Source organism: Gorilla gorilla, chromosome 4, assembly GCF_029281585.2.
Source record: "Gorilla gorilla gorilla isolate KB3781 chromosome 4, NHGRI_mGorGor1-v2.1_pri, whole genome shotgun sequence".
In the NCBI taxonomy this organism is placed as follows: Eukaryota; Metazoa; Chordata; class Mammalia; order Primates; family Hominidae; genus Gorilla; species Gorilla gorilla.
Window position 1 is genome coordinate 120,644,008 of NC_073228.2, and position 72,089 is coordinate 120,716,096.

At 39.5% G+C, this 72,089-nt stretch overlaps 1 long non-coding RNA gene across 1 annotated transcript; it reads left to right on the forward strand.

The window, feature by feature from the left end:
- Positions 1-21,110: 21,110 nt before the first annotated feature.
- Positions 21,111-46,083, forward strand: LOC129533678 (uncharacterized). The gene is made up of 4 exons (XR_008679990.2): positions 21,111-21,271; positions 22,210-22,317; positions 23,500-23,780; positions 45,721-46,083. It is a non-coding gene; the product is annotated as an uncharacterized lncRNA (long non-coding RNA).
- Positions 46,084-72,089: the final 26,006 nt, after the last annotated feature.

Consider the following 72,089-nt stretch of genomic DNA (forward strand, 5'->3'; position numbering starts at 1 on the left):
CTCTTCACCCCAACATCCCTGACATGCTTAGTTTATTTAACTAAACTGCAATAAAATTTTGCACTTGCTGTTCCTTCTGACTGGAACGCCCTTCCTGCCACCGTGTTTATTCTTTGCCTGGATGACTCCTACTTTCTTTTCAGATGTCAGTTCAGCCACCACATCTGTAGATAAGGTTTCCCTGTGCCTCTTGACCAGGGCAGTTCCCCTGTATTAGTCACTGTTTTAGCACTGTGGGGGCCAAGGCCCATGGACACCTAAAGTTTTGCTAAAAAAATCACTTACATCAGGCAGATCGATTAATGATTCTGTTACATGGAATACATTTTAGATTTCTGGCTGGCTTTGGGAAAGGATGTTCTGGTTTGCATGACCCACCTTGGGGAAGAGGGATTCTAGTTTCTGTGGCCAGTCTTGGGGGAGAATGGGACTGAGAGACAGGAGAACAGGGGAAGGTAAGATGAAAACTTTTGCTTCTGAGGCTGCTGCCGAGGCCTTCATTTGGTGGTATTGTTTTCTGAGCCCCGACAGCACCCTGCTATTCTTTTTTGTAGCACTTATCACAGATGTAAACTTATACCTATTTGTGTGATTCTTTAATTGAAGACTATAATTTCATTTAGACTGCAAGCTCCACAAGGGCACGAACCACAACTGTTTGTATCTACCATTATATCTTTACTGACTAGAGCATTGGTCAGCACATATTTTTTAATAAATAATATATGTTAGATGAACTAGTTGAATGACTTTCCCCAGATAAAATGGCTGAGCCAAAATGGAAGCTAATGTTCTTTCTATTATATATGATAAAATCAGGAAGGTGTAAAGCAATAAATACATGTATATGAGGTATTTACCTAAGAGTTGACCAAGCGCAGTGGCTCAAGCCTGTAATCACAGCACTTTGAAAGCCTGAGATAGAGCTCAGGAGTTTGAGACCAGACCTTGTCTCTAAAATAATAATAATAATAAAAAAATTAAGAATATACTTTAGCATTCCTGTTTCCCAGATTTTCCCAGATTTCTGTCTGAACCCACCTCTGTGAACTCCAACCCTTTCTACACACATAAAAGCAAGGATTTTCATTGCCTGCTGGGGAGAATTTGCTAATGTATCATGGTTTTGATTCATACTTCTTGCAGTAAATATATCCTTTGACTAACACCTAAGCCTTGGGTCAGACACAAGAGAAAAAATGAAAAAGAAAGCATGGTTCTAGACCGCAACGTGGAGAGGTATGAGATCAGAAGCAAAGTGACAGTGAGAGCAAGGGCAAGTTTCACAGGGATGGAGGTGGTGTGGACAAACAGTGGATAGAAACCAGAGAATGTTTAAACTGTAAGGGACTCTAGAAATTATCTAATTTAAAATTCTCATTTTACAGAGAAATAAAATTCTCATTTTACAAAATTCTCATTTATATCACAGCCAAAGTCACACATTTAGTTATTGAAAGCTCCAGGACTAAACCTTATACACCTCCCTTGCAGAGGGTGAAATTCCCAAATACTTATGTTAGCCCATTGAGAAGTTCTAATTGAAATGTGTACTATATAGTCCACAAATATTTAGTATGGAAAGTGTAGGAAAAGTAATTTGAAAGCTAGTAAATTCGTAACAACAACAATAATAACAGCAGCAGTAGTAGCAGCAGCATTTTGTGTTTATACAAAGTTTTCTTGTTCGAAAAATATTTTTCGGTACTTCCTGTCATGCAATCCTTACAAAACCATTGAGGTAGACAGGGCAGGATTCTTCCTCATATGCTACTTATATAGGAGGAAATATACACCCAAGAAGATAACTTGTTCAAAGCCAGCGGCTACTAAATGGTAGATCTCAGCCTCAGATCAGATTCCTGGACTCCAAGTTTATTGCTGTCATCATTGCCTCTTGCTGCCTGAAGAGGCTTTGTTAAATGTAAAACCTTACACAGCAATTCTCCAAAATCTCCGTGAACTTTCCCACATAGGTGGAGGCTCACCTTCCAAGTTTAAGAGTATATTATGTGGAACCCATATGTAGTGACCCTGACCTTTCCTAGGCTCAGCCCGTCCCTTTCTCAGTATCAGGCAGGAAGCCAAGTCTCATGGAGCTGTGATTTTGTGCCAAGTTCATCAGGGAGCACTGGATTAAGATTCTCATGTTGACAGCAACTTTGTCTTGTGAAGATGCACAAAGCCTGCCTTATGCATTCCCTTCACACCTGGGAAGACTGGAGTATATTTCTATTTGTAAACATATATGCCTCAATACATGTAACAAACAAACAGAAATGTAGTTTCTTTGAAAATAATCTACTGTTACCCTTCCATTTCAATCATATCGTGAGTTTTGAATATATTTTTCTTTCCAGAGCCCATGAAAAGGTGTTTATTCTCCCCTTCTCTTTTAACCAGCTGGGTGCCAACATATTCTTTCCTTCTCTTGATCTGAAGTAAGTTCAGTTTTGGCTTCTGTCTGCTATTCCAGCTGGTAACCTGCAGGTAGTTGGATGAAAAGCTTTTTCTCAACTCAGGCAATGCACCAAGTCCCAGACACATACACACATATATAGACACACACACACAAACACTGTGGAGTACAATAGTTTGACGTACAGGATGCTCTGCAGAAAGAGGTCAGTTCGCTTCTACCCACAGTCCTCTGTTGGCCGGCTCAAAGCATTAAAACTGGCTGCTATCAGTGCAAATCAGCATCCTGGAAAAGGAAGGTCTAGGTCAAGAGGAAGGAATATTCCATCCTGAGGAAGATAGATTAGATTTGTTTGGTATGATTGCTTGGGGACAGCTTCAAAATTTACAATGCTCTGCAACTCTTAATTTAGCCTGCTATCAGTTTTAAGATTACTAACCTGTATTTAGAAGAAAGACACATTCATTATTGTTATTAAGCAATCTAATTTTAGAATTATTACTAGACTAAAACTCAGGAATATAATAATTTTGAGCTAGAAATGTGACTAATAAAGGTGCCCATGTTTCTACATTTGCATATTAAAGTCTGTAATTAAAAGTAAATAGTGAAACAGGAAAACTTATTTTGGGTAATATGGTAAAGGATGAATTGCTTTTAGCAAATATTGTTTTGATGAATGAGCTACTCAAATGGCAGATTGCCTTTTCAGATGTAATTATATTTCATTTAGATTAGAGACTGACTGTACAGCATGTTCTTTTTATTTAGGCTGGCTAGAGACCAGGGATCACCCCTAGTTATCACAAAGCATGTGCATGGCTGCTTTGGTGCAGGTCAACTAGGGATCACCTCAGACTCTGCAAATGTAGAGTCAGAGACAAATGAGATGTTGAAATTAGGTAGCCTCAGGTGACTTCAGTCTACTCAAATCTGGTATATAATCATACAGTTTCTTAACATGACAAATTCTATATCTCCCTGCTTCTTATATGCATACCTCTTTTTTTTTTTTTTTTTTTTTTTAATTCACTGTTGTTTTGTTTTCTTGCCTACTTGCTTTGGCTAATACTTCCAAAACAGTGTTAATTAAGGATCATGATTGTAGTAATTTGTGTCTTATTCTTGACTTTGATGAGGAAACTCCTGATTTGCTTTTACTCATTCGGCTGGCTGAATGTTTTAAGTTTGTATACACTATTTCTGAAAGTTGCAGCACTTATTGGTAGTCCCTGAAGTGACTTTTTCAGCATTTTATGCCCTACATGGCTTAAGACCTCTGTGGTTCTCAGTCATTGTGGTCTTACCTTCACCAATGCCTAATTAGCTTCATCTAAGACTCTAGGGCTAGTTTCTAACTTATGTCTGGAGGAACATTTGGGAGTCCGATGTGTAGATTTCTGCCTTATTTCCAAGCCTTACGTTGTACCAAGTTCTGGTAAGTTAATCTCTGTGCTATGGTGACTGTGAACAAGAGGAATTAGGTTCAAATCCTGTTTATTCTACTCACCAGCTATTTGACCTTGGCAAGTTATTTAATTTCTATGTGCTTCCACAAATTAGGATCATAGCAGTACTTGTCTCATAAGGTTTTTATGAGTTTTAAATTAAATTATGCATGTAAAAACCTTAGAAGAAAGCTTACCTGCTCTCAGTTTAAGATTAGTAAGATACTTGCTAAAGGTTTGTGGTTATTATTACTATTGGAAAATATAGTAGTAATATTTTTATCATCGTCACTAGGGATCTGCCACCAGTTGTTGGGCTCATTTTAGTGGGACATGCCATTACAACATATTGACCTTTGGAATGAAGAATGTTCTTTTTTTTTTTTTTTTTTTTTTTGAGATGGAGTCTCGCTCTGTTGCCCAGGCTGGAGTGCAGTGGCGCAATCTCAGCTCACTGCAAGCTCCACCTCCTGGGTTCATGCCTTTCTCCCACCTCAGCCTCCTGAGTAGCTGGGATTACAGGCACCCGCCACCACACCTGGCTAATTTTTTTTGTATTTTTAGTAGAGTCGGGGTTTCACCGTGTTAGCCAAGATGGTCTCGATCTCCTGACCTTGTGATCCACCTGCCTTGGCCTCCCAAAGTGCTGGGATTACAGGCGTGAGTGCCTGGCGAAGAGTGTTCTTAAATTATCTATTGCCTGACCTCAGGTATCAGTATTCTATCTGCTGGCTGAAACTTTCTTTAAAGACTCAGTTCAGGGTTCAATTCTACTGACCAACTTCTACTTCACTTCTTGTGAGCCTATTCCCATCTAAAACATTTAACTAGAATATTCATAGCTTTTTTTTTGTACTTCTTTTTTTCTTTTACAGCACTGATGCACTTATATATTAGTGCTTTTCCAAAAGTGACACTGATTAGTGATAAGGGATATTGTCCCAGCTCTGCAAAATCACTGAAACAGAGTTCAAAAACATAAAATTATGTTAATCAATTTGTTCACTTAGCAAATATTCATTTAACTTAGATTCTAGGATTAACACTGTGCCAAGGCATAAAATAAATATATAATAATGTAAGATTTGGTCACTACCCTTGAAGAACTTATAGTTTAGTTGAATAAGACAATGACCATGGTTGTCCAAGGCAAAGCTGTTGAAGTGAAGGTGTGGATGAACAGCTTAGTAGGGAAGTGAGATTTGAGTTGAATCATGCAACTTTTAAAGAGAGTACGATGAGTTTTGAATGAATATTTCGAGTCGGTGAAAAAGCATTAGCTCCTTTCAATTAATGAATGTGAACATTTTCTTCATCTTTCTCTTGAACTGAAGAAACAGAAGGGCATTCCTGTTGGGGTACCAAGACTGGCAGTAGATTCCAGTTTGGTGATATTAATTATAATTAATGCAATTAACTCAATTGATTTATTCAGCTACCCTTGCACTACTTTCATGATTTTCCCATTTCTGCATATTACCTGCATTATTACTTACTTAATAATTTTCTTTAAATCGCTGTTTTGTGTTTAAGTAAACTTATTAATATTTTGTTATTATTATCTTAAGTAGAAACATAGTATATCTTGCTAGTAAAAAGAGATAACAACAAAGTATATACATGACTATTTAATTTAAATTCTAAAACGTTTATCTATAAACCGTTTAGAATTGTCTCACATACGACTGCTGGGGAACCCTGACCTAGCCATTCGACTGTCCCTATGGGAAGGAGCACTGAATGGTTGATGGAAGTTTATTTTTTACTTTTTATTTTTATTTTTTTGAGACGGAGTCTCACTCTGTCACCCAGGCTGGAGTGCAGTGGCGCGATCTCGGCTCACTGCAAGCTCCACCTCCCGGGTTCATGCCATTCTCCTGCCTCAGCCTCCCCAGCAGCTGGGACTAGGTGCCCACCACCACGCCCGGCTAATTTTTTTTTTGTATTTTTAGTAGAGACGGGTGTTAGCCAGGATGATCTCGATCTGCTGACCTCATGATCTGCCTGCCTCAGCCTCCCAAAGTGCTGGGATTACAGGCATGAGCCACCGCACCTGGCCAGAAGTTTATTTTTCAATACTGCTTGACATTTCCACACTCCTCTAATTCTACTTACCTACCACCACTCTATCTTTTACTTTGTCTTCTTTTCTTCATAGCATGTTTCATTTCCTAAAATCATATTACTTATTTATTTCCTTTGCTTATCTGTTTTTTATGACTAGAATATAGATTCCATGTGGGCAAGGACTTTGTCTTGATTACCTCCTTTCCCCAGGGCCTGACATATATTAGGCACTCAATTTCAGGAGTTCCATGGCAATATGGTGAGAAACTGCTGTGATGCAAAAATCTGGGTTGGACCAAATAACTCTTTTTGCTAGCTTAATACTTTATTACCGGATTTTTTTTTCTTTCCTGTCTTTTATTGTTTACTATGACTTTGGGCTTTGTTTATCCAACTGGGTTCATGGACCTTTTTACTTCTCTGAGTCTATCGATTTTCAGAACTTTGGGCTCTACTTTCTTGCATTCATTTACTTCTCTATTTATTTATTTATTTTTTGAGATGGAGTCTCGCTCTGCTGCCAGGCTGGAATGCAGTAGCGCAATCTCGGCTCACTGCAACCCCCGCCTCCCAGGTTCAAGCGGTTCTCCTGCCTCAGCCTCCCAAGAAGCTGGGACTACAGGTGTGCACCACCATGCCCAGCTAATTTTTGTATTTTTAGTAGAGAGGGGGTTTCACCATGTTGGCCAGGATGGTCTTAATCTCTTGACCTCATGATCCACCCACCTCGGCCTCACAAAGTGCTGGGATTACAGGCATGAGCCACTGCCCATGGCCTACTTCTCCTTTTAGAAGCCAACTACTCTCCCCCATTTTTTTCTATTTAGACTTACTTCATAAGGTACTCACTGGATTCTTCTGTTCAGTAGCCATAGCATTTGTCCAAGAAGGGTGGCTATAACAATTAAATCATCCTGGATGGTGTGCTCTAATATTTAAAAGATAGACAATGGGACAATGGCACATACATTTGTCAGTCTGTACCAAGAGTAGCCTGAGGTAAAAGCTAAGATATAACTCTCAATATTAGTTCTTAAATACTGTTTGTAGTTTTCATTCTTAAGGCAATGGATGTATAATCATTAGGAATGTCCTCTCAATTTTTGCACTTTCCTTAGGCAAATAGGTTAAGAATTTGAATAAATTTATTTTTATCATTGGTTTTCAAATGTTTTATATGATACTCATATATTATAGAATATATCAGTCTGAATCTTTTCTTTTTCTTTTTTTTGAGACAGAATCTCACTCTGTCACCCAGGCTAGAGTGCAGTGGCATGATCTTGGCTCACTGTCACCTCTGCCTCCCAGGTTCAAGTGATTCTCCTGCCTCGGCCTTCTGAGTAGCTGGGATTACAGGTGCCCACCACCACGTCCAGCTAATTTTTGTATTTTTAGTAGAGATGGGGTTTCTCCGTGTTGGCCAGGCTGGTCTCCAACTCCTGATCTCAGGCAGTCTGCCCACCTTAGCCTCCAAAAGTGCTGGGATTACTAGTGTGAGCCACTGCATCCATCCTCAATCAGAATCATTTAAAGAGACAATATGATCTAAATCTTATATAAAGAAATGTTGCCTGGGCGCGGTGGCTCACACCTGTAATCCCAGCACTTTGGGAGGCCGAGGCAGGTGGATCACAAGGTCAGGAGATCGAGAACATCCTGGCTAATGCAGTGAAACCCCGTCTCTACTAAAAATACAAAAAATTAGCCGGGTGTGGTGGCAGGCACCTATAGTCTCAGCTACTTGGGAGGCTGAGGCAGGAGAATGGCGTGAACCCGGGAGGCGGAGCTTGCAGTGAGCCGAAATTGCACTACTGCACTCCAGCCTGGGCGACAGAGTGAGACTGTCTCAAAAAAAAAAAAAAAAAAAAGTTATTTGGAATATTTCTATCTAGCTTTTTACTTTTTGAAGAATTTGTCTTTTTCCTACCTCATTAGATAATGGTAAGTCAAAGGGAAGAAAGTCCGTACCTACTTCCTGTGATGAATCCAATGCTTATTCAGGCTGGTTGATCACATAAGCCATACTTCTTGGTGATAAATGACTCAGAGTCCACGATAAGGCTTACACATTTCCAATGAAATCTTTCATGTCATGGAAGAGGAAATAAGATTGCAAGTTTGAAAGTAGATGATAATGATTAGTTTGGGATGCTATTTATAATCAGTGACATAGGAAGTTAATTAGTTGTTTTCGATGGAGTGACTAAGCTGATCCCAATAGAAAACTACTGCATGCGATTTTCTAAATAAAAAATATTTTTTAAAGGGCTGAGAATTTTCATGATTATGGTAAGGTTGGGAGAAAGGATGCTTAGTGTTTAAAAATGGCACAGATGTAATTACAGACCAGTCAGTCCTCTGATTTTTGTTTAGAGCAAACTTTGTATTTATCAGAATGTTTTAATTAATTTGATTTGTGTTGCTTAGTTATCGGTCTCAAAAGATTCAGCCACATTAATACAAAAAATCTTTTCCGTAAAGTTTGTTTGGCTCAGAAGTTCTCTCTAAACCACCATTATAAATATGTAGTTCCAAGGCGATAGGACATGGTCATTAAACCTACATATTATGGTCTATTGCTAGATTTAAAACTGTTTTTTATTAGCCAGGCATTATGGTGCCTGTAATCTCAGCTATTTATGAGGCTGAGGCAGGAGGATCCCTTGAGCCAGGAGTTGGAGGCTGGAGTGAGCTATGATTGCACCACTGCGCTCCACCCTACCCAGGGAGACCCTGTCTCAAACAAAACAAAACAAAACCAAAAAAACCTAAAAACCTAAACAAATCCTGTTTTATAGATTTCTTGTTTCTATCTTCCTTAAAGTGTCCTACTTTCTGAACCTTATGGGCCTTCCTGCCCTTTGTTCCCCTTCTACTTCAATGAATGTATTCTTCCTATTTCACTAGAGGCAGGAAATCAGTCACATGGATTGTGCAATTAATGGCAATTGTGTGCTTAAGGCTAGGTGTTTCTGAAATCAGGTTTTATTTTTTATTTGAATTTTTCTTTCAGAAATAACAAGTTGTTGATAACTGACAAATTTGATCCCAGACAAGGATGATTATTCTGAATTTAATTTATTTTTTATTTTTATTTATTTATTTTTTTGAGACGGAGTCTTGCTCTGTCACCCAGGCTGGAGTGCAGTGGTGCGATCTCAGCTCACTGCAACCTCTGCCTCCTGGGTTCAAGTGATTCCCCTGCCTCAGCCTCCCAAGCAGCTGGGGTTACAGGCACGTGCCACCATGCCTGGCTAATTTTTGTATTTTAGTAGAGATGGGGTTTCACGATGTTGGCCAAGATGGTCTCAATCTTCTGAACTTGTGATCCACCCGCCTCGGCTTCCCAAAGTGCTGGGATTACAGGCATGAACCACTGCGCCTGGCCCTGAATTTAAGTTATTTTAATAAAATAAGTAACATACTGTAATGGAAGAAAGCTGGGCATGCATTTGTAGAAAAGGGAACTTTTCTAACTCAGTACTGATTATCAATGGTATAAAATAATGCTGTATTTTCCAAATATACAAATTATTTACTCTGTAGGAATAAGTATGAAATGTGATGGTGACTGACCCAAGCTACAAAGACACTCTTTAGTGCACTGTGGAAATATTTTATTAGTGAATACCAGTGTGGTCTGGAAGAGTTGATGTAGTTTGCAAAAGGACCTAACTTGTCCCCAGCAAGTCATTTACAAACTGGCAGGACTTGGCTGATTATGGAAAGGAATAGTCCTCTTGACAAAAGTGCAAATTGTAAGTGCTGCTGATAAAGAGGCCCAAGGTCAAGAGAATCATCTGATTCTAACAGACAAACTGTCAGGGCAGTAATCAGAAGCATCACCTAGACAGTGCCCTGGAGTCAAGATAAAGCAATTTACATAGTACTTTGTGTACTTATTTTCTTTTATTCTTACCTATTAACAGGTTTAAAATGTTTAAGTGATTTGACCAGATAACTAATATAGGATTTAAATATCGACATCCTATAATGTGCCAGACACTATGCTGCCTGCTTTACATGCATTATCTGACTTGCTTCTTACAGAAGCCCTTGAAAAGTGCTTTTATTATCGCCATTTTTAAAAGGAGGAAACTAAATCTGGGAGAGAGGTTCCAAAACATGTCCATGGTAGCACAGCAGGGATGTGATAGAGTCAAGACTAAAGCTTGGGTGTGCCCGCTTCAGAGGCTAAGATATTGGTCCCCCAATACTGCTAAGGCACGTCTTCAAGATTAGTTCAAGTCCACAGTTCTTTCTCTCCACTTGCCCTCCGCTCCTACATTTCCTCCAATAGACAAGTAGGTCTTCAGCATTTTGGGGTTCTGCCTTTTTTTTGAGACCGAGTCTCGCTCTGTCGCCCAGGCTGGAGTGCTGTGGCGCGATCTCAGCTCAAGGCAACCTCCGCCTCCTGGGTTCAAGCAATTCTCCTGCCTCAGCCTCCCAAGTATTACAGGTGTGTGCCATTATGCCCGGTTAATTTTTGTATTTTTAATAGAGATGGGGTTTCCCCACGTTGGCCAGGCTGGTCTCGAACTCCTGACCTCAAGTGATCCACCCACCTCGCCCTCCCAAAATGCAGGGATTACAGGCGTGAGCCACTGCACCCGGCCTGGGGTTCTGCCATTTTTAAAAATTGTGTGTTTGTGTGTGTTCTGTAATAGACTTCATTATTTAGCACCATTTTATTTGTACAGAAAATTGAGCAGAAGGTACAATTTTCATGTACATTTCCCCCTTCTCCCCACCCTCAGTTTCCCCTATTATTAACATCTTGCATTAGTGTGGTACACCTGTTACAATGGATGAGCAAATACTATACATTATTATTAGCTGAAGTCCATAGTTTACATTAGGGCTCACTAATGTTCTAAACACACAGGAGTTTTGTCAAGTATTTAATGTCGCAGATCCACTATTACAAAATTATACAAAACAGTTTTACTGTCCTAAAAATCCCTTTTACTCCACCTATTATCTCTCCCTCTCTCCTCCCAAGGCCCTGGCAACCACTGATCTTTTTACCATCTCTATAGTTTTGCCTTCTCCAGAATGTTATATTATTAGAATCATACAGGATGTAGCCTTTTCAGACTGGCTTCTTTCACTTAGCAACATGCATCACTTCATGTCTTTTTTGGCTTGCTAGCTCATTAAAAAAAAATAGATGAATGATACTCCTTTGTATGGATGTACTACAGCTTTTTTAAAAAGTCTCTTCATCTACTGAAGGACGCTTTGGTTGCCTTAAAAACTGGCAATTATGAATAAAACTAGTATAAACCTTTGTATGTGGGTTTTTGTATGGACATAAGTTTTCAACTACTTTGATTAAATACCCAGGAGCATAATATCTGTATCGTATAGTAAGAATATGTTTAGGTTTGTGAGAAATTGTACCATTTGCATTCCCACCAGCAATGAATGAGAATTCATGTTACTCCACATCCTCACCAGATCTTGGTGTTGGTGTATAGTGGTATCTCATTGTTGTTTTAATTTGCAGTTTCTTAATGATACATGAAGTTGAGCATCTTTTCATATGTGTGTCATTTGTATATCACCATTGGTGAGGTGTCTATTTAGATCTTTTGCCCATTTGTGTTGTTCATTTTCTTATTGTTTAGGTTTTTTTTGTTTTTTTTTTTTTTTTTGAGACGGAGTCTTGCTCTTGTCGCCCAGGCTGGAGTGCAATGGCACAATCTTGGTTCACTGCAACCTTTGCCTCCCGGGTTCAAGTGATTCTCCTGCCTCAGCCTCCCGAGTAGCTGGGATTACAGGCACCCGCCACCACACTCAGCAAATTTTTGTATTTTTAGTAGAGACGAGGTTTCACCATGTTGGTCAGGTTGGTCTCGAACTCCTGACCTCGTGATCCACACCCCTTGGCCTCCCAAAGTGCTGGGATTACAGGCGTGAGCCACCACAACTGGCCTCCTATTGTATAGTTTTAAGGGTTTTTTGCATATTTTGAGTAACAGTGCTTATATGTCTTTTGCAAATATTTTCTCCTAGATTTCTGTTTTTTTTAATAGTCAGTGATTCAACTTACCTGTGTTCTAAATTCTGAGAAAGTAAAAGGACTAATTCAGGAGGTCATAACAAATGGAAGCATCGGTTATTAATTCATCATTTTAAGAGAAAGGAACAGCCAATATAGATAGCAAAATAATGTTATTTCTAGCACGATGTTTTTCAAAGTAAATTTCACAAAACATTAGTTCTGTGAAGATTTGAAAGATACCTGCTGTAAAATAAGTTTGTGAAGAGTCAGATTAAAAATAACTGAACCGGCTTCTTTGCTGTGGGTCTTCTCAGAGCCTTCATGCTGGTGTTCATTGTGATGGGGGAGGGTGAGAGTACACCTCTTTTTCCAAAGTCGTTTAACTACAGAACTCTTATTTAAGGTGTGTCAAAGAGCAATGAACATCTGTTTGGACAAGGCACCTTGAATCTTGTGAGTCCTATCAATAGGCTCCTGAAAAGTAAGATGGCAAAAGTAAAGTGAGTTTATAGGGTCTTGCTCTGAGCCCCTCTTTTCCTCCACCCTTCTTGCCCCATACTATTTTTATTCAGCAACTTTTTTTTGAAAGTTTATTATGCAGAAGGCTTGGCATTAAGTCCTTTAAGTGATATAATAATGAAAAATGCTCAGTTTTGCTGTTTCTAGAGATAACCAGATCCAAACTTTTCTTATACTAGGATTATACCAATTACAATAACATATAAGCAGGATTTGACCAATAAGATTAATCATTCATTTAGTCACCAGTTATTTATTGATTAGCTCCCACATGCCAGGCTCTGTATGGGCACTGGAGATAGAACGGTGACCAAGAGCATCTTTTCATATGTGTGTCATTTGTATATCACCATTGGTGAGGTGTCTATTTAGATCTTTTGCCCATTTGTGTTGTTCATTTTCTTATTGTTTAGGTTTTTTTTGTTTTTTTTTTTTTTTGAGACGGAGTCTTGCTCTTGTCGCCCAGGCTGGAGTGCAATGGCACAATCTTGGTTCACTGCAACCTTTGCCTCCCGGGTTCTGTTTTTTTTTTTTTTGAGACGGAGTCTTGCTCTTGTCGCCCAGGCTGGAGTGCAATGGCACAATCTTGGTTCACTGCAACCCTTTGCCTCATAGAGTTTACAGTCTAGGGAAGGCTAAGAGACAATAAACAAGAAAACAAATAAATAAGCAAGATAATCTCATACAGTGTTAGCAGTGAAGAAGGAGGAAGAGGAGGAGACAGACAAAGAGGGTGACAGAGATGGCAGTGCTTGGCAATGTTTTTCTATTAAAGCCAAATAGTAAATATTTTAGGTTTTACAAGCCATAGAGTCTCTGTCACAACTATTCAACCTATAGTTGCAACATGAATGCAGCCACAGACAGTGTGTAAACAAAAGGGTATGGCTGTGCTCCAATAAAACTTTATTTACACAAAGAGTCCAGGGACAGATTTCACTTGCTGGCTCTAGTTTGCTGACTATGGGGATAGATAATGATTTGATGGGAGTTGGGATTACTTTAGATTGAGTTTCAAGAAAAACTCTTTAAGAGCAGGTACAGGCCGGGTGCGGTGGCTCATGCCTGAATCCCAGCACTTTGGGAGGCCGAGGCGGGCAGATCACCTGAGATCGGGAGTTCGAGACCAGCCTGACCAACATGGAGAAACCCCGTCTCTACTAAAAATACAAAATTAGCTGGGTATGGTGGCACATGCTTGTAATCCCAGCTACTAGGGAGGCTGAGGCAGGAGAATCGCTTGAATCTGGGAGGCGGAGGTTGCGGTGAGCGGAGATCACGCCATTGCACTCTAGCCTGGGCAACAAAAGTGAAGCTCCGTCTCAAAAAAATAAATAAATAAATAAAAGCAGGTACCATTTGAGCTGAGATCATAATTATAAGAAGGAAGCAGCCATAGAAATGTTCTGGAGGATGAATTCTATTAGAGAAACTATTAGGTGGGTGCAAACATAATTGTAGTTTTTGAGCGTCTTTTCACATGCTTGTCATTTTGTATATCACCTTTGGTGAGGTGTCTGTTCAGATCTTTTGCCCATTTATGTTGTTCATTTTCTTATTGTTAATTTTAAGGTTTTTTTTTTTTGCATATTTTGAGAAACTTTACAGTGCTTTACAGATACGTCTTTTGCAAATATCTTCTCCTAGAGTTCTGTGTTTTTTAATGGTCAGTGATTCAACTTATCTGTGTTCTAAATTCTGTGAAAATAAAAGGACTAATTCAGGAGGTCATAACAAATGGAAGCACCAGTTACTGAGTCATCATTTCGAGAGTAATGAACGCCAATATAGATAGCAAAATGTTATTTCTTTTTTTTTTTGTTGTTGAGACGGAGTCTTGCTCTGTTGCCCAGGCTGGAGTGCAGTGGCACGATCTTGACTCACTGCAAGCTCCGCCTCCCAGGTTCACGTCATTTTCCTTCCTCAGCCTCCCAAGCAGCTGGGACTACAGGCGCCTGCCACCATGCCTGACTAATTTTTTGTATTTTTAGTGGAGATGGGGTTTCACCGTGTTAGCCAGAATGGTCTCGATCTCCTGACCTCGTGATCCACCTACCTCGCTCTCCCAAAGTGCTGGGATTACAGGCGTGAGCCACTGCGCCCGGCCCCAGTAATGTTATTTCTACATTACTTTTAAAACCAATGGCATTACTTTTAAATGGCAAACAGCCCAATTACGTTTGCCCCAACCTGATAGCAACTGCAAAAATCTTGTGAGAAGAACAAGCTTGACCTGGTCAAATATCAGCAAGAAAGCCTTGAACCTAGATCACAGTGAGCAAGGTGGCATCTGCAAAATGAGAATGTGGAGAAATAGGCAGGGCCCAACACATGCTAATTTGGATTTTAGTCTAACTTCAATATGAAGCCGTTGCAGGTTTTTATGAAAGGGGCTAAGAAACCTGAATGCCATTTTAAAAAGATGACTCTGCCTGTTAGGTAAAGAAGGGAAGGAAGAATGGAAGCAGTCAGGATACTGTCGTAATGAACCAGAATAGAGGAACTATGAGCACGGGCTAGGGTTGTTGTTGTGAACATGGAAAGTTGTGAATAGATTCGGAATAGGAAGTGGAAGCAAAACCAGTGGGAGAATGAAAATTAGATGTGAAGAGTGAAGGAAACGTTGAATCAAAGATGACTCTGAGGGACTTGAACAACTGGGTATATGGAGATGTTATTTAGAGAGATGGCAAATATTAGGGTGGAGCTTATCTTGGGAGTGAAAAATCAAGAGCTCTGTTTTGGAGGGATGTTGAGTTTGAGAGATCTTTTAGACATCTGAGTGGAGATTCCATGCAATCAGTCATTTGGTTATATAAGTGTGGAGTTCATTAGAAGGTAAAGTTCAAGAGTCAGCTGTAAGGGCCAGGCGCCGTGGCTCACATCTGTAATCCTAGCACTTTGGGAGGCCGAGGTGGGCAGATCACCTGAGGCCAGGAGTTCAAGACCAGCCTGGTCAACATGGTGAAAACCGTCTCTATTAAAAATACAAAAATTAGCCAGGCATGGTGATGCATGCCTCTAATCCCAGCTACTCGGAAGGCTGAGGCAGGAGAATCTCTTGAGCCCGGGAGGCGGATGTTGCAGTGAGCCGAAATCGTGCCATTGCACTCCAGCCTGGGTAATAAGAGCGAAACTGCTTCTCAAAAAAAAAAAAAGAAAAAGAAAAAAGAAAAAGAAAAAGAAAGAAAGAAACGAAAGAAAGGAAAAGAATCATCTGTTAGGAAAGACACAAGACTGAAATAGACCAGTTGAGGAGGGAATTTCTTTATTATAACACCTATCATATTCTGGTATAGTTATCTCTTTCTTTACTGATTTACGTTGTAGCTTGTGAGTACCTGAGGGGCAGAATAAGGATCTTACTCAGTTTGTTCTTCCTGTACCTAGTACAGTGTCTACCAGTCAGGAAGTTTTAAATAAATATCTGTTGAATTTTTTAAGACTATTGACTCCATATTCTTAGCTCTCTTTTTCTCCTGTGGCCTCATTATTTATTTCCATTTGGCAAATAAAATGGATAAAAACTACAACATGAGAAAAAAGACCCCTAGTTAAAGGCACTTGAACATTTTACCTTTTAGCCTTGGCTGAACACAGAGGCTGGAATGGAACATGCACAGTTAGCCAGAGTGTCATAGTCACCTTAATGATCCACACAGCTAGTGGTATAATTTATTAGCCTGCTGGGAACATTATTGATCATGGAGATGACTAAAATAATTGGAGCAGCCAAATTGTGGTTCTGTGCCCATTTGAAAAGTGATCTTGTAATTTGGTGATTTTTCTTCATTTGTTTCCAAATTGCAGTGTTGGAAAAGGTCTTAGAGATTATCTGGCACAATATTATTATTTTATAGTTCAGAGAAGTTAAGTGCCTTGATCCAGGACACATGGCTAGTGGTGGAAACACTGGTCCCAAGGCTCCTAATCCCTTATCCTTTCAACAACACTCTAGTGTGGGAGAGTAATGTGAGCAGGAAATAGCTTCTGTTTTTATATATCATTATATGTCACTGAATTTTTTTTTCTGTAGCCGCAAAGTAACCTAGCTCAGGCTGCTTGATCCTGTGTATGAATAGCTTTATAAATAAAGTTCTGTACACATGTGGATCCCTTTGTAGGAAAGAGGTGAGAGTAGCACTCAAACTTCTTTCCATATTATCAGTTGTTGGCTGTCCACTGTTTCAGAGATTCCTAGGGTAAGAGTGTGAGTGTGTGAGTGTGTGTGTGTGTATGTATGTATTATTGTTGTCATTGTGTTTTATATATATATATATATATATATTTTTTTTTTTTTTTTTTTTGAGATGGAGTCTCGCTCTGTTGCCCAGGGTGGAGTGCAGTGGTGTGATCTCGGCTCACTGCAAGCTCCGCCTCCCGGGTTCACACCATTCTCCTGCCTCAGCCTCCCGAGTAGCTGGGACTACAGGCGTGTGCCACCATGCCCGGCTAATTTTTTGTATTTTTTAGTAGAGACGGGGTTTCACCATGTTAGCCAGGATGGTCTCGATCTCCTGACCTCGTGATCCACCCGCCTCGGCCTCCCAAAGTGCTGGGATTACAGGCGTCAGCCACCCCGCCCGGCCGTCATTGTGTTATATTTATTTATTTATTTATTTTGAGATGGAGTTTTGCTCTTCTTGCCCAGGCTGGAGTGCAATGGCACAATCTCGGCTCACCACAAACTCCGCCTCCCAGGTCCAAGAGATTCCCCTGCCTCAGCCTCCCGAGTAGCTGGGATTACAGGCATGAGCCACCATGCCTGGCTAATTTTGTATTTTAGTAGAGACAGGGTTTCTCTATGTTGGTCAGGCTGGTCTCGAACTCCTGACCTCAGGTGATCTGCCCGCCTTGACCTCCCAAAGTGCTGGGATTACAGGCGTGAGCCACCGTGCCTGGCCATTGTGTTATATTTAAATTTTATGAATATTATATATCTTTCCTGAGAGTTAGGGCTCTTGTCTGGGGAATTTGTGGTCTGAAAATCTATTTTCTTGGAGAGTAGTTGATATAATCAAGGAAAATAGAGCTAGAAATCTCAATTATGAATTTTTTGTGTGTGTGACAGGGTTTTACCCAGGCTGGAGTGCAATGGCATGATCTCTGCTCACCTCTGCCTCCCGGGTTCAAGCGATTCTCGTGCTTCATTCTCCTAGTAGCTGGGACTACAGGTGTGCGCCACCACACCCAGGTAATTTTTGTATTTCCAGTAGAGATAGGGTTTTACCATGTTGGCCAGGCTAGTTTCGAACTCCTGGCCTCAAGTGATCCACCCACCTCGGCCTCCCAAAATGCTGGGATTACAGGCATGAGCCACCATGCCCGGCTTCAGCTACCAATTCTAAATTATGAACCATATGTTGGGTTAGCAAAAACAGAGTAGATGGAATTATTCAACAACCTTTTATTTCTTCACCTTTTTTTTTTTTTAAGAGTTGGGGTCTTGCTGTATTGGGCAGGCTGGAGTGCAGTGGCTATTCACCAATGTGATTATATGCACAGCCTTAAAATTCTGGGATCAAGGGATCTTTTTGTTTCAGCCTTTCCAGTAACTGGGACTACTGGTGTGCCCACTGTACTCAGATCTCATTTTCCTTTTTGATGATCAAAGGTAATATATATGACTCTTAACCCACTGAAAAAATTTAATTTAAAAACTTAAAGGTGGCTTTGGCAAAATAGAAGGAAAACTGACAGTATTTGAATGGTATGAACTTTCAGCTAGTAAGCTGATCCATCTTACCTACATCCCTTACCTCAAAGCTCTTAGGTATAGACCTAAGTGTGCAAAGGGTGGCCAGAGAGCTGGCTTATACCATCAAAGTGGTTGAACCTGGATCCAACCAGGGAAAGACCTGTTCTAATTCAGATCCTGTTCTCAAGATGCAGTAGAAATGGTGTCTGATGACAGTGGTTGGACCAACATCCAGTGTCCAGCTGGACACCTTTTCTACCAAATCAGGTCTGCAGGAAACAGACACTTGGACAAGAGGTAGGATTTTATTCTTGTATGTTCTTAGGCTTCCCAGAAACAATGGCATTTTCTGAAAAGCTTAGTAAAACTTTCGGAAGTTCCAGTAATTATTTCATACTCTGTGGACTCTGCTAACAATATTGCAGACTTTGGAAATGTTCCAGAAGCTATATGCTAAACAGAAACCCTCTTTGCACCTTATGATTCATATTAACTATTCCCCTTTCCAAATTCCACAGGCACTTCTCTATCCGCTTCTTCTACTCATCCTCCTCCCATGGGCTGCGTGTCCATTATTTTCTTCTCTGTTTCACCCTGCAAATTTGAATTTCAAAATTCTCCTACTTTCATGATTAATTCCCCCTAAAAAAGTTAAATCCATATTTACCTTATAACACAGCAATTCCACTTTTCGGTATTTACTCAATGGAAATGAACACATATATCTACAAAAAGACTTGTACAAGAATGTTCACAGTAGCTTTGCTCATAATAGCAAGTTTGAAAACTGCAAATAACCGAGATGTCCATCAACATAATCTGGATAAACAGGCTATGGTATATTCATACAATGGAATACTACTCAACAATAAAAGGGAACCAACAACTGGTCTTCAGAAGACATGGATATATTGTGCTGCATGAAAGATGTCAGAAGCAAGATGCCTATAGAATATATGTATTTATATAAAATTGAAGGACATAGGCAATGCTAATCTGTGGTGACAAATATCAGTAGTACAGTGATGGCCTTTGGCCAGGAGGGGCCATGGAGATTGACTGGAAAGGGCTGGAGGAAGCTCTATGGGATGATGGAAATGTTTTGTGACTTGACAGCAGTGTGTGCTATATGAGTGTTTGCATTCGGAAAAACATCAAACTGTAACATTTAAGATCTGTGCATTTCACTGCATGTAAATTAAAACTCAATTTAAAATAAAAACATGAAAGGAAGCACATTCTTTTTCTAGCCCTCAGTTTTGCTTTTTTCCTATCACTTAGGCATTATGCTTTTATAATACAATCACCTCCCTTCACACTTCCTGTCAGAAAGACAATGTAGAATCTGTCCATTACACATCTTTGTGTTTATTTAGATCAATGGTTTACATCTCCCAGTTTTCAAGTCTAGCAGTAGGCTTAAAGTACTGTGTTTGTTTTCAGTTTAAAGTATTCTAGACATTAGACAGCAGACAAGAAGTCTATTTCAAGGGATTGCCGAGCTCCTTCTAGTGCTTCTAGTATCACGGCCACTGCTTTAGTCACCTATGAAAGTTATTCGTGATACGTATGTATTTACTTACTTATTTATTTGAGAGAGTGTCTTGCTCTGTTGCCCAGGCTGGAGTGCAATGGCATGATCATAGCTCACTACAGCCTCAAACTCCTGGGCTCAAGAGATCCTCCCACCTCAACCTCCTGAGTAGCTGGGACTACAGGCGTGCACCACCACGCTCAGCTAATTTTTAAATTTTTAATAGAGACGACGTCTCACTATGTTGCTGAGGCTAGTCTCAAGCTCTTAGGCTCAAGCCATCCTCCTGCCTCAGCCTTCCAAAGTGCTGGGATTACAAGTATGAGCCATTGCACCCAGCTTGTAGTTATTTTTTTTGAGACGGCTTTCTGCCTTTCTTTTCCATCTTCTCTCACTCACTTCTACATGCGGGATTGTGTGGGTGTGTATGTAAACACATATAATCTTTTTAAAAAATTCATCTCAGAAATATCTGAGTCTCTTTCTCTCATGGAATTTTCTTTTTCTTTTTCTTTCTTTTTTTTTTTTTTTTTTTGAGATGGAGTCTTGCTCTGTCACCCAGGCTGGAGTGCAGTGTGGTGATCTTGGCTCACTGCAAGCTCTGCCTCCCAGGTTCACGTCATTCTCCTGCCTCAGCCTCCCAAGTAGCTGGGACTACAGGTGCCCACCGCCACGCCCAGCTAATTTTTTTTTGTATTTTTAATAGAGACGCGGTTTCACCGTTTTAAGCAGGATGGGTCTCGAACTCCTGACCTTGTGATCCGCCCACCTATGCCTCCCAAAGTGCTGGGATTACAGGTGTGAGCCACCGAGCCCAGTGGAATTTTCAAGCTAATTTAATATTTCCCTTGACATGTCTCTCTCCCCGACTAAACTTGGGGCTCTCTTACAGGTGGTAAGTATGTAATTCATTTTGCTTTCCTAGTGCCCAGCACAGACTGTGCACAAATACAGACATGCAATAATGATCATTGAATAAATTAACAAATGACCCTTTTTTTTCTTATGTGTCTCATGAAGTGAAAAAGAACTACACTGAGAGGCAAAAACTTTTGACTAAGTGGTGTTTGCAGTTATAACTGTCCCCTCAAATCTACCACTCTTCTCTGCACTCCTATCTTTACTTCCTTGTATCACTATTTTATAGCAACACCAGGGTAGTATAAGTGTTCCTACAACTTCATACTATAGAAGTCTTTGGGAAAAAAAATGACATTATAATGACTTTACAAAATGAAAGCAATTTGTGCCAAAAAAGGGATTACACAGTTTTGCACCTTGAACTTTTACTTTATTGAAGTCAATGTTTTTTTCAACAGGCTTCCCAAAACAAAGTATGTTCAGATTGGACTGGCCTTAAAATGCAGTATTTAAAACAGCAACATGTCTGACAGATCCGAGAAATGAAATATGTCCATTTCTTTTGGCAAGGAGCAGAAGGCAACATAAAGCAGCTGCGAGAATTAATTCATGGAGATAGTTGACATTTTCGAGCTGACTGCCTCTTAGAGAAAATGATGTCATTCTCCAGCAGCCTAATGACAGTCATCAGCCTGAGAGGACACATGCTAATAAGGTTCATTGCTCACCTAGTTTTCTTCCTTTTTGTCTAGCCAGAGTGTCCTTGGATGCCCATAATTTGGCATTGTGCTCCTAGAATCATTTTTAAGAGAGACTAGAGTATGAAACTTAGGAAATAGTGCTTTTTTTTTCCTAATCAGAAAATTGAATTAATGTTTCTAACTTCTTCCAGTAACTCAAAGTCGTGTTCCCAGTTTATTCATAAGTATCCAAATTCTTTTTTTTTGAGACGGAATTTCACTCTTTTTGCCCAGGCTGGAGTGCAATTATGCGATATCGGCTCACCACAACTTCCGCCTCCCAGGTTCAAGCAATTCTCCTGCCTCAGCCTCCTGAGTAGCTGGGATTACAGGCATATACCACCACCCCGGCTAATTTTGTATTTTTAGTAGAGATGGGGTTTCTCTATGTTGGCTGGGCTTGAACTCCTGACCTCAGGTGATCCACCCACCTCGGCCTCCCAAAGTGCTGGGATTACAGGCATGAGCCACCGCGCCCAGCATAGGTATCCAAATTCTAATTGAACTTTCTAAGGTGTTGGATCCATTGTTTAAATTGTGAAAGACCATCGCTTCAAGATGCTGAGGCAGCTCCGATGACAAAAAACTATGATGCAGTAAAAATCTAAAATTTCGTTCTCAACCACAAAGAACATTGAGTCTGAAATGTCTAGAATACTCAGTATAGGTATCCTGGAGTTGACTTTACTCCTGGACAAAATTATGACTTTCAAAGGAGTTTTAAGATAAATTTTCATCTTTATCCAAATATGCAAAAGGGAACAAGCAATATCAGCTTAAAGGAAAGAAAGAGCAATATCAGCTCACCCACACCTTTAGACCATGGCTTTTGATGCTACTGTCAGAACTCATCTCAAGAAGCAAAACACCTGTTACATTTCCCAAGCCTTTGTTTTTGTCTCTCCCCTAATAGACCATCACCAGCAAAGAATTTTCTGAGCAAATGTGTACTGGACACCTTCTGAGGAATCCACTAGAGCCTGCACATCCCCTTTTCCTAGCAAGGTCAACTGGAAAACAGGTAAAATGTGTGGGCTAGCAAACAAGTAAAGGAGGTGAGCCATGGATTTTGGAAGAAATTGATTTGTTGCAAGCATAGAAGACCTGTAATTCAGAATGGTATTTATGGCTAAGGAGTTTCACCTTGTCCTAGCTTTGGCCACCTACTCTTGATGGAAATGAACTTCTGGAAAAAGAAACTCATACTACACCTAAATGTATGCTTGATTATTAGATGGTTAGACCCAACTGATAGTAGAAAAACAATTTTCTTTCTTTCTTTCTTTCTTTCCTTTTTTTTTTTTGAGATGGAATCTAGCTCTGTTGCCCAGGCTAGAGTACAGTGGCATGATCCTGGCTGACTGCAACCTCTGCCTCACGGGTTCAAGCTGTTCTCCTGTCTCAGCCTCCCAAGTAGCTAGGATTACAGGCACCCAACACCATGCCAATTTTTTCATTTTAGTAAAGACAGGGTTTCACGGTGTTGGCCAGGCTGCTCTTGAACTTCTGACCTGGTGATCCGCCTGCCTTGGCCTCCCAAAATGCTGGGATTACAAGTGTGAGCCACCGCGCTCAGCAGAAAAACAATTTACTTAGCAGCTCAAGTGCTCTAATTGGTCCAAGGGTTTTCTACACCAGAGGGCAGAGCAATCAGGTTACCAAATCAAGAATCAATGGTGTTTTGTTGATATTATAATGAAAAAGTAGATCCAAGTTGAATCTGCAGAAGGACTGATTTTAAAAAATTAATAAATTAGATCATCTATAACCTTGGGATAAAATGTCTGATGTCCTGATGTATGTGGAATTAATTCAGTTAACACTTATTTAGCACTGACTCTGTAAAAGTCCTCTTCAAGGCTCTGGGCAAGGGACAAAATAAGAGATACTGCTCTTACCTTCAAGGTCATTCAATCCAAATGGTATATCAGCCTATGTACACAAATTACTTTCATTTTGTAAGGCACAAGTCACGTACACTTAACTCTCACAATAGTCCTGCTAGTTGGGTATTATTATTATTTATATCCTTTTGCCTTTGTGTTAGCCTTTTCTTTTGTCCATGACTGTTTGTTGTTTATAAAATGAGTATGTTAGATTAATAAAAATAATAGCTAACATTTATTACTTACTATTTGCCAACTGTTTTGAAAGTATTAGCTAATTTAAGCCTTATAACAACCCTGTTATATCTATCTTTCAGAAATTCAGCAAGGTTAAGTGACTTGCCCAAAATCAGAGCTGAAACTCTAGTTCTCTTCCTCCAAATCCAGTGTTCTTTCCAAGATAACGTGCAACTTTCCTTTGGAATGATCAGCAGAATGTCAAATAAGGAAAGGACATGTAGAGTTCATGGGAGGAGACATTACTTCTGGCTGCAGAATTATGGAGGCTTTATGGGAGACGCCGTATATTTTATCTGTGCGCCTTGATCACGTGTCTGACCATGGACAGAGAAACCAGCCTAATGAGCCTTTTTTACAGGTAACCCTCTAGCCCTTGGTGAACATCTTGTTTTTATTCTTTCTTAATTCCAACTCTTGTTCTTGACAACTTTACAAATGAACAAATCTTGTTTACTAAATTGTTGATGTAGTTTTTGTCTAACACAGGGCTGATTTTACCCTTGAGAGAGGGACACAAGGCTTCGTTTAGGGGAGGATTAGGTTTGATGTTTATTCACTGCACGAGGCAGATTGGTTTTAGAGACATGGGTTACAGTCTTGGCTTTTCCTGTTACTGCTTTTGGGTCTTTAGATGAACATTTTGCTTTCTCTAGACTCCTTCTTTATATATAAAACAACTACATCTTTGGACCTATAATAACTGTTGGTGGTCTCCAATGAGACAAGGATATGAGGGTGCTTTGTGAATGGCTACCCAAATGTAAAATATTATTATTATTATTATCATTCAGTATTATAAAATATTGATAAAAATATTGTCTAGATTTTTCAGACATCTTAGAAGGCTTCTTTTTCTTCAGGGAAAAAGAGAACCCTAAATATCAATTATAATCAGAATTTCACAGCAAGTAAAAATACCTGTGTGTTAATGAAATTAATCCTTAATGAACCAGATGACAATGACTATTTGATATCTGACCTTGATTTTTTAAACCAGGCATCAAAACACTTAGAAGTGGGTAGGCAGGGTGAGTACAGAAGAGAAGTGGTGGAATTCCCTTTACTGTAGGTTAGTTGGAAAGAGAGAATCAAGATTCATATGACTCTCAGGCAAAAAGAGTGGGAAGAGATAGACTGAAATCTCCATGTTCACAGGTAAGAACAGACATTTCTTGGCCCAAATGATAAAGCAATGTTCAGCTCTTCTAGTCAAGTCGCCCATACTGTGGAATTCCAAGGAAACAGTCTTCACTCCTGTTAAGTGATATTCCTGGCCATTGTCAATGTGCAAGTCCCACAACAAGGCAGAGACATTCATGCTCTTCATTAACATTCCCCTAAGGTCTCAGTTTGCATCTCTCTATCCATCTCCTAGCTCTGAAAGGAAGTTTCCTGGGAAACCTTTTCTATAAATGGAATGGATGAGGTTTGTCCCATGAGGGAAGAATTAAAAAAAAAAACAAAAACACAGACACACACAACAACAACACAGTACAACAAAAAAACTTCTTTCCCACTGCAGCCAGGAGCAGATTACGCCTATCTTTTTTCAAGGACAGGTGGAAATTCTGACCATGTGGTATTCAGTCATACTAGGAATGTTGCTCTCTCAATTAAACAGGAGAGCTTCCTTTCTTACTGATTAAAAAAGTGAAAAGGGGTTTAAAATTGCTTAGGTAAAAAGAACTATGGTTGAGTCTTCTCAGCCACAGATAAGCATTGGCTCTTTCTGATCTGCTCTATTGTCAGCTATGTAATGACTCAGTTTGTGCATTGTTCTCCTTGTTCAGAACAGAAGGGAGAGTAAACCTTATCCACAGGCTCCTGTTACAAGTAGACCTTCCCCTTCCATCAGAGGTGGGCTTTGTGCGACACAGTCAGGACATTCACAAATTAAAAGATGAAGAACAGCCAACATTTTCACCAGCTGTTGATATTCCCTATCCCAGTAAACCCTGGGTTTTCGTCTGAGTATTTTTTTCCAACTTAGAGAGAGAGAAAGAGAGAATATGTAGACTAACCAGCTCTATTGCTAACAAAAGAAATACTTAAGAGAGGAAAACAACCAGGGATGAAAATCAGGCTTTTATTTGAATCTTCTTGCTTCTTTTCAGCAGCAGCTTCCTGGCTAACTTAAGCATCCTATTCCTGAGCTGGTTGAAATATGCCTTTTTTAAAAAAACAGCTTTATTGAGATATAATTTACATACCATAAAATTCATCTGTTTAAAGTATGGGACTCAATGGACCCAGTGGTTTTTAGTATATTTATAGATTTGTTCAACCATTACCATAATCAATTTTAGAACATTTTCATCACTCCAAAAGGAAGCCCAGTACCCATTTGCTGACACTCCCCTTTCTCCCCACTCCACCACCAGCCCTAAGCAGCCATGAATCTACCTTCTGTCTTTAGAGATCTGTCTATTGGATCTTTCGTACAGAAGCATGCAATAATGTGATTTTTTTGTTTGTTTGTTTGGTTTTTCTCATGTTTTTTATTTCTTTATTTTTTTATTATACTTTAAGTTTTAGGGTACATGTACACACGTGCAGGTTAGTTACATATGTATACATGTGCCATGTTGGTGTGCTGCACCCATTAACTCGTCATTTAACATTAGGTATATCTCCTAATGCTATCCCTCCCTCCTTCCCCCACCGCACAACAGGCCCCGGTGTGTGATGTTCCCCTTCCTGTGTCCATGTGTTCTCATTGTTCAGTTCCCACCTATGAGTGAGAACATGCGGTGTTTGGTTTTTTGTCCTTTAGATAGTTTGCTAAGAATGATGGTTTCCAGCTTAAATGTGATCTTTTATGACTGGTTTCTTTCACATAGAATAATGTTTTCAAGGTTCATCCAGGTTGTAGCAGCACTTCATTTCTTTGTATTGCCAAATACTATTCCATTGTGTGAATATAACACATTTTATGTACCCTTTCATCTTTTGATTGACATTTGGGTTGTTCCCACTTTTTGACTCTTATGAATAATGACGTTGTGAATATTCGTATATAAACTTTTGTGTGGACATATATTTTCATTTCTCTTTGGTATTGACCTAATAGTGGGATTGCGGGGTTGTATGTTTAACACTATGTTAAATATTTTTAGGAAGCCCCAAGCTGTTTTCCAAAGTGGTTGTACCATTTTACATTCTCACCAGCAATGTACCAGGGTAAGACTTATTTGCAATTTTCTCCTGCTTATAGAATTCTAAAGCTATGTAAAAGGTTAGAAATGTAACAGGTGGGTCATTTTGATACTTATTTAGAAAGCCTACTTTTTCTTTCCAAACTACAAACATTTCTGTTGTCTAATGAGCAGATGCTACCAGCTAATGAAGCAGGAATACTAATTTCTTATTTGATTCATAATAATATTCAATAATTACAGAGGAATCTTTACTTATCTAGCTTTCTGTGTATATGTGTTCTACGGTACTAATTTTTCTTTGTTTTCTTTTAAAAATTCACCTTCCTTACTGCTTTGTTATTTAATGATTTGTTCTCTGATTATAGACCATTAATGCCTGTTTTAAAAAAAAGTCCACATGTGCATTTCAACACATCTTTTATTTTATACTGACTCAAAGCAATTCAATTCTTCATTCCTAAAAACATTTAGGCTGAGGCATAAAATAGCCAATTTAAACGAAGTAACATTTAGTCTTTGAAATTGCCGTATATGTATTCTTCATTTATGCCTACCTGAAAATGTCAGGTATGAAATGAATTTTAGTGACTCACTTGTTATTCTATAGGCAAATCCTTATCTTATAAACATACTAGATAACTTTATAAGATAAATCTGTTTCTAAGACAAAATTTGTCCATAATTCTGAATTTCTTTCTTTCTTTATTTACTTAATGCAAAGGATGTTTCATGAACCTTCTAATTCTTTCCTACTGTGGATGTTAGTTGGCATTTTGTATTGAATTTCAACATTTGAGAATAAGTCATGGGTCCAGCTAATCTGCATAGACCAATTTGGAGCAGCATCCTTAATGAGTGGTGAACTTTCTCTGTTCTCCAGACAATATCACCTCTGCCACTTGAAACCAAGGCTTCCAATGACATGAACTGAAGGAAAAGTCTTGATTTCAGATTTTTGTTTGGCCTGTTTCATCTCCATTTGCCGACCCTGGATTATGCAGATAGTATACTGCTTTTAGTAATCTAGGCCCTTGTGCCAGACCTTGACTGTCATACTGCATTATAACTGATGGTTCAAATGCTTCTTTTACATAAGGAGTATTTTCTTCCCAGAGATACCTCTAAGATATTCATAGCTAACTAAAAATACTGCTGAATCCTGTTCTCAAGTAGAGTTTCAAGGTCAACATGAAAGTTGTTATCACTCTCTTATGTGGCATAAAAAAATCTGTTTTATCTTTGTAACAATGCTTTCATTAAAAAAAAAAAAAAAAAAAGCTTTGCAATTCCTCTGCTACACTAGTGTTTTCTCAGACACCAAACAGGCTATGCCTTGATGGCAAGAAGAACAAGTTATGATTATTTATATGCCAGTGTGCACTTGTTTCCATCTAGAGTTATAAACAATTAGTTTATGATAATCAATTGTGACAGCAAAAAGGATTTCTACTCCACTAGCTTATATTTCTAATAACAGAGAAACAGAAGTAATTTTGATAATGTCTTATGTGTCCAGTGAAGTAATTTCCCTGTTACTGGCTTTTAGCAAGAATTTATAATTAAATCAGAGAGAAAAAAACACTGGCAGCCAACATTGTGTCACATTTATTTCAAGTGTAATGCCAAAAATTTCATGGATGGTCACTTGGACATTGAAAGAGCAAAAAGATTAGAGAGCAGAATGGGATCATGAGAGGTTCTGTTCATTTTCCTGCCTTCCCAAAGTAAGAAGGGCAAATCAAGTATAAATAAAACTATTGCCTTAATGAGGCTCTTGAGTTTCTGCCTAAACCAACAGTGGGAATAATGGAAATCCGCCCCAAAAGTAATTCTTTTATATCTGTTATTTAAAAGAAGTTGTCTACACACACACACACACACACACACACACACACACATACACATTCACTCATTAAGAATTTGAAAAAAATATTTATCTACCTCCTTCTTTCCTATGTCTGCATATGCATTTTTCTTTTGAAAAGGGCTGTAGATGAAAAACATTAACAGCGTAACAAGATTAAAACTATGTTTTATGGCAAATGGTTTAAAACTTCAGGAAACCACCTTTAAAGGCCGCAAACGAATGCTTGCTTTTTACTTAGACCTGTGGTGATCTCCCCATCCCCTGGAAATATGGAGCTGTACTGTAGAGTGTGTATACACTAGTGTGCACTCCTGTACTCATTATAATGTGGCCTGGGGCTTGGAGCTAAACATTTCTCTAGAACATAATGAGCTGTGTACTGTAATGAAGGTGTTTGAAATTGATTTGACTGTTATTTAGTATAAAAACTCCCAGATCAAAGACTCTGGCAAGGCTACTGACACTCAGGCACTCCCAGACAAAGGACACTGTATGATGGCGGGAGGCAAGTGGAGAGGTGTGGTGGCTTATGCAGAGCCAAGGAATTTATCAAGCCGTTATCTGATTGTTTTTATTTCAAGTCACTATACATCACTCACAAACTGCCATCTGGCAGTAGATGATTTTGAGGATTATTTTGAAGAATATTACAAAACCCGATTTAATTTCCCTCTCGATTCCTAGTATTTCTGTATTGCTCCTTCATCACAGTCATGGACACCCTCCCAAGCTAATTTGTAAAATGAATTTTACTGAATGCCATTTAATCTCATTGCCATAGTTACAAACCAAGAAATCGAAAATTGCTAGGCTGAGCTGAAAATAGCTGACTTGGTACAAGGAAGAGGACTAATTCTTATGCAAAGCTCTACGCTCACATACAATCTCTGATTCAAAGAACAATAGAAAGTTTGATCCTTGAAAACCTGACCTTCTGATGCCTTTTCACTCTCCAGCCCAGAACCACCATAGGTTTGAATGAAATGTGTAAAAACTAAAGATAAGGTTTGCTTTGCAACCTGCTCTTTTAGCTTCTGTGTTACTGTTGCAATGAGGTCACAGCCTTGATATTTTCACAGGCAATACTGGGGATTTTATAACTGTGTGAAAATTATAAAAGCAGGAACCCATGTAACGGCTGAAATTTAAGAAAGGTTTAAATAATTCCTGAGCATTATTATTTATAATTGACAAATCTATCTATCTAATCATTCTATAATTCTATTATCATAAAGCATACCCATCATCTGGGTGAACATATGTATTCCATGAGAGACGAATAGGATAGGTTATATGATAGCTTATAGGTTATATGAAAAGAAATTAAGGTGCTGAACATCCAAAGGCCTGTCTTTATAGGTATATATGTACCTAGATTTTACATACCTATATATGTATGTATCTCTCTTAGGGAGAGAGATAAAGAGAATGCAGTGATAAGATGTAATTAGAATAAATATATTTTAAGGAGAGTTGTTTAACCCATATAAGCAATCATTTTAAGATTTTTGCCAAAGTCAATGCCCCTTTAATCTAATATTTAATGTATTGAAAACTCTTTCTATGTGCTAATAATTTGTCATCATCAAGTTTGCATTATTCTTGGTCCTTAAAAACAATCAAATCAATTTCTTTGGACAGTTATTTCATTTCTTTGGTCCTTCATTGTCTTACCTGTACAAAGAGAGGATTAGAACTTTGAGATCTTTAACAGGCAGAGAAGTATGATTTAATTATTCTTTAATTTTCACTTATTCAACTTGCAATTTATCTGATTTCATTTAGATTATTATGGCTTTGGCACATTTGAATATAATTTTAACATATTTGATTGACAATTCAAAAACAAACAGAGCCACTTAAATATTCAGAGTAGGTAAAATATATGCCATGTATGTAACAACTCAGCACAAAGAGCCCCTCTGTACTCACAGGGCAGGAAGTCAATCAGCTGAGGCTGTATGGCTGCTGCTGTATAGTGCCCGCCAGCTGCTGCTCAGCTTCTAGACATTTGCTTTTGTATGCAAAAATCTCAGGAGGACTTTGGGAGTTCTAGGGAACTGCTTGTTGAATGTGGGAGGAAAAGAGCATACCGTGGTATTCTCATTCTAAAACCACCCCACAGAGGGGCTGTGTGTACAGAATGGCCTCAAATGAGTAGGATAGGAGATTCTAAGTGTTGTGCAAAGTACGTTTTAAGGATTTTCTTTTATTTTTTAAAATAAATGAGAAATGCTGGGTTAACTAAGGAAAACAAGCTTCCTTATTGCAGGACTTCTCTAGGCCTTTAAAATGCCAGCCTTGCAGGGCGCGGTCGCTCATGCCTGTAATCCCAGCACTTTGGGAGGCAGAGGTGGGTGGATCACCTGAGGTTGGGAGTTCAAGACCAGCCTGACCAACATGGAGAAACCCCGTCTCTACTAAAAATTCAAAATTAGCCGGACATGGTGGCTCATGCCTGTAATCCCAGCTACTTGGGAGGCTGAGGCAAGAGAATCGCTTGAACTTGGGAGGCAGAGGTTGCGTTGAGCCGAGATCATGCCATTGCACTTCAGCCTGGGCAACAAGAGCAAAACTCTGTCTCAAAATAAATAAATAAATAAAATGCTGGCCTCCAAAAATGTAAGTCCCCAAAAGTGGGATGGAAGACACCACATTGTTCACTTTTCTTTTTTTCTGTTTTTTTTTTTTTTTTTTTTTCTTTTTTAGACAGGGTCTTGCTCTGGGCTGGAGGGCAGTGGTGCAATAGTAGCTCACTGCAGCCTCGAACTCCTGGGAGCAATCATTCCTGGCATCTCAGCCTCCTGAGTAGCTGGGACTACAGGTGTGCGCCACTACACCTCACCAACTTTTGTATGTTTTGCAGACGGGGTTTTGCCATGTTGCCCAGGCTGGTCTCGAATTCCTGAGCTCAAGCCTTCTGCCCACCTTGGCCTACTAAATTGTTGGAATTACAGGCATGAGCCACAGCACCTGGCCTGTTTATGTCTCTTGATAACACGACCTTTCGTCTTCTGATCCTCCAGTCTTTTGTGGAATAAGTATGTCATTAAATGCAATTAGGCAGGGTGGCAAATAGGTTTCATTTTGAGTGCCACATTTGGTCAGTTGGTAGAGACTACCTGCAGGCATTTTATAAAGGACTTTGAGTGGTGGTTCTGATTACAAGGAAAGAGAAGGTCTAATGATGATTGGTATACCATGGCTTTGCCATCCCCGCCCTTGTTTTCCACCCGTCCTGAGTCTTTCAATCATTACTCGATTATCTTCCACGTACTACCTTATCAGGAAATCTCAGAGATAAAATTACAATTTGCCTGAATCTCAGTTTACTTTTGATTTCACATAAGTTGGAAGTTCAAACACTTGCAACCAAACATGCAAAAACTGGGAATACACCACAATGCACATTTTCTAGGTCTAACATTTTACTTACAGAAGTTTAGTTTGATAAACCATACACACACACAAGAGCATGTTCATCCTTTTATTATGAGAGAGGAATTATGTTTTGGGTTATCTTTTTCTAAAACACCTGTTAGATAAAACCTTATTAGCTATTTACTTGCAGCAAATAACATGTATTATGTACTATGTAAACTATAAAACATTTATTAAACTTCACTGAAAATGCAGTTACCACTACTTGCATTCTTATGAATATACAATATTACATTGTATTCAGACCAACTGAGCTGCAGGCAATTATAACCACCTGTGATCCAACAAAGTTCTGGTTATGGTCTACGGCCATACCACCCTGAACGCGCCCGATCTCGTCTGATTATGTTAAGATCAGACATACTGAGTTATTGTTTAAGCCATTTTCTACAATTCGGCATCAAAAATGTGGTAGTCAGGGCCTGTTAGAGGCAATGTAGACACATTTTAAATGTAAATGTCCTACAGTCAGTGACAAATGATAAAAACTGAAGGTTACATTCATCCCAAAATATCTATGAAAAGAACAGAATAGTCCTGTTGTAGTGGCTCATATCTGTAATCCCAGCACTTTGGGAGGCCAAAGTGGGAAGATTGCTTGAGCCCAGGAGTTTGAGACCAGCCTGGGCAACATGATGAGACCCCCATCTCTACAAAAAATACAAAAATTAGCCAGGCATGGTGGCGTGTGCCTGTGGTCCCAATTACTTGGGAGACTGCACAGGAAGGATGGCTTGACCCCAAGAGGTTGAGGCTGCAGTGAGTCATCTTCATGCCACTGAACTCTAACCTGGGCAACAGAGTAAAATGCTTTCCAATAAACAAACAAACAAATAAATAAATAAATGGCATTTACACATACACTAAAAAAAAAAAAAAAAAAAAAAAAGCAGAATATGGTAAGAGCAGACAATTTGAACCAGACTTGGAAGAGCAGACTTGCATGGGACCCAGAGTCTTATAGTCTTCAGAGTAAATCCATACAGGATTTTTGCCTGTTAGTAAATCCATACTGGGCAAAGGAAGAGACATTGTCACTGTTCTAGGATGTTTAGCACAACTAAAAATATAAAGGAGATGCTTGCTTCTCCCTATGAGGTTTTTTTTGTTGTTGTTGTTTTTGTTTGTTTTTTTTGAAACCCAGAACTATTTTTATGGTTTATGGAAATCAGTTACCAAAATATTGCTAATTTAATTTATTTGATTAACATATTATTATTGGAAGAGTTAAGTAATATGGAAACTTTAATACTTTCAGAAGACCAATTTGCTTAGAACTAATGGGAGTCTATGTTACTTATGTTGGAATTCATGTGTTTCGATTTCATACATTAGACTGGAGCTTCTCATAAATAAAAACATGTTATATTTTTCTATCTCTATCTCTAATGATCAACTATCTAGCTATTTATCTATTTTCTATCATAGTGGAGCTGATCTACTTCTTTGGCAAAAGAAAAATTGCTTAAGATAAAAGCAAACACTATGCATGCAACACTCAAAATATAAATCAATATTTGAAGGAGAAAAATACATTATACTTAACAAGGTTACCAGCATTTAAGAATATGAAATATGGCCGGGCATGGTGGCTCATGCCTGTAATACCAGCACTTTGGGAGGCCGAGGTGGGCGGATCATGAGGTCAGGCGATCAAGACCATCGTGGCTAACATGGTGAAACCCCGTCTCTGCTAAAAATACAAAAAGTTAGCGTGGTGGCAGGCGCCTGTAGTCCCAGCTACTTGGGAGGCTGAGGCAGGAGAATGGGGTGAACCCAGGAGGCAGAGCTTGCAGTGAGCCAATATCACGCCACTGCACTCCAGCCTGGGCGACAGAGCGAGACTCGGTCTCAAAAAAAAAAAAAAAAGAATATGGAATATAAGAAGTCAATCAAAATCATGATTGTGAGCCGGGTGCAGTGGCTCACACCTGTAATCCCAGATCTTTGGAAGGCTGAGGCAGGAGGATCTCTTGAGGCCAGGAGTTTGAGACCAGCCTGGGCAACATAGTGAGACCCCCCATCTCTACAAAAAATAAAATAAACTATTTGGATGTAGTGGCACTTGCCTGTAGTCTCAGGTACTAGGACTTGAGTGGGAGGATTGCTTGAACCCAGGAGTTCGGGGTTATAATGAGCTATATGTTTCTGTCACTGCACTCCAGTTTTGGTGACAGAGTGAGATCCTGTCTCAAAAAAAACCAAACCAAACAACAACAACAACATAGCTGTGAAAGAATGTGTGAATAAATATGGCTAAATCAGGCCTTCTCTTTTCAGCCTGCTTTTTGTTTGTTTGTTTGTTTTTGTTTTCTTGATAGAAATTAAGGCAGAGATAGAGCTCAGATATATGATTTTGAGAATCACCATCCAAATGTTTTAGGAAGATGTACTTATATCTCTTAGGCCTGGCTCATAGTAATTATTAATGAAATAGTTTTTGAGCAGTGAATGATTAGAAGAAGGTAGATGGAAGGGAGATACATATTAAGGATCTTTGCAGGCTTTTCTGAACCGTTAACTTCAGGGCCTTTAGCTCAGCTCTGAACATTTATTAGGTATATAATAGATCTCACCGTATTTTGGAAAAAGGCAAACTTCATAATGAGGTAAAAAGCTGATTTTAATGAATTCAGTTATTTAATCTTTATCAAAGCCTTTACTACTGCATTTTTCTTCCTTTTAGAGCAAACCTTGAAATGGTGCAATTTTACAAACAATTTATATGATGCTATGGCATGGAATTTCCTAAAATATTCCCCATTAAGGAATGTTGAAAGAGTTATTTCTCATAAAAAAAAAATCAATATAACTATATGCAACATTTTTTAAAAGATGACTAATGAGCAAAACCAAATCTTTACCTCTTACTAAGTAATAAAAATGTTAAAAATATATGATGTGTTACCAAATGCTAGATCCAGACATGCCCTGTATTGATATTTTGGCATGTTTTGATATAAAATGGCTAAAAATTTTTAAAACATCTCTAAATGGCTCAATCTAATGAACAAGTGATTTAAAGTGAGGCCAGGAAAAATAATGCCCCAAGAGGAAGATGACAGTGGAAGAAAATAATATTTGATTTTTGTCCCTTAACATGAGGCCACCTGAGAATGGCAAAACCCCTGGAGTCAGTCATTTGGGAAAAGCAATGACCATTCCTATTAGCCTTCACTAAGGCTTCTCCTAGCACACTACCATCCCACCACCCTACCTACCCTTCCCCAGAAGCCAAGCAGATTCCAGCATCATGTTTTCTGTATTGTTTGCAGAGCCATGAGCTAATTAAACCTCTTTTTTAAAAAAGTAAATTACTCAGTCTCTGGTATTTCTTTCTTTCTTTTCTTTTCTTTCTTTCTTTTTTGACATGGAGTCTCACTCTGTTGCCCAGGCTGAAGTGCAATGGCGCTATCTCAGCTCACCACAACCTCCACCTCCCGCGTTGAAGCGATTCTCCTGCCTCAGCCTCCCAAGTAGTTGGTGTCAGGCCTCTGAGCCCAACATAAGCCATCATATCCCCTGTGACCCGCATGTATACATCCAGATGGCCTTTTCCTGCCTTAACTGATGACATTACACCACAAAAGAAGTGAAAATGGCCTGTTCCTGCCTTAACTGATGACACTACCTTGTGAAATTCCTTCTCCTGGCTCATCCTGGCTCAAAAAGCTCCCCCACTGAGCACCTTGTGACCCCCACGCCTGCCTGCCAGAGAACAACCCCCTTTGACTGTAATTTTCCTTTACCTACCCAAATCAGATAAAACAGCTCCACCCCTATCTCCCTTCACTGACTCCCTTTTCGGACTCAGCCTGCCTGCACCCAGGTGAAAAAAACAGCCTTGTTGCTCACACAAAGCCTGTTTGATGGTCTCTTCACACGGACGCGAGTGAAAGCTGGGATTACAGGCGCCTGCCACTGCGCCTGGCTAATTTGCTATTTTTAGTAGACATGGAGGTTTTGCCGTGTTAGCCAGGCTCGTCTTGAACTCCTGACCTCAGATAATTCACCTGCCTCGGCCTCCCAAACAGTTGGGATTACAGGCGTGAGCGACCGCATCTGGCCTGGTATTTCTTTATAGCAATGCTAGAACAGACTAACATAAAGACCTTGACTTAGTGGCTGCAACTCTTTGATATTTCCAACTATGCTATATTTTGCTAGGCTAACCTTGGTTTCAGAATACCTATTCCGGCAATGGCCTTCATGGTATGTGTGAATTGATTATTTTCTCAATTGACCATTTTAGGCCATAATAATGACTAGTTACAAAGGCAATCAATGGAATGTGCATAGTGCGTTTGATTTAGTAGGATTAGAGTAATTGTATTTGTGACATTTCAAACACTCAGTTGAATTAAACATGTGGCAATTCCATCTGTTGGAAGTAGGATATGTGATATATAGGTGTTATGACCAAAATACCTGAATTGACAAACTAGAAATAGATTTCCTTATACAGGTCAGACATAGTCACTGATAAGCAGATCATGTTAATAGAAAAAGTTTCACATCAATAACATTAAAATGTAAGGTATTTTAGAGATAGAATATGTTTGTTGAAGAGTAAAAGAAAGTAAGAAAAATGCAACATTTCTTTGGAATTTTGGTAATTTAGAACCTTAAACATGAAGCATTTCATCAATCATTAATCTTAAAGTTTTTTTTTTTGGTAGATGTTACTGGGAACTTTAAAAAGTAATAATGGAGTCTTCAATAAACAAGAAATTAGAAATTCAAACACTGAAAATATTCACACTTAGGGAAATAGGATGAAATACAGCTTTTATATCATATCAGTGGCAGGAAAAATAATCATTCATTACAATACCTGGTTGTTTTATTATGTAAAAATAGTGATAACATCTTTCAAATAATTTGACTTCCAACTGGTCCTCTGAAGGAATCTCTGTCAGTAGGACAAAGATCAACACTTGGTCACAAGTTAAAACAAATGTCTGTGAACATCTTTATAGGTGTCACCTTATGAATTAAAATTTGACCATATCATTATTGTTGGGGGCTTCAGTTAGTTCATTGTATCTTGGAACAATATAATATGGATCTGCCAGAAGTCAGAGAATTAACATCTTCTATTTGGTTTTGGTGGCACATCTTTATGTTGTAGACATAATTACTTCCACTTTTTACACAGATTCCTTATTGTTGCCAGTTGTAAAGTTTTTTGGTCCTATATTTTGATTGCATGTATAATTAGGAGCATGCCCATTTGGGAATAAGCTTCATTAAGACAGCATTCCGCAAGATGCGGGCTGTTGAACCTAAGTTTGCCAGACTAGGAGTCAACATTATTAATAATTTTTAGGGACGGTCCATTGTGTCCAGATATCTATAGTTAGCAACTCCAACGTGGGATCTTTTATTTGAAGGTATATAAAAATGTAAAAATAATTGGTTGAAAAATTATCAAACTTCTCTTTTGAAATAATAATTGATAACATTCACTGAGTGCTTAATGCATGGTAAGCTTTATAAACACTACTTCATCAAAACTTTAGTTTACCTGAGATAGGTAGTGTTTTTAATCTTGTTAAAAATAATTTTCAAAAAGATTAAATCATGACTATTTTACAGATATAAAAATAAATACATGCTTAAGACTTTATTTATTAATCAAAGAGAGAACCAGACAGATATTACAGCTGATTCAAAAACAGTCCAAAGGACAAACCCACTTGTAGATCAGAAATATTAAAATGAATGTACAAATGAGAGCAAAATATTTCTTTGAATAATGTGGTAAAGGAAGTCAATCAAACTTCTACTTAACTGGAAAAAAATGCGTATGTCTACCGACAGGAAATATTTTGTATTGCTTTCAATTATTTACAACTTACAGGGTTGTAAGATGGTTCCCATGGAATCAAAATTAGATAATCGGGGGTGATATCCTCTAGAAAATGCATAGTTATTCACTTAAACATAATTTCCGTAATTTCTCCCATACCCTCACTTTATAATGATGAAATCAAGGTTCAGAGAGGACAGATTTTTTGAATGGGGATATTAACTGGTAGAAAAGTTCACTGCCTTATGGAAAGGAATGGATACCAGAGTTAGATCATAGAAGTAGGATATGTGAAATGAATGAATGAAGTCACCAAAGGTATACGTATCTCCAAGGCTTTGTGAAGAAACTCACAAAACAAAGGATGGAGAGGATTCCAACATGTTCACGTGTTTAAAACTTTACTCTGACAATGGGAACCCCTCTACAATGCATGCCATTCTAATGAGAAAAAATATGCACAATCTGTACAGACAGTATTAGAGCCACATTGTATTCCCCTTAGTGTCACCTCATAGGAAAGCCTGGGGAAGAATTTGAAAGGGGTTTGTGATGCAAAGAATGAACTATCAAAGGATTACCTTGAGCCTGTAGGCTAGAGAGATTATTGGTATGGTGCAGGTTTCTACTTGCTCATCTGACTTTAAGGTAAGTCCAGTTAGATAACAAACTATATGGTAACACCTTATTATGTCATCACTGCCTGGAAGGAAGCTGGATAGGAGTATGACAGAGGCTCATTTTTCTGGTGTCCTGGTAGGTTGTGTCAAGCATGAGCAGTTGCTTAGATGGCTTTCTCTCATCTCTGCCACTTACCAGAATCTAGAGAGGTTGAACCTATTCAGAGTGGGTAGTGAGAATAAAATAGAAAATTAGAATAAATAACATGCTGGTGGATATGTAGCTAAAAAGTGACAGAGCCCATACTCAAAATCAAATTCATCTGATTCCAGATCCAGATGCCTAACTTCTTCACTACATGGTTTATCATGTTTTGTTTGAAAAGCTGGATGCAAGAGGTACATGGGGACTTCCTCACTGTCTCCAGTGTCTCTTCATTGAGTCATTTGGTGGGATTGGCATTGACTCTGATTGGTGGCAGTGTCTGCTGTGTGCTATGACTCTAGGAGAGGAAGCTTCCACACACCTTTAGCAGCAAAGTGACTTGTAGAGTGTAAACTGAAAGCAGATTCCACTGTATGAGGCCTGGAAACATGCAGGATGGTGTCATCAGACGCTGTCAGCAGATTCTTGTTTCCTACTACTTACTCACTTCATCTTTAGCATCCTATGGGAAATGCACAGGATCAAATATAAGCAAGAGCTATAAGTCGAAAGTCTTGGATATTGTCCCAGACCTTAAACATCATTAGCTTTTCTATATGTCCATTTTTCTCATTAATAAAACAAGGATAACAGCATTTGATCTATATAGCATCTGTGCAATTATTTCCATGAGAGAATGTAAAATGGGACAAATATTTTATATATAAAAACTGATGCAGATCAGGCCAGGCGCGGTGGCTCACGCCTGCAATCCCAGCATTTTGGGAGGCCGAGGCGGGTGGATCACTTGAGGTCAGGAGTCGGAGGCCAGCCTGGCCAACATAGAAAACCCCCTCTCTACTAAAAATACGAAAATTAGCTGGGTATGGTGGTGGGTACCTGTAATCCCAGCTACTCAGGAGGCTGAGGCAGGAGAATCACTTGAACCTGGAAGGCAGAGGTTACAGTGAGCTGATATTGCGCCACTGCACTCCAGCCTGGGAGACAGAGCAAGACTCCATCTCAAAAAAATAAAAATTAAAAAAAGTAATGCAGATCAACCTCATTTCTGCTCAATCCCAGAAATGCAGATTTAGACAATGTCTCTAACAAACAGAGAAGTAGAATAATTTGGATATTAGATTATTTAGAATCACTCTCCAAAGAGCTCCTATGTCCACATGTGTTAACTGTACATTGTTTCTGATTATTTCTATTTGCAAGTGACAAAAAACCAATTCAAATGGATTCAAGCAAAAAGGACCTTTTTTGTGTGTGTTGGAGGGTGTGGATATCTGAAAAATCTAACTGTAGATGTGGCTTCAGGTGTGACTGAATCTGGTGATTTAAATGTCATTATCAGGACCTGGTTCTCTCCTCCCCTGCCCCACTTTCTTTCTCTCTTCATTTCTAGACTTTGCTTTCCTTTTCATTTGTTTCATTCTCAAGTGAGTTTCTCAGACCACATAGCAAAATGGCTGCTACTCACTTTGGACTTATGTTGGAGAGATAATGCCTTTCTATTACTCCTCTGAAATCTCTGTGATTCCTATAGTTGGCTCTACTTGGCTACTCAGGCCGTTTTTTGTTTCCTGACCCAACCTTGGGGCCATGGTTGAAGTCAGCCTCATGAATGCCATGTGAACTGAGACAGTGGAAGAGTAGACCCACAAAGTACAGGGTACTTTTACCAGAAGAAGAAGAAATGTTGGTATTGCAGAAGTGAAAACCTTTTGGAGGTATTTGTGATGGAAAAATGATTAAATTATTCTTATTAACTAGCTATGAGATCAAAACTGTAAAATATGAAAAGTGCATCAGTTAAAATGCCATTCTGGGCATGGTGGCTCATACCTGTAATACCAGTGCTTTGGGAGGCTGAGGCAGGAGGATTGCTTGAGGCCAGGAGTTTGAGACCAGCATGAGCACTTTAGTGAGATCCTATCTCTACAAAATGATAAAAATCTTAGCCCAGCATGGAGGCACATGCTTGTAGTTCCAGATACTCAGGAGGCTGAGGTGGGAGGATCACTTGAGCCTAGGAGTTGGAGGTTGAAGTGAGCCAAGATTGCACCACTGCTCTCCAGCCTGGGAAACACAATGAGACCCTGTCTCTAAGAAAAACTTATGAAATGTCATTCTTATTTTGCTATGGAGACATTAGGGAGTTTGGGGTCTTAGAGAACAAATTACTTGAAATTAGAATAACAATTCTATCAGAAATACTTCGAGTGGTTATTAAATAAATTTTTATTTGTTGAATTCTTTTTTTTTTTTTTTTGAGACTAAGTCTCGCTCTGTTTCCCAGGCTGAAGTGCTGTAGCACGATCTCGGCTCACCGCAACCTCCACCCATTTGGTTCAAGTGATTATCCTTCCTCAGCCTCCTGAATAGCTGGGACTACAGGGGTGTGCCACCATGCCCAGCTAATTTTTGTGTTTTTAGTAGAGACACGGTTTCACCATGTTGACCAGGCTGGTCTCAAACTCCTGACCTTAAGTGATCCACCCGCCTCCGCCTCCCAAAGTGCCGGGATTACAGGCGTGAGCCACTGTGCCTGGCCAATATTTATTTAGTTGAATTTTTAAAATTTGTTTTTCTAATAGAATAAGGGAGAGCATTAGAAGTAGTTTTCATAAGACACAATAAATATAAACCTGTCATTTACCTGTCTAGCCCTGATATTCTGAAATCTGGAACTTGGGTTTAGAACAAAATGGATTCAATTAATCCCTTTTTTTTAGAGAGAGAGAGATTTGTATGATGCTGGCTGGTTTATTCATTCATTCAATAATTATTTATGGATATTAATGTACAAGGCACCCTAGTCTTTAAAAAATTCAGTCCTGGTTTTGCTGTATTAGTGTGTGTTTTTCTGATCTTAAAAAATTATATGAATGATATAAATGGTCAATTCACAAAAGATAAAATTCAGCAGATATATGAAAAGCTGCTTAACCTCAATAGTAATAGGCAGATATAAATTAAAATAAGATTCCTTTTTTGAATCATCAGATTGCCAAAAAAAAAAAACTTTGATAATATCAGTGGGAGGCAATGGTGAATATGAATTTTATAGTCATCATAGAGGGAAATTTTACAATCTGGTAAAAATTAAAATATACACAAGAACTTACATAAAAGAATGCTTATTATGGTATTGTTTATAAGAGAGGAAAAATTATAAATAACATAAGATTATAGCAAGGGAAGAATGGTCAAATGGGCTACCAAAAAATGCATACTTAGGAATATCACACAGTTACGAAAAACAATGTGTGTGTGTGTTTGTGAATACAAGCGTGTTAGGAACAATAAAATATCCCCTAATCCAAACATGGATACATAGATTATATTACATTTTTATACAAATATATTTCTAAATACATAAAAAAACTTAACCTATAATAATGTTTTTCCTTCTTTAGGATGTGGGGAATGAGCCTGGCTAATGGGATGTTTATCTGCATTGTTTGAAAGGGTTTACAAGAACGTTCTCACTACTTGTTTAATTAAAAATTCAATTACTTTTTAAATTTGAAACATGCATATGAGTGTAATACATATTGAATTCCTACAACAACCAATTTTTACTCTATCTATCTAAAGAGCCTTACATTTTGATATAATGTTATCCTTTTCATAAATGTATTTAATTAAATATAATTTTTATATTCTTGGAAGACTACTTAAAAACAAAGACCTGTGTCAAATAGGTTTGAAAAAATTCATGTTCTCCAATGCAGTAACTATATGTAACTATTTAATTTAATTTTAGATTAATTAAAATTATACAAGATTAAACATTCTTTGGTTGCAGTAGCCACATTTTAAGTGCTTAATAGCCACATGTGACTAGGGTCTTCCACATTGGACAACATAGATACAGAACATTTTTTATCATCACGAAAAGGTAATTACTGTTAGACAGAGCTGATCTAAATCATTTTATCTTTCAGGTTCTCTTGCCTATCTTTTGAAAATATAAAATGTATTAATTATAACCAATGAAAGACAAAAAAATCAAACATTTATATCTGTCATCATGTAGCGTTTCTACAGTTAACTGGTGCCAAATAAATTTTTTCCTGAGCGCTTGAATAATTTAATGTTTGGAAACATTCAGATTTCCCGTGTTTGAGTAAAACTTTTCCTTGAAGTATTCCAAGACTTGTACATGAGAGAACTCTGAAGTGTGGGATGTGAGGGATGAGGCATAATATTAGAGTCCACTTTGCACTAGGATAGAGTTAGCTAATTTTCTTAAAAATTTATAAATCAGAGAAACAATCAGACCCCTGTGCAAATTTGCCACCTTTGCTCTTGTGGCTGAAACCAGGGAGCCCACGAATTTTCAATGAGTTGATTCACTACATGCTTTCCCACAGGAGCTGTGGGGTTTGTGGATTTTTATTAAGCATTTTCTAGGAGATTCTGTCTTTTCTGGGTTGTAATTCTCATGGGTTCAGAGTGCAAATGCCTAGGTTAATACCTCCAGCTCCAAGAGGGTCTGCAGGATAATGGTGTAACAGTGACAAATACGGTCATGCCAAAAAACAGAAGCCACTTCACATTCAGGGAGGAAGAGAATTAACACCGAGAAGAGGCTTACACAACCACTGCAAGGATACGAGAGGGAAAGGGGTATAGATTAGAAAGATTGCTTTTAGGAAATCTCAGTAATGCTACCATCAGAAGTCCTTGGTATCTTCAGACTCTTAAAGTTGCTGAGAAACCCCCATGTCACCCCTCTGCCCATGTCACATACCTGCCAGAATCTGCTGCTGCTGGAGAAATATGGCTTCTTCTTTTCTTTCGCATCCCTCCAAATTGTACATGACTGCTTGACACTGATGAAATCTAGCTAGAGCCCTGCTGTCATGGAAGCCTGGGAAATGTAGTTTCCAATTTTTCTGCTCTTCAGGGACAGGCAAGAGCTATGGATGCAAGAAAGACACAGAGTGACACAAACCTTAACCCTGTCCAGCAGGCACTGTCCTACCCTCTGTCCTAGAGCATTGCCGCCACATGTCCACGTGTGTGAAAGTGGGAGTGAGGCAGTTTCTTCCAACCCTTGCATTGGAACATGTGCATTTCTAAGATCTGTTCAGTAACTTGGAATAATTAAGATGAGCATTTAGATACCTGACCCTCAAACTTGTTGCCCATAAGTGTCACTGAGAAGTGATCTGAAAACAGATTCTTGAGCCCCCTTCAGAACTACTGCACCAGAATAGTGGTTGGAGGTTGGCCTGGGGAACGGTAGTCCTGGGAATCACCAGCTGCCTGCAGTGCTGATGAGGCACCACCTCTCAGACCAGTGTTAGAAAGAAGAATGGATTTTCCCCCTGGGTTTCTGGAAGGTCAAGCCAATTTTGTCCTAAATTTATACATTTAGGTTTTAGAATGAAAAAGCCATATTCAGATGCTGGTAAATGGTCATATTTTTGGGGATTGCAATGACTGCGATTCATGGTGTCAAATCATTAACCTGATCATAGTCCCTGAGACTATGAAGAAACTCCAGAAGTGAAATGTGGATAAAACCCCGAGTGTTGGCAGAGTTTCATTTTGTAAGGAGAAGAGAAATAAAATATGTTGAAACTGTATATATATTAATGAATATATTTTTTCTCCATTGTTAAAAGGTCCACTGTAGATATATATTTACTGTATTTACTGCTGCCTGTGCAAATAAAAGACACAGAAAGCACATACTGGGCTGATTACACTATTTTTTATTATGAAAATATAATTTAAGCTAAGGCCAATTCTAAGACGCAACTGACATCTGTGAAGGGTATTCAGGGAACTTAGGAGCAAGCAGGTACTAGTTGCAATGCTATGACGGGCACATTAAAAATCCTTTTGTTTGTGTGATTAATTGGATGTTCTCTGGAAGCATGAAATATGAACTGATTTCTAGTTTTTGTAAGGACGCTGGTTAATTTGTAAGGTGCTTAGAATATATGATTTTCAGTATATCTTTTTTTTCCCTTATAGCTAAATGGGGAGGAGGAGTGAATTGGTAAAGAAAACAAGAGACTGGCTTTGTATATATTATACATACTGTTTTGCAGCCTAAATAAGTTTGCAGAGTGTATGTATGCTGGGTGGGATATCTTGTACTCTCACCTTTGCCAAAGTTTATTAAGAAATGAATTTGTGCCAGAAGAATAAAATCATGTAAAGGTTACTCAGTCAGGTAAATTCTGAAAGTAGACTTGCTGGAGCAATAAACTTGATGAATGATGCTGTTTACAATGCAAGAAATTTCCTTTTATGAATCTGTATTAAAAATGGAAAATCTGTGAATTTTAAAATACATAGAAACTTGCTGATTTTTAGCATAGGCTTTGAGCTATTGGACTTTGAGGGTTTAAAAATATTCATTTCTGGCTGGGCACGGTGGTTCACGCCTGTAATCCCAGCACTTTGGGAGGCTGAGCCACGTGGATCACCTGAGGTAAGGAGTTCGAGACCAGCCTGAGCAACATGGTGAAACCCTGTCTCTACTAAAAATACAAAAATTAGCTAGGCATAGTGGGGGGCACCTGTAATCCCAGCATGAGAATTGCTTGAACCCGGGAGGCAGAAGTTGCAGTGAGCCAAGATGGCGCCACTGCACTCCAGCCTGGTTGACAAAGCAAGACTCTGTCTCAAAAAATAATAATAATAAATAAATAATTAAAATACTCATTTCCTCTGGTGTCAAATGTAAGAAAATTCTTTTTTGTTGTTGTTGTTGTTTTTGTTTGTTTTTGTTGTTTGAGACAGGTCTTGCTCTTTCGCCCATGCTGGAGTGCAGTGGCATAATCTTAGCTCACTGCAACCTCCGCCTCCCAGATTCAAGCAATTCTTCTGCCTCAGCCTCCTGAGTAGCTGAGACTACAGGCGCGTGCCACCACGCCTGGCTAATTTTTTGTATTTTTAGTAGAGGCTTGGTTTCACCATGTTGGCCAGATCGGTCTCGAACTCCTGACCTCGTGATCTGCCCACCTTGGCCTCCCAAAGTGCTGAGATTACAGGCGTGAGCCACTGCACCCGGTCAATATAAGAAAATTCTAGATGGTGATATAAACATGGGTACATGAAGGGAAAGAGTCTGAACTCTTGACACCAGGAAGAAACTGTGAGCAGTTAAGTGAAATCTAAGAGGATGAAAAGTACTGGAAGATTAAACTGGCAAATTTATCTGATTCCACTTTCAGATTTCCATATTCAAATCTGCCAAATATCGTATTTTTACTTTCAGGTCTTACTGCCTATTAGAGCGAAGGAAGAGGAAATCTTTGGCTAACTGGTCAGAGAAAACAACTGGATTAAACAAGATACTCTTCATGACTGTGGTTGCAAAAATGCAACACAACTTTTAAAAATCTTAGTACTAAATTTTAAAAATGGCTTTTAATTTGGGGGAGACTCAATAACAGAACCCGAAAATCTGATAAATTATATGAACATTTTATTCAGAAAAATAAACATATATTACCAGAAAATTTCATATATGATTCAAGAAGTCCACAGAAGTTCCATGTTGTAAGTAATTAGAAAATAAGAATTCTGAATTGTTAAAATAAAATTTAATGTTCAACATCGTTCATCCAGGAAGTGGAATTTTCCCTCTGTTAATCATAGAAAGAAATGCTCTCAAATTTAGGTGGAAGTAAAATATTTGTTGTTGGAAATGTATATACTTCTGCTGTTTTTAAAATTCCAGGCTTCATCCATATTCGAAATGCAAAATATTATTAAAATAATCAGAGCTTTGACTTTGGGAAAGTCTGAAATTGCATCTTGGCAACACTGGATCTACTCCTGTCACTCCCCAAGTGGTGGTCCTTAAGTGTTAGTGTGCTTGAGAATTAACTACAGAGATTGCCTAAAATTACCAGTTTCTAGGATGAGCCCACCAATCTGTGTTTTAACAAGAGCTCCAGAAAATTCTCTGTTCTTCTGACCGTATTTTGAATATTGATATGAAACTACTGATGAAACTCTTGGTTCATGGTTTTTTCCTATACTACTCTCTATCTTTTAATTTGCCTCTAGCTCTCTATTTATTTCTTTTCTATTTAAACGTGTCTCCAAATCTCTGAGAGTGTAATTTTTCTGTTTTCTTATGCTTTCTTTTCTTTCTTCCTTTTTTTTTTTTGAGACGGAGTCTCGCTCTGTTGCCCAGGCTGGAGTACAGTGGCGCGATCTTGCCTCACTGCAACCTCTGCCTCCCAGGTTCACGCCATTCTCCTGCCTCAGCCTCCCAGGTAGCTGGAACTACAGGCGCCCACCACCATGCCCGGCTAATTTTTTGTATTTTTAGTGGAGACGGGGTTTCACCGTGTTAGCCAGGATGGTCTCGATCTCCTGACCTAGTGATCCGCCTGACTCGGCCTCCCAAAGTGCTGGGATTACAGGGCGTGAGCCACTGCACCTGGCCTCTTATGCTTTATTTTCTATTTCTAGTAATATAATCCTTCTTCCATTGTGTTATTTTCTCTGACTTTCTCCCCTCCCTCTTCTTCCATTTAAAAGTTCAATGAACTTTTTAAAATTTAAAACACAAATCGGTGAAGAATTTTACATTTCTCTTTCTTTAAAAGTGACAAAAGTTAGGTTACTTTTTCACTGATGCATTCATTTATTTTTTGTTTTTCTACTCTCTTATTTATATATCCCTAGTTCAGGGATTACTGAAAAAAGAAAACAAAGAAGAGTTCAAGATGCCTGTAGATCAGGAAAAAGACAAGGTTATAGTCTTTTATAATTTGCTCCAGAGGAAGCTGTGAACATCTACTGAAAACTGACAGATTTCACTCCTTTTTCTTATCAGAGAAAAATAAAAGCAAAGTAGATTTGTTTCTTTAGGAAGATTTGTAATTTTTATTCTGGGAAACCAGAATGCAGTCTTGCAAAATAATAATAATAATAATAATAATAATAATAATAATAATAATAATAATAGTCAGTTGACTCTACTCTGCCTGCAAAAAATTAAAATATAAATTACCTGGCTCTGTATTTGGCATACAACAGACTTCTAATAAATATTGGATGAAAAACTTCTGGTAAATTATTATTTCTGGTGTTTTTAAATGTATGCCAAACATTAGCCATGCCTGGCTAATTTTTATATGTTTTGTAGAGACAGGTTTAACCATGTTGCCCAGGCAGGTCTCAAACTCCTGGGTTTAAGTGATCTTCCCACCTTGGCCTCCCAAAGTGCTGGGAGAACAGGCACAAGCCACCACGCCCAACATAGTTCTTTTTTGTTAAACTAGTTAAACACAATAACATCATTAAAGCAAGCGCTCGTTAAAGGCTAGTTTTCCTTTCATTTATTGTAAAAGTGTATAAGATCATAATCAGGCTTAAAAGGAATTAGTAACACTATGGCTTCCTCATTATACAGGTATGGAAACTGAGGCACAAACATGATTTGAATGGCATGTCCAGTGTCATTCTTCTAGAAGAAGAGTCAAACTCAAGCCCAAGCACTCCACCTACCATGTTTCATGACACAAATAGCTAAGGTCTATGTGTGTCATATGTGTGTGTGGTGGTGATGGTTGTGGGAGAAGACAGTGACTTGCATTTTTAAAACTATTTGGAATTTTGTTTACATGCCTGCCCACATGCATTTCAAGCTTTTGAACACAGATGGAATGCTTCGTTTGGGATTAATTGCCTCTCTATTTTTCTTGGTGAGATTAGCTAGTGGTTTGAGCCTATTATCTTGCAGGGAAATACTCCATGGAAATATGTTTAGTATTTTCTGAATATAAATGGAATCAGTTATGAGCTTTAGAATTTCTGATGACTTAATAAAAATAGGCACCATACATTGAATAATTTCAGTAATCAGAATCAGGATCAGAATAATCAAGAAGTTTCTTTTGTCACTATTTCAAGGTTTCCAAACATTGGAGGCAAATTCCATAAGAGAGAATTCTGTTTACCATGAAACCAAAGAATATAAACAAGTTGAGAAGCACACATTCTTTAGGATTAAAGATGGTCAGCTTTCTTGCAGTTTGAAAGTGCTAGGCCTGAAAATATTTCTGGCTATATAGAACTTCAACATTTGTTTTATTACTTTATTCTCTAGAGTAAAATTGAGGAACAATGGTGACACCCTAATGATAGGGCAACATGGTTCTGCTTTAGTAAGTCTGAGAGCTGCAGCTGTGAAAAGGGTCCTGGCTCCATTCAGGTAATGTCCAATTTATTTCAGAAATGCTTTCCTCAGTGACCACTTCACCTTGCCTTGACCTTTAAAATTGTATTCTTTTGTTGAATTAAATTGAATTCCAAAAATATTTATTGAACATTTATTAAAGGGACAGTGTCATTAATGACTGGGGATTGGCTAATGTTTTATAGCAATGAATAATATGCATTCTCCACCTTCAAAATATGAGCAACCCAAAAGTTCCCTTAATTATGTCAATTATAGTTGCTGATTCAGATTTTTTTATGAAAGTGGTCCTCAACCTTGGGTGCATATTAGAACCACCTGGGGAGCTTTAAAAACTCTTTATGTCCCAGGCTGTGCCTCAGACAAATTAAATCAGGGGGTGATATCCAAGCCTTTTTTTTTTTTTTTTTTTTTTTTTTTTGTTTAGATGCAGTCTCATTCTATTGCCAGGCTGGAGTGCAGTGGCGTGATCTGCAACCTCCGCCTCCCGGGTTCAAGCGATTCTCCCGCCTCAGCCTCCCGAGTAGCTGGGACTACAGGCACCCGCCATCATGCCCAGCTAATTTTTGTATTTTTAGTAGAGATGGGGTTTCACCATGTTGGCCGGGATGGTCTTAATTTCTTGACCTCGTGATCCGCCCACCTCAGCCTCCTAAAGTGCTGAGATTACAGACGTGAGCCACTGCGCCCAGCCGCAAGCATCAACTTGTAATGCTGTCCATGTGATTTCAATGGGAGCCAATTAGTAAGCTTTCAATAGGTTACAGCTGTGTCCAGTTAAGCCTTGTTAACTCCTTGAGCACTTGGGCAAGACCAAAGCAGGTAAAGCTTGCAGTCTTCACCTCTTGCCACAAGTGGACTCCACCAATGAGCTGCGGAAAGAACATTTTCTACGTACCATGCCATGAAGAAAGTTGGGGAGCACTGAAGTGCCTGATTTCAATCTTATAATAATACTGTAAGGTAAGTATTTGTTTTTCATATTTTATAGATGAAGTATTTGAAGCTTTGAGAATTGATAATTGGCTTTACTCAAATCACACATAATTCAAAGAGCTGATATTTGAACCATGCTTTTCTTACATTGCAATTTTCATACTATAAAGTAGAATGTGAAAAGTACTATAGAATGGAACAAATAAAATATGGGAACTCGGAGATATAGACATTTATCTTGGTCTAGTGTGATTAGGGAAGGCTTCCTGGAGAATTTGTCACTTGAGCTGAACCTTTAAGAATATGTGAATTTCAAGAGGTAAAAATGTGATGTTATTCTAGGTTTATATATTAAATAGTGATCTTTTCTGGCTGTAAGATAAAATATTAGACCTTATCTTATGAAAATTCAGGATTCTTCCAGTGTTAGGTACCTGAATGGAAGGTCACAGCTCTTCTGCTAGGAAGTTTATTTATTCTGGTTGCATAGTAGAGTCATCTGGGAAGCACACTGATGCCAGAGTGCTACCCTAAATCATTAAATCAGGGTATTGGAATAGAGCCCACAGGTGTAGTGTGGAAGGAAGCAGCAGGAAATAAACTGGTTTGGGTTAGACTGCAACGAACATAAAATGTAAAGCTCACGAGATGTTATTATTCAGGTAATGGTGAGCCAGGGAAGGGTTTTAAGTAGGGCAGCGGTAAAGATCAAGTATTCCCAATGGGAATGGTTTGAAATCCAGGAGCACATCAGGATTCCCTGGGAAGGCTTTTATTTTATGTCCTCTTTCTCTGGTTCTGGGACCATGCCAGAATCTTGGGGTAGCCTAGATAGTTTCAGAAACTGTATTTAAAGCCAGCGCCTTCTCTGCCCTATCCCAATTTTAATATATCTAATCAGGGGACATAGGATATAAAGTTGGGGAATCATCTACAACATATTGTCTTAGTCTGTTTGGTCTTCTATGACAAACTACCATACACTGAGTAGCTTACAAGTAATAAAAATTGATTTCTCATGGTTCTAAAGGCCTGGAAGGCCAAGATCAAATATTCATTGCCTGGTGAGGGTCCTCTTCCAGGTTTGTAGACTGTTCTCGCTGTAAACTCACATGGTAGAAGTGGCAGGTGAGCTTTCCCACTCATGAGGGCTCCAGTCTCTTGACCTAATCACCTACAATGATTCCACGTCCTAAAGCATTACACTGGAGGTTAGGATTTAAACATATGAATTTTTAGAAACACAAATATTCAGTCTATACAAACCACCCTCACTTCGAAGATCAATTTCAAATTTGGGGATCCCCAAGAACACCTTTGATTTTGCTAGAAAGACTCACAGAACTGTTGTACTTATAGTTATGGTTTGTTTATTACAGTTAAAGGATATAGATCGTCATCAGCCAAAGTGGGAGATACATGAGACTGAGTCCAGGAGAGTTTCAAACGCAGAGCTTTCAGTTGCTCTTTCCCAGTGGAACTCTTTGGCTTCATTAGGGTGGGGCTAATAACTTAATTTTTTTTCTCTGTTTATCTTCTTGCTGCTTGACCCTGGATATGGCACAGTCACAAGAAATGCAGAGCAGAGTAAACAAAGCCCCAGTTTTATTATTGCAAAGATCCAAAAGGGCAGTGAAACAGACTATTGGAGAAATCTCAGAGAGGGATGAGCTTGGAAAAGTGACCCCCTAGTATTGTTGGTGAACTGCTGGAATCATGGCCAAGCCACACATGCATATATCTCACCCTAAACAGGAAACTGTAGATTTTGATAACTGGATTATAAGGTAGACCTCTGGCCAGATTCCAGACTGGCCACTGGGTAACAGATATGTGAGACAGATCCAAACAAAACAAGTGCTTTTAACGTTTCCCATATAATTTAAGTAAAACTTAGCAACTCATAATATAATAGTCAAAATGTACTGGATACAATTCAAAATTACTTGGCATAGAGACAGCTAGGAAAATTTTAATTTACATGGAAAAAGACAATCAACAGATGCCAATGCCAAGATAACACAGATGTTGGAATTTTCTAACACAGACTTTGAAGCAGCTATTATAAAAGTGTTCCAACAAGTAAGGGCAAATAGCCTCAAAAAGAATGAAAATGTAGAAAGCCTAAGCAATTAAATAGAAGACAGAAATAAGAACCAAATAAAGATTTTAGAACTAAAAATACATTAACCAAAATTGAAAACTTACCTGATGGCACAATAGCAGAATAGAGATGACAGAGAAAGTGAACTTGAAGATAGATACAATTCTTCAATCTGAACAGATAAAAATATTATTAAACACAGAAAAAGAGCAAAGTCTCAGAGAACTGTAGTTGAAAAAATCATACTACCCAATTTTAAGACTTATTCTAGAGATTCAGCATAAAGACAATGTAGTATTTATGAAGGAATAGGCCAATTAAACAGAATAGAGAATTTAGAAATAGACACACACACATGAACATTGCTTATTTGTCCTTGACAAAGATGTGAAGGAATATCATTGGAAAAAGCATGGTCTTTTGGTGTGGGACATCCATACGAAAGAAAGACCTTAGATCTAAAACTCATATATAATTCAAAAATTAACTCAAAATAGATAATACATCTAATAAGTGTAAAACATAAATCAATATAACTTTTGAAAGAAGTTATGAGAAATCCTATGTCCTGGGCTTAGGCAAAGCGCTCTTATACATGATACCAAACACAGATCCATTTAAAAAGCTGACAAATTAGGATTCATAAAAATTAAAAACCTTTGCTCTGAGAAAAAGTGTTAAAAGAATAAAAAGACAAGTTACAGACTGGGAGAAAATATTTGCAAATTACATATCCAATAAATGGCTTTTGTCAAGAATATATAAAGAACTCTCAAAACTCAACAGTAAGAAAACAAGGCCAGGTGCAGTGGCTCATGCCTGTAATCCCAGCACTTTGGGAGGCTGAGGTGGGTGGATGGCTTGAGCATAGGAGTTCAAGACCAGCCTGAGCAATGTGGTGAAACCCTGTCTGTACAAAAAATTGCAGGGTGTGGTGGTGTGCACCTGTAGTCCTACCTACTCAGGAGGCTGAGGTGGGAGGATCACATGATCCCAGGAGGTCAAGGCTGCACTGAGCCCTGATTGCACCATCGCACTCCTTCCTGGGTGACAGAGTAAGACCCTGCTTAAAACAAAACAAAACAAACAAACAAAATTAAAAGTGGGCCCAAGAATTGAACAGACATTTTGTGAAAGAAAAAAATGTGGATGGTAAATAAGCATATGAAAAGATATTTAACATCACTGGCCATCAGGGAGGGAAATGCATATTAAATCATGGCATATCTGTTACAAAGACTAAAATAAAATGAATAAAACCCGACAATATCAAGTGCACTGAGGTTGTGGAGAAACTGGAATACAAAATGGTACAGGTACTCTGGAAAACTGTTTAGTAATTCCTTATTAAGTTAAACTTACAATATGACCCAGCAATCCCACTCTTAGGTAACTGCCCAAGTTAACCGAAAACTTATATTTACTCAAATACATGTACATGAATATTTATGGAGGTATTGTTTGTAATCAGCAATAACTGGAAACAACCCAAATGTTCTTCAATGAGTGAATGGATAAATAAATCGTGATACATTTATATATATCTCTAAAATGAAAAGGAAAAGAAAATGAATGCACACAACAACGTGGGTGAATTTCAGAGGCATTGTGCTTAGTGAAAAAAAGCCAATCTTAAAAGGCTACATACTGAGTAATTTCATTTATGTGACATTCTCAAAAAGTAAACGGCCAGGTGCAGTGGCTCACATTTGTAATCCCAGCACTTTGAGAGGCTAAGGTGGGCAGTTCACGAGATCAGGAGTTTGAGACCAGCCTGGCCAACGTGGTAAAACCCCATCCCTACTAAAAACACAAAAATTAGCTGGTCATGGTGGTGGGCACCTGTAATCCCAGCTATGTGGGAGGCTGAGGCAGGAGAATCATTTGATTCTGGGAGGTGGAGATTGCAGTGAGCCGAGATCACGCCATTGCATTCCAGTCTGGGCAACAAGAGCACAAAGCAAAACTCCATCTCAAAAAACAAAAAAAAAGAAAGAAAGAAAGAAAGAAAACAGTACAATGAGACAGAACGTATTAGTGCTTGCTAGGGATTAGAGGCTGCCCCAGCCTCCTGAGTAGCTGGAATTACAGGCACCCGCCACCATGCCCACTACAGTTAGACAGAACGTATCAGTGTTAGAAGTGGGAGGATGTAACTATGTAAGGAAAATATGGAGAGGTTTTTGGGGTTTTGGGATTTTTCTGTATTCTGTAGTCTTTACTTACTTTCAGCAGTCAGGTTAAGTCAGCTTCTGTGATAATTCCATAATCAGAGCTTATTATAATAGTGGTAAAACAGAGATTTTATTTTCTTATCTTCCAAAAATTAAATAAAATAGAGAGAGACTCAGGGGCCCCAAGAAAAATAACCTTTATTGAGTGAATACTGTCAATGATAGCTTAGAACAGTGCCAGCAAACTATAGTCCTCAAGCCAAATCTTGCATACCACCTGTTTTTGTATAGCCAATGAGCTAAAAACGGCTTTTATGCATTCAAAAAGTAGACAAAAAGCAAAACAAAAACGTTCTATGACACATGGTAAGTATATGACATTCAAATTTCAGTGTCCATAGATAAAGGTTTACTGGAACATGGCTGTGTTCATTTAGTTTTGTATTATCTATGGCTACTTTTAAGCTATTATGGCAGAGTTGAATAGTTGTGACAGAGACTATATGGCCCACAAAGCCTATACTTCTACTATCTGGTCCTTTATGAAAAAGTTCACCAGCCGGGTGTGGTGGCTCACGCCTGTAATCCCAGCACTTTGGGAGGCCGAGGCAGGAGGATCACCTGAGGTCGGGAGTTCGAGACCAGCCTGACCAATATAGAGAAACCCTGTCTCTACTAAAAATACAAAATTAGCCGGGCATGGTGGTGCACGCCTGTAATCCCAGCTACTCGGGAGGAGGAGGATGAGACAGGAGAAGCGCTTGAACCCGGGAGGCAGAGGTTGCAGTGAGCCGAGATCCTGCCATTGCACTCCAGCCTGGGCAACAAGAGTGAACTCGGTCTCAAAAAAAAAAGAAAAAGAAAAAGAAAAAGTTTGCCAACCCCTGTTTTTTTTTTTTTTTTTTTTTTGAGACGGAGTCTTGCTTTGTCGCCCAGGCTGAAGTGCAGTGGCGCGATCTCGGCTCACTGCAAGCTCCACCTCCCGGGTTCACGCCATTCTCCTGCCTCAGCCTCCCGAGTAGCTGGGACTACAGGCGCCCACTACCACGCCCGGCTAATTTTTTGTATTTTTAGTAGAAACGGGGTTTCACCGTGTTAGCCAGGATGGTCTCGATCTCCTGACCTCGTGATCCGCCCGCCTCGGCCTCCCAAAGTGCTGGGATTACAGGCGTGAGCCACCGCGCCCGGCCGCCAACCCCTGTTTTAATATTCCTTAGATAACTTGCTTATTTTTATTTATTTAATAATATCAGAACACTAAGTAGATTAAGATTTACCTATGCTTTGGCTGGGTGCAGTGGTGCACACCTATAATCCCAGCACTTTTCGTGGATCACCTGATGTCAGGAGTTTGAGACCGGTCTGACCAACATGGTGAAATTCCCTCTCTACTAATTACAAAAAATTACCCGGGGATGGTGGCGCATGCTGTAATCTCAGTTGCTTAGAGGGCTGAGGCAGGACAATCGCTTGACCCCAGGAGGCGGAGGTATCAGTGAGCCGAGATCATGCCATTGCACTACAGCCTGGGCAACAGGAGACGAGCGAAACTCCGTCTCAGAAAAAAAAAAAAAAAAAAAAAAAAAGATTTACCTATGCTTTGACTCCATCAATAACTTTTGACAGATTTTTTTGAAAAATATTTTTTCTTTATAAACGAGTTTTACTTTAACATCGATAGTATTTCAGAAAGTGTCTTTCCTTCAACCCTGTTTAAGAGATTGAATCTGTCCGGGCGCGGTGGCTCACACCTGTAATCACAGCACTTTGGGAGGCCGAGGCGGGCGGATCACTAGGTCAAGAGATCGAGACCATCCTGGCTAACAGGGTGAAACCCCGTCTCTACTAAAAATACAAAAAATTAGCCGGGCGAGGTGGCGGGGCGCCTGTAGTCCCAGCTACTCCGGAGACTGAGGCAGGAGAATGGCGTGAACCTCGGGGGGCGGAGCCTGCAGTGAGCCGAGATCGCGCCACTGCACTCCAGCCTGGGCGACAGCGAGACTCCGTCTCAAAAAAAAAAAGAAAAAAAAAAAAGATATTGAATCTGATATTCAATCAAGGAAGGGAAGTTAAAAAGTGTCCTCTCGGTGACACCAAAAAAAAAATGGAGAATCTATGACCATTTTCATGATCTGTGGACTGTTTGGGAATCTGTGTATTGAGGGTTAATTATAGCATTTCATTCCTGGGTGACGGGTTGTGAAACCAAAAGTTATCAGAGATAAACACTGAAGATTGTGATTTACTTGTTCATGAGCGTACCATAAAATCCTCAGTTAAATAACATTTTATGACTATGGCCTGCAAGTTTTAAAATACAGCCTTTTGATTACTTCATAGTTGTAAAGGCTGACTTTCTTTTTTGCTATGTGGAAGTGAGTAATTTATAACGTCTGTTAAGTGAATGGTGTTTACCAAGTGCTATCAAACAAGATAAAGATATATTTCACTGTGTCTTTATAACAATGTAGATAGCTAGAGAAAATATATTCACTACCTATGATTTCACTAGGTGACATTAGATTCCATGAAGTGCAAATCTGAAACAATTTTATTAGTGTCCTACCTCTATTTATTTCTGGCTTAGTGTGTATTCTAAGGCCATTTTGGACCTCTTCTTTGAAAGAAAAAAAAAGCGATGCCTCAAAACGTGGTTTCCTTTAAGTGCAGCTTAAATGACTGTATTTCATGCATTGCGAAACGTATTTGCCAATCACATGTGATATATTGAATCATGCCATGGCTAATGTTTACAATGTAAAGGATTATATAAAATAATAACTTGAATAATAACATATATTCATTGGTTTATAATGAAATGTAATAGTAGATAGGGAATGTATTGCAAAATATAAAAATATCAATTATCATTTATAGTTTCCTAAACATGCTTGTACACATCTCACTTGATTACAACAGCACAATATGAAATATACAAGGCAGGTATAATCATCTTAATCTTGGGCGGGCACTGTGGCTTACGTCTGTAATCCCAGCACTTTGGGAGGCCGAGGCTGGTGGATCATGAGGTCAGGAGTTCAAGACCAGCCTGGACAACATGGTGAAACCCTGTCTCTATTAAAAATACAAAAAAACAATTAGCCGGGCATGGTGGCGGGTGCCTGTAATGCCAGCTACTCGTGAGGCTGAGGCAGGAGAATGGCTTGATCCCAGGAGGTGGAGGTTGCGCTGATAGTGCCACTGTACTCCAGCCTGGGCAACAGAGTAAGACTCTGTCTCAAAAAAAAAAAAAAAAAAAAACAAAACTTAATCTTACAAAGGAGGGAATGAGGTTCCAACAGACTCAGAAGCTTCCCCAATGACAGTTTATAAGTGGTGGATTGAGGATTAGAACATGTCCTCTAATTCCCAATTCAGAGATAGTTCTGCTACATTATGTGTGCTACCTTATTCCTTATTAAGAAAAAGATTCTTTTGTCCTATAAATGGTAATCTTCTTTCTAATCCAACACCTGACTTCTTTATATTAAAAGTCAGAAGTGTAATTATTTTACCTAAGTGTTGCTACTCTCTTCATCCCTATTCTACTAGATCTCTAGATCTCAGCTACATAATGGAGTTGACATATATATAATTTCATGTGTCAATTTGATAGAGGTATTAAAAGTGTTCCGTGGAGAGTGAATACCTGCATCCACCATTGTGGTATTAGAACAGATTGCTTTGGGAGGTTTTGTTCATGCTGTGTGGTTAGAACTGTTTCTATATTGATCTTTTTTTCAGCAGTGCTACACCTCATACAGCCTAAACACCATTAGTTTCGTTTAACACCAGAGGCAGATAGGTTTTCACAACTGACTCATCTAATTAACCTCATAGAATATTGAAATGGCAAAATCTAATTTATCACCCCAGATCTGCAAATATAAGATAAATTGGTGGCATTTATAACCTCAGATATATATTACTTTAACATTTGTTTTAAAACATACCAGTTGCACTGCTGGTGCATAAAACCAACCATTATCTCCCTCTACTATTTCCATGAGGCCAAATTTCTTTTCTTTTTGAGACAGTCTTGCTCTGTCACCCAGGCTGGAATGCAGTGGTGTGATCTTGGCTCATTGCAAGCTTCACCTCCCGGATTCGAGCGATTCTCCTGCCTTGGCCTCCCGAGTAGCTGGGATTACAGGCACGCACCACCACACCCTGCTAATTTTTGTATTTTTAGTAGAGGTGGGGTTTCATCATGTTGGTCAGGCTGGTCTTGAACTCCTGACTCTGTGATCTGCCCACCTTGGCCTCCCAAAGTGCTGGGATTATAGGCATAAGCCACCACGCCCAGCCCCATGAGGCCAAATTTCTGATCCTGGGCGTGTTCATCAGTGCCTATGGCTATCAGTGCTCACGGATGAGGTATGTGTGTTACGGAGAATCTTTATACTCAGAATTCTCTAAAACTATGCTTTCCAAATTCTCTCTCTGTTGGCTTTTGTATTTGTGTTTTTTTCTCATTCTTCTTTCATCTATCTTTCTTTGCTCTGTGGCAGCAGTCCCTAACCTTTTTGGTACGAGGGACCAGTTTAGTGGAAGACAAGTTTTCCACAGACAGAGGGGTTGTAGGGGATGATTTTGGGATGAGACTGTCCTACCTCAGATCATCAGGCATTAGTTAGGCTCTCATAAGGAGCACACAGCCTAGATCTCTTGCATGCACAATTCTCAATTCGGTTCCTGCTTCTATGAGAATGTAATGCCGTCGCTGATCTGATGGGAGGCAGGGCTCAGGTAGTAATGCTCACCCACCTGCCACTCACCTCCTGCTGTGCAGCCCACTTCCTTTCCCCCAGGGGTTGGGGACCCCCAATTTATGGGACCCTGGCTACTTCAGTGGACACTCCTCTTTTAATCCAGCTTATTATATGCTTGTTACATGAAGCTCCTACCAAGCATTTAGCAAAGTGGAGAACTTTGTTTTTGGATTTCCCTCTCTTTGTCTCACCATGCTCCATATATCTAGTTCCCACTTTGGCCTTCTCCCTATTATTCTTTCATTTAAACATATGTATTGAGCCTTTAACATGTGCCAGGTATTGTTTTGGGTTCTAGGGATGCATCAAAGAACAAAACAGAGAAAAACAAATCCACCCTTTAGTGGAAGTTGTATTCTAGTCAGGGATGGGTTTGGCAGAGGATTTGGGAAAGAAGGAGATGATAAATATCAAAATCAGCAAATAAATTATGTAGCATATTAAATGAATTGAAGGGGCAGCCAAGAGCGGGGTGAGCATTCTAGACAGTGAAAACAGGTCCAAGGTCAAAACATGCCTGGCATAAGAGCAAAAAGAAAATTCTGATGGATTAGAGGTCAAACCTGAGAAAAAGAGAGATGCCCTTTGCCCTGAGCAGTTGGAAGAATGGAGTTGCCATCAGCTGGGCTGGGAAAAGCTGTGAGCAGAATAACATTGGTGGAGGGATATAAAAAATTCAGTTTTAGAAATGCAAGGTTTGAATGATCTGTTAGATATTCAAGTGGAGATGTTGAGAGAGCATTTGCATACATGAGTTTTCAGTCCAAGAGAAAGGCCAATTCTGAAAATGTCAGCTTATATGTTGCATTTAAAGTCATAAGAGTGGTTCATGTCTCTTAGGGAGTGCAAATGAAAAAGATGACCCAAAACTGAGCCTTCAGGCACTTCAATGCTAGGAGATTTGGAGGAGGGGAAAAATCAGCAAAGAAGACTGAGAAGGAAAGCCAGGTGCTGTGACTCACACCTGTAATCCCAGCATTTGGGAGGCAGAGGCGGGTGGATCATCTGAGGTTGGGAGATCAAGATCAGCCTGATCAACATGGAGAAACCCTGTCTCTACTAAAAATACAAAATTAGCTGGGTGTGGTGGCACATGCCTGTAATCCCAGCTACTTGGGAGGCTGAGGCAGGAAAATTGCTTGAACCTGGGAGGTGGAGGTTGCAGTGAGCCAAGATCGCTCCACTGCACTCCAGCTTGGGCAACAGAGCAAGACTCCATCTCAAAAAAAAAAAATTAATTAATTAGAAGACTGAGAAGGAAAAGAAATGATGTAGTAAGAGTTTGTAGTTCTTAATGCCAAGAGAAGAAAGTGATCAAATGTATCAAATTCTGCTGATAGATCAATCATAGATCTTTCCTTCTTTAATTTCCTATATGCTAAATTATGAGTTTTTGATTTAAATTTGACTATATATGAATATGAAATAGCTATACAAAATAGACATTCATGTTTTTAAAATCCATGAGCTATTTAATATTTGAAGACTTCTCAATCATATCTCTATCTAAGTTTATTTTTCCTGTTAGTTCTACCCTCATGGGAGAACATAAACATGATTGCTATTTATTTATTTACTTATCTTGAGATGGAGTCTTGCTCTTTTGCCCAGGCTGGAGTGCAGTGGAATAATCTCAGCTCACTGCAACCTCCGCCTCCTGGGTTCAAGCAATTCTCCTGCCTCAGCCTCCTGAGTAGCTGGGATCGCAGGTGCCCACCACCACTCACGGCTAATTTTTGTATTTTTAGTAGAGATGGAGTTTCACCATGTTGGCCAGGCTGGTTTCGAACTCCTGACCTCAGGTGACCCACCTGCCTTGGCCTCCCAAAGTGCTAGGATTACAGGCGTGAGCCACCGTGCCTGGTCATGATTGCTATTTATAATAAAATAATATTCTAAGAGACCAAGTTTTCCCCTTCAAACTCCAAGTACCTTTGATTCTGAGCTGCCTTCTCCCTTGAGTTCCTCTTCCCCAATTTAGTCATTGGTGCTCATTGCCTAAGGGAAAACATAATACAGTTTTTAAGCTGCAAGAACATGTTTTAGAAACTTTGAAACACTCAGTATATAAAGTTTATGCTATAAAAAATAGATTTCAGATTAGCTGAAAATTCTTGTGACTGTCATAAGGATGGGAAAGTGAAGGAAGTAAATCAGAAAGCAAAGAAGGAAAGTACAACTATGGTGGATCTCAGAAAGGAGCCTAAGCTCTGCCCCATTGTTAGAGTCCAAAAAAGGGGAGATGAAAGGTTTGAGTACTGTTGGGGATGTTTGGATATCCAAAGGCAAAGCCTACCCAGGCTATCCTCTCAAAGGTGCACTATATGAGGCTATTTGTGGGCATCTAGAAAAAAGGGCCTTAGATAGCCCCAGCAGCTTTTCTCCAACTCCTGAATTTATCGTGTGGATGAGAGAGGGGCAAGCCAACAGCTGAAAGGAAAAGCTAGACCAGAGAAGCCCCTGTGCACAGGTTGAGAAGGCCCCTCATCCCCTTGCCCATCTAAGTTTATGCAATGAAATTGCGCAGCTTCCTAAAAATCAACCCCATTTTTCAAGTTGCATTGGACAAAAACTATCCAATGCAATGAAAGGGAGAGAGATTTCATTATTGCTCCCTTTCTCTCACACCCCACATCCAATTCTAGGAAATCTAGTACTGTTCCACCTTTGAAAAGTTTTTAGAATTCAGCTACCTCTTACCAGCTCCGCACTACTGCTTCAGAACAAGTCTCTATCCTCATCCTCTTCCATGCCTTATTGCCATGACCTCCGTATTGCTTCCTCTTTTATTGCCCTGCACATAGCAGCCTTCTGAATAGCGCTCCTGTACTCTGAACGCTTCCATCACATAACAGCCCACAAGGTGCCATGCATCCACGCATTAAGGCCCTGTACTGTCTTTCTTATCTTCTCTCCTTCCAGCCTCTCCTTCAACTTGTCTCCTCCAGTCAGTCCCACTGGTTTTCTTCCTGCTTCCAGAACATGCCACATTTGTGGAGACCTTTCACTTACAGTCCCTCTTCTTGGAATGCTTTTTACCTGTATTTATTCATGACAAGTTTTCTCACTTTACTCACTTTTCTGCTCAAATATGACCTTATAAAAGAGGGCCTTTGGACCCACTTGTTTTTTTTTTTTTCTCTTTTTAAGACAGAGTTTCACTCTTGTTGCCCAGGCTGGAGTACAGTGGCACTATCTTGGCTCACCGCAACCTCTGCCTCCCAGGTTCAAGCGATTCTCCTGCCTCAGCCTCCCAAGTAGCTGGGATTATAGGCATGTGCCACCAGGCCTGGCTAATTTTGTATTTTTAGTAGATACGGGGTTTCTCCATGTTGGTCAGGCTGGTTTCAAACTCCCGACCTCAGGCAATCCACCCGCCTCGGCCTCCCAAAGTGCTGGGATTACAGGCGTAAGCCACTGCGCCCAACCTTGGCCACAGTCTCTCATCTCTCCCTCTTTCTTTTATTTTGCTTTATTTTTCTTCTTAGCATTCACTATTTGGATAAGATATATGTACTTATTTATTGTCTGTCTTCTCTTACTAGAATTTAAGTTTGACAAAAGCAGTCTGTTTACTACTATGCCAGTGACAAAGTAGCCCTTCAATAAATATTTGTTGAATGACTAAATGAATGAATGAATGAATGAATTTGCATACTTGTCAGGGGCTTTGATACTCTGGCCCCTAGTATTACCTATTCTTAAATAAACTGTGAAATAGTCTTAGTCTGTGTCTTCTCCAAAGCAGAGCCTCAGATAAAGACTATGTGTGGATAACTTACTTAGAATGTGATCTTAGGCGTGGGAGTGAGGGTTGAGGGAATTAAGCAGTGAAAGCCAATCTAAAGGCAATTTAATCATTGCTACAGCAGCGTATGGTGCAATCACACAGGATCGTCTAAGTAGGATCCTCTTCTTAGCTAGCCAAGGGTGGTCGTCTGGGGCATTAACTCCTCTGCACTCTGGGTTGATTACATATGAGTGTCAAGAGAGTAACCACTAGAGTGTCACATGATGACAACAGAGAAGTGCTAAGGTCAGAAGCCAAAAGTGCATGTGTAGGCCAAGGTGAGGTGCTGTCAAAATAGAGCACAAAGTTGCTCAAAGCCTGTGCAGAACTAGTTGCTATACTAATGGCTGGAATAAGGCCAAGAGGATTTAAAGTGATGCACAAGAGGCATGCAATGCAGTCCATTTTCTCAGATGTACTCAGAGAGTACATTATGTCCTCTTCAATTGGTGGTTGGCCACAATATCTGCAGAAGTTTAACATAAGTGAAACAACTACAGTCTCTGCTCCTTCACTCCCATTCTAGATTTTCTTTATTTTTAACCAGTTCTGTGACTGATCTAAGTTGTTCGTTTGTTGGATTAGCGCAGAGCCTCACCCCTGAGGTTTCGAGGACTTAGCTGCCTTGGTCTGGTCAGGCTGTGATTACTGAAGTTGCCCAGGCACTATTGTCACCAGACATGTGAACTATAACAGCATCTTTGCTGCCTTCTACTACATCTTAAAACCAATGCCATACAGTTCAGGTTTTGTTTTATCAACACCCTACTTGTACGTACCATTTACTATATCACCCAAATTTTGTAACATTTACAGACAACTGCAGATTTTCAGTGGCATGCAGCAACTAGCATTTATTTCTCTTTTTTTTTTCTTTTTTTTTTTGAGACGGAGTCTCACTCTGTCACCCAGGCTAGAGTGCACTGGTGCGATCTCGGCTCACTGCAACCTCTGCCTCCTGGGTTCAAGCGATTCTCCTGCCTCAGCCTCCCAAGTAGTTGGGATTACAGGCACCCACCACCACGCCCAGCTAATTTTTGTATTTTTACTAGAGATGGGGTTTCACCATGTTGGTCAGGCTGGTCTTGAACTCCTGACCTCATGATCCACCCCCCTTGGCCTCCCAAAATACTGGGATTACAGGTGTGAGCCACTGCACCTGGCCAACTAGCATTTATTTCTCACTTTCACTTCTTTGGATCCACTGGGGGCAATTCTGCTCTGTATGTCTTATTCTGGGTCCCGGGTTGAAAGGATAGCAGTTAAGTGGGGTATGTTTTTTTCTTATGAGAATGGCTGAAGCACAAGAAAGCACCTTTCAAATTTCTGTTTGTGTCATGTGTGCTAATATCCCACTGACCAAATGGAATCATGGTGTCCTAGTTGAAAATCAAGCGTGGGAAAGTATAGTCTTCCTGCTCTGAGGAGCGGGATTGGTGTGGATATACAATTCTATAGAAACAAAGTAAAGAATTGAGACCAATCCACCACAGGAAGTAAAACAGGAAAGGAGAGAAAGCCAGTATAGAACACAGAAAATCATGTGTTCCTAAATTGGCTACTGTTGAAGCAGCGTCATTTGTCTGAGGTAATACACGAGGTTTATTTTCCCACATACCAGGAGTGAAGTTAAGAGTAGAGGTTTCACAGGTGAAAGAAAGAGAGAAGCTCTCTGCTGCAGAGAGAGGGGTCCTGAGCAGGTCTTCCGGTCCATGGCGAAGAGCAGGAGGTTTTATAAATGAGCTTGAGGAGGCGGTGTCTGATTTCCACAGGGCAGGAAAGATTGTTAGACCAGATGTACCATTTGCATAGTGCGTGAAGAACTGGTTAGGAGTAGATGTCCCCTTTGCATAGTGTGTGAAGAAGCTGGCCACCCCACTCTAATCTTTTATTATGCATATGGGTTTTCTACCTGGCTGGTACCATGTTGTCTGTTCCTTTACTGTACACATGGTGGCAAAGAAAAGGGAAGATGGGGCTAGGCACAGTGATTCACGTCTGTAATCCCAGCACTTTGTGAAGCCAAGGCAGGTGGGTCACCTGAGGTCAGGAGTTCGAGACCAGCCTGGCCAACATGGCGAAACCCCGTCTCTACTAAAAAAAAAAATACAAAAAATAGCCAGGCGTGGTGGTGGGCACCTGTAATCCCAGCTACTTGGGAGGCTGAGGCAGGAGAATCATTTGAACCTGGGAGGCGGAGATTGCAGTGAACCGAGATAGTGCCGTTGTACTCCAGCCTGGGCATCAACAGCAAAGCTCCATCTCAAAAAAAAAAAAAAAAAAGGGAAGATGGAACCTCCATGTTGAACATGCCTGGGCCTCAGGTAGGCCTTTTCTATTGCCACAGCTGCCAGCATTCACCCATGCGAGCTTCCAGCTTGCTTATCTATGTCTGCAGCTAAATCTTTTTCAGGCTGCTCTTTGATAGAAAAGAAATGATTTTGGGGGCTGCTCTTCGTTAAGCTGGAAGCTCTGCCGGGACTCTCTTACCCTCACTATCTACCTAAATAATTTCTTTCTGTCTCCTGTATTAGTGCTACATGTAACTGATATGAAATTCTGAGGAACTTCCTGAGAAGTTTTAGGAAAGTTGCCTTAGAACTGTTTGTCTAGGGGAAAGAGGAAACGTCCCTCCATAGTTACTTCTATTCAGCAGTACATATGTGAGTGCTGCGTAGGTTCCTGGGGGTGCTCCATGCTGAAATGTCACAGAAGCCGTTGGGCAGGCAGAAAGTCAGAGGCTGGCAGCACACTCCTGAAACAATGCACTGTCAGTTTTCACCGTTGCAATGTGGAAGACAGGGTGGAACTACTCAAGCCAAGAGGATTTGAAATGCACAGGGTACAGCTACTATCACATCTCCCACTTTGGTATTTACTTTAATACTTGCATTCATTCTTCCTGAACCTGCAGTGCCACACACTAGTGGACATTTAATTCTGGCTCTCATTTTAGTAAAATCTCACTCTCAATGATGCCTTAATTTAATATATTTAATATTGATTGATTGAGGCTTTGAATGTTATCACATAGACATTTGTTTTTCAAGAAGGGGATCATTGAGATTTGCATTTCTGACCAAGATAGAATAACAGGAATTGGGATTTATCCTCCTGCATGAAACAACTGAAAAACCAGCCAACGGGAGGCTGAGGCAGGAGAATGGCATGAACCTGGGAGGCAGAGCTTGCACTCCAGCCTGGGCAACAGAGCAAGACTCTGTCTCAAAAAAACAAACAAACAAACAAAAAAACAAAAACCAACAACAACAAAAAACAAAACAAAAAAACCCCAGCCAAATATATCAGACCACATTTGGCAGGACGTTGGACATCCAATAACAGAGAAAAGTGATCTGCTAGAGACAGGAAACAAATGAGAGAAACCTCATAATTGCCCCAGCTCATGGCCTAGAGAGTATACAGGACATGGCATAGGACAGAGGAATGCAGATAGAGCCTGGTAGTCTCAGGGATTTGAAGAGACAGAGCTGGGAGCACAGGTAAGAGTTTGCAGGTCAGAGTACTTGGGAAAAGAGCACTGCACAGAAAAAGACAGCTCTGGAGATCTGCCTAAGGTCAGTCTTGAGTCTTCAGCTGAGTACAAATCTGTGCACACCAGGGAGAGGACCATCTTGAAAGGACTAGAGAGAACAACCTCTGGTGCTCACAAGGGGCAAGGCATATAATTCTTGTTGCCACCAGCCAGAGCAGAAAATCTCATAATTCATGGGGCTCCATGGTTGAATATTTAGAACAGTTTTGTCTTAGTGGTGGGGCAAAAATTGACCTGATTTATCTGGTTCTGCCCAACAAATCTTAAAAGCAAAACCTGAAAGGATTAAATTGTTTCTAAGTATTTTAACTGAATCCCAGAACAAAGCTCAAAAATATTTATGGGAATATAAATGTTTTCTAACACCTAAAAGAGTAAAATTTACAATTTATGGTATCCAATAAAAAAATCACCAGCCAAGCCGGGCACAGTGGCTCATGCCTTTAATCCCAGCACTTTGGGAGGCTGAGGCAGGCAGATCACCTGAGGTCAGGAGTTCGAGACCAGCCTGGCCAACATGGTGAAACCCCGTCTCTACTAAAAATACAAAAATTAGCCAGGCATGGTGGTGTGTGTCTGCAATCCCAGCTACTTGGGAGGCTGAGGCAGGAGAATCACTTGAACCTGGGAGGCAGAGGTTGCAGTGAGCCGAGAACACGCCACTGCAGTCCAGCCTGGGTGACAAGAGTGAAACTCCGTCTCAAAAAAGAAAAAAGTCACCAGCCAAGCAAAGAAACAGAAAACTAGAGCCAATAATGAAGAAAAAAAAAATCAATAAATCAAAACTGACTCAGACATGACACAGATGATAGACTTAATAGATAAGGGCATTAAAACAGTTATTATAGCCAGGTGCGGTGGCTCACGCCTGTAATCCCAACACTTTGTGTGTCCAAGGAGGGCAGATCACGAGGTCAGGAGTTCGGGACCAGCCTGGCCAATATGGTGAAACCACATCTCTACTAAAAATACAAAAATTAGCTGGGTATGGTGGTGCACCTGTAAACCCAGCTACTTGGGAGGGTGAGGCAGGAGAATCGCTTGAACCTGGAGGGCAGAGGTTGCAATGAGCTGAGATCGTGCCATTGCACTCCAGCCTGGGCAATAGAGCAACTCTGTCTCAAAAATAAATAAATAAATAAATATATATATATATATATATATATAAAATATATAAAACAGTTATTATAGCTATGTTCCCTATGTTCAAAAGTTGTCATAAAAAAATTCTAAATTGAAATTCTAGAGATGAAAACTAGAATGTATGAGATCAAAAATATACTGAATCAGATTAATGGAAGATAAATATTGCAGAGGGAAATATTGGTGTATTTGAACAAATAACGATAAAGACTATTGAAAATGAAACAGGGAAAAAATAATTTTTTAAAAAGAGCCAAACATCGGTGAGTTGTGAAACAATTTAAAGCATCTGGCTCCTGCAGGGTGCATAGCTTCCCCAGTGCCCACCTTCTGCAGTGTAGATGGAGCCTCCTGCAGTGACCTCCTGAAGTGTGGCCAGCTTCTCTAATGGTGTATCTGGCTTCTGCAGTGCGTAGCTGTCAACAGCACTCGGGTGCCAGCAGCTTCTTCCAACTCCCCCTCAGCAGTTTTATAGGGGACTACCTCTACCAAGACAGCTCCCCGTCAACAGCTTTCCCTAACAACCTGGAAAGGAGATTTTTAGCAAGTTTTGGATGGTAGATTTCTTTTCTTTCCTTTTTCTTTTTTTGAAACAGAGTCTCTCTTTGTCACCTAGGCTGGAGTGCAGTGGCAAAATCTAGGCTCACTGCAGCCTCAACCTCCTGAACTCAAGCTATCCTCCCATCTCAGCCTCTTAAATAGCTGGCATTAAAGGCGTGCACCACCAGGCGTACACCAGCTAATTTTTTTATTTTTTGTAGAAATGAGGTCTCACTGTGTTGCCCAGGCTGGTCTGGAACTCACAGGCTTAAGCCATCATAACCTCTCAGCCTCCCAAACTGCTGGGATTACAGACCTGAACCACCGTGCCTAGCCTTGGATGGTAGATTTCTATCAACTTTTGTTGGCATGGTACCACAGTGGCTTTTCTGCCGTTGGTAAACCACAACCATGCCCTGTCTAACAAGGTCTGGATCTTAGCTCCGCAGTAGTTGTGAATCCTTATAGGAAACAGTTCTGCATTTCCTTTTTTTTTTTTTGACTTGTTCGCCTTAATCTGTCACCCAGGCTGGAGTGCAGTGCCGTGATTTCAGCTCACTGAAACCTCTGCCTCCCAGGCTCAAGCGATCCTCCCATCTCAGCCTCCTGAATAGCAGGAGTGCACCACCATGCCCGGTTGGTCGGTTGGTTGTATTTTTAGTAGAGATGGGGTTTTACTATATCGGCCAGGATGGTTTTGAACTCCTGGCTTCATGTTATCTGCCCGCCTCGGCGGCCTCCCAGTGTGCTGGGATTACTGGCATGAGTCAGCCCACTGGGCCATTAATTATTCTTTGTGTTAAACTTTCCTGTTCAAATTTATTTGTCTCTCATTAAACTCTGACTAATATACTCCCTAACTCATTGTATGAGACTGTTATTACCCTGATATTAAATAAAATGAAGGCGTCATAAGAAAAGTACAAAATTATGTCCTTCATAATTATAGATACAAAAATTATAAATAAAATTTTAAGAAATCAAATACAATCTGTCAAAAGGGTAATATATTATGTCCAGTAGGGCTTATCCCAAGAATGCAAAATTGGTTCAATATTTAAAAATAAATGTAATTGAACATTATATCAAACTAAAAATGAAAAATCATATGATAATCTTAATACAGAAAAGACAATTTACTAAATCCACTATCTATTCCTGAAAAATACTCTCAGCAAACTAAAAGAAGCAAAATTCCTAAACCTAATAAAGGTCATCTATAAAACAAACAAATAAATAAAAAATAAATAAATGTAAAACAGTTATTATAGCTATGTTCCCTATGTTCAAAAGTTGTCATAAAAAATTCTAAATTGAAATTCTAGAGATGAAAACAAGAATGTATGAGCTAGTCTGCAGCTAATATCGTGCTTAATGATGAAAGATAATTTACCTCTGAAATCACTAACAAAACAAGAATGGCCACTTCAGCCTCTGGTCCAATGTGGATAGAACCTGTGAGAATGGACCTGTGCGTACTAGTGCACTCAGACTAGAAAAAGAAGTAAAAGGTATCTAGATGGCAAAGAAACAAATAAAACTGTTTTGTTTCTCAGACAACTTGATAATCTGATGGAATGTATTAAAAAATGACTAAAGCTAATAAGTGAGTTCAAAGGCTGGGTGTGGTGGCTCACTTCTGTGGTGCCAGCTCCAGCTTGAGCCGAGAGGATTGCTTGAACCCAGGTGTTCGAGGTTGCAGTGGGCTGTGATCATACCACTGCACTCCAGCCTGCATAACAGAACTAGACCCTGTCTCAGAAACGAACTACAACAGAAAAATGAGTCCAGCAAGATTGCAAGATACAAGACCGATATACAAAATCAATCATATTTCTACACAGTAGTAGTGAATATCCAGAAATTGAAATAAAGAATACCATTTACACTAGCATCAAAGCATGAAATACTCAGGGATAAATCTGACAAAATATGTACAAGACCCAAACCCAGGATGCCACAAAGCATTTCTAAGAGAAATTAAGGAAGACCCACATAATGGAGAGCTCTATCATGTTCATGAGATGGAAGAATCAACATTGTTAAAATGTTAATCTCCGCAGATTAATCTATTGATTCAATGCAATGCCAGTCAAAATCCCAACAGTCTTCTTTGTAGGAGCTGACAAACTGATTTAAAATTCATATAAAAATGCAAAGGATCTAGAACAGCCAGAACAGCACTGACAATGTCTTTATAGAAATGTAAATTACTTTCGGGGGCGGGGAGGAATTTCAAAAGGGCAGGAGGAAACTTTTTGGAGTGATGGATATGTTCATTCTCTTAATTGTAGTGATAGTTTCACAGATGTATACCTATGTCAAAACTTACCAGATTGTACACATAAATAGGTATAGTTTTAAAAATGTGTCAATTATACCTCAATAAATCTGTTTTAAAAAGGAAGGAGCACATTAAGAAATCTTTCACTGAGAAAGGTTTACGAGACAGAGGAATTTCTAATGATAGAACTTAGACACTAGGGTATACATATGGGGATATGTGGAGGATGGAGACAGACAGTTATCTCCATGTCTCTGAATTACATATACCTTTTTATGGTTAACATTGATGCAGCTAGCCCTTTCCTACTATTATTGCTCTTCTCCAACCTTTTTCTTCCCATCTCTTCATTTGCATCCATGAAAGGAAAACATTTCTGAGCAGGCTTGTGATGGGTGGAAGATGTGAAGAATTGTTTTCTTGATAGGGACAACTATAGTACTCCTTTCCTGTTCTTGAAAACCCACTGTGTATACACGAGTTATTTTGAACACAAGCCACTTTGGAGATTGACCCCATAAAGGGAAAGGATGAATGGATCATAACTAGGTTTCACAGGGGGCCTCAAACTAACTTATTTTCTTTTTCTTCCATCATCCCTCCATTTCTCTCTTTATTTATTCCATCCTTTTTTTCTTTTCTTTTTTCTTTTAATATGGCTTTGAAGGAAACAAAAACGGTTTACCCCAAAATAAACTTCTCTGACATATTTTGAGATGGCTGTTCAGAGAGCCTGCAAAGCTGTCTTTTGTGGGGGAGATTTGCGTCTGTAGAGAATCTGCAGTGATGCTTCCAGGCTTTCTGCAAGGGCCTCCCTTGTCTGGATCTAGGAAAGACTAACTGAAAGTCTGACCCTTAAAGGTCTGAAAGAAACATTTGCCATCTATTCTCTCTAAAGGCTGCTACCTGTGAGGTTTCATCTGTATAACAAGACCACTTTTGCTAGCCAGGCCTCCTCTTCTCCACCTCCCGTATCTGTCTTGCCACTATAATCTGATTTACCATCATAACCTGTTTTGGGCCATGCTCTGAGTTCCCATTCTTTATGTAACCTCAAGATGGTATGTAAGCTTCTGTATCCCTTTGGGGGCTTCGGGTAACCACTCTGGTTTTTCTCATGCACGTTAATAAATTTGTGTGCCATTTCTCCTATTAATCTGCTTTTTGTGTATTGATTTTTCAGTGAACAATCTATGGCTTCATCATCTTTTCCTATCTAATCATTGAGAAATTGTTGATAGATTGGGGAATGAGATGGTACGAAGTTGAATATATGTACCTGTTTTCTAAATTACTTTTATATTTAAATGTATGCTTCGTTCATGGATAAAATCTTCTCAGCCGGAGGAAATTTAGAAATGCAGATATTCTTGAGTTGATAATGTTGGAGCTCAGAAATATACCCCAGAATATGGCACTTTGACATGCTGCACTTGTTCTTAGATCTCGTACAAGAATTCAAGGAAAGTCCATAGAGTAAAGTGAAAGCAAGTTTATTAGGAAAGTAAAGAAATAAAAGAATGGCTACTCCATAGACAGAGCAGCCCTGAGGGCTGCTGGTTGCCCATTTTAGTGCTTTTCTTGTCCTGTCTTTTCTTTTCTCTCCCCTTCCCTTTGCCCTTCCCCTTTCCCTTCCCGTTCCCCTTCCCTTCCCTTTCCTTTTCTGACAGAGTTTTGCTCTTGTCGCCCAGGCTGGAGTGTGATGGCATGATCGTGGCTCACTGCAACCTCCGCCTTCCAGGTTCAAGTGATTCTCCTACCTCCAACTCCTGAGTAGCTGGGACTATAGGCCTGCACCACTACGCCTGGCTAATTTTTTCTATTTTTAGTAGAGATGGAGGGGTTTGACCATGTTCGCCAGGCTAGTGTCGAACTCCTCTGAACTCAGGTGATCCACCCTCCTTGGCCTCCCAATGTGTTGGGATTACAGGCATGAGCCACTGCACCTGGTACTTATTTCTTGATTATATGCTAAATAAGGGGTGGATTGTTTATGCCTTTCCTTTTTAGACCATATTGGGTAAATTCCTGACATTGCCATGGCATTTGTTAATTGTCATGGCATTGGTGGGAGTGTAGCAGTGAGGATGACCAGAGGTCAGTCTTGTGGCTGTCTTGGTTTTGGTGGGT